General features: G+C 37.8%; 3 protein-coding genes and 1 pseudogene across 3 annotated transcripts; 3 read left to right on the top strand and 1 right to left on the bottom strand.

Annotated features, from left to right (window-relative positions):
* The first annotated feature begins 33,325 nt into the window (after positions 1-33,325).
* On the top strand, positions 33,326-36,990 carry LOC130943424 (14 kDa zinc-binding protein-like). The gene is made up of 5 exons (XM_057871297.1): positions 33,326-33,597; positions 33,959-34,016; positions 34,579-34,668; positions 36,010-36,127; positions 36,563-36,990. Exons 1-5 carry the CDS (start codon positions 33,419-33,421, stop codon positions 36,628-36,630), a joined length of 513 nt encoding a protein of 170 aa, XP_057727280.1. The 5' UTR covers positions 33,326-33,418; the 3' UTR covers positions 36,631-36,990.
* A 3,912-nt stretch (positions 36,991-40,902) lies between these two features.
* Positions 40,903-42,919, bottom strand: LOC130943663 (COMPASS-like H3K4 histone methylase component WDR5A). Its single transcript, XM_057871638.1, has 2 exons — positions 42,083-42,919; positions 40,903-41,584 (listed from the first exon to the last, which is right to left on the bottom strand). The coding sequence occupies exons 1-2, from the start codon at positions 42,749-42,751 to the stop codon at positions 41,291-41,293; spliced, it is 963 nt and encodes a 320-aa protein (XP_057727621.1). The 5' UTR covers positions 42,752-42,919; the 3' UTR covers positions 40,903-41,290.
* A 4,816-nt stretch (positions 42,920-47,735) lies between these two features.
* Positions 47,736-49,206, top strand: LOC130943659 (uncharacterized). The gene has a single exon (XM_057871635.1). It carries the CDS (start codon positions 47,759-47,761, stop codon positions 48,911-48,913), a length of 1,155 nt encoding a protein of 384 aa, XP_057727618.1. The 5' UTR covers positions 47,736-47,758; the 3' UTR covers positions 48,914-49,206.
* An 89-nt stretch (positions 49,207-49,295) lies between these two features.
* On the top strand, positions 49,296-53,700 carry LOC130943660 (cullin-1-like; annotated as a pseudogene).
* The last annotated feature ends 18,389 nt before the right edge of the window (positions 53,701-72,089 follow it).

Here is a 72,089-nt window from a genome sequence, read left to right as displayed (position 1 = left end):
ATTACTGGCGTTAAACGCCCAGAATGGTACCCATTCTGGCGTTTAACGCCCAAAATGCACCTTACTGGCGTTTTTTCGCCAGTAAGCTCATTTTCTCTGCTTTTTGAGCTGAATCTTTCTGTAACTCTGTGAATTCCTTCATTTTTTGATATTTGCCTCTGTAAGAACAAATCATACAACCTACTAATGACTGGGTTGCCTCCCAGTAAGCGCTTCTTTACTGTCTTTAGCTGGACTTTCACTGAGAATCACTCTAGTCTCAGTTTTGAGCACTCCTGCTCAAAGTTTCCTTCAAGATAATGTTGATTCTCTGTCCATTAACAATGAACTTCTTATCAGAATCAATATCCTGAAGCTCGACATATCCATATGGTGACACTCCTGTAATCACATATGGACCCCCCAACGGGATTTGAGTTTTCCTGGAAACAGTTTGAGCCTAGAGTTGAAGAGCAGAACTTTTTGTCCTGGCTCAAAGACTCTGGTTGACAATTTCCTGTCATGCCATTTCTTTGCCTTTTCCTTATAAATTTTTGCATTTTCAAAGGCATTGAGTCTGAACTCTTCTAGCTCATTCAGCTGTAGCAGTCTTTTTTCACCAGCTAACTGTGCATCCATGTTTAGGAATCTGGTTGCCCAGTAGGCTTTATGTTCCAGTTCCACAGGCAAATGGCAGGCCTTCCCATACACCAATTGGTATGGAGAGGTGCCTATAGGAGTCTTGAATGCTGTTCTGTATGCCCACAGAGCATCATCCAAGCTCTTTGCCCAATCCTTTCTTCGGGTCATTACAGTCCGTTCTAGGATTCTTTTTAGTTCTCTGTTAGAGACCTCTGCTTGCCCATTTGTCTGTGGATGATACGGAGTTGCCACTTTGTGGCTAATTCCATATCTGACCATAGCAGAGTATAGTTATTTATTGCAGAAATGAGTGCCCCCATCACTGATTAGCACTCTGGGAACGCCAAATCTGCTGAAAATGTTCTTCTGGAGGAATTTCAGTACGGTCTTAGTATCATTAGTGGGTGTAGCAATTGCTTCTACCCACTTAGATACATAGTCCACTGCCACCAGAATGTAAGTGTTTGAGTATGATGGTGGGAATGGCCCCATGAAGTCAATTCCCCATACATCAAACAGCTCTATCTCCAATATCCCTTGTTGAGGCATGGCATATCCATGAGGCAGGTTACCAGCTCTTTGGCAACTGTCACAGTTACGCACAAACTCTCGGGAATCTTTATAGAGAGTAGGCCAGTAGAAGCCACATTGGAGGACTTTAGTGGCTGTTCGCTCACTTCCAAAATGTCCTCCATACTGTGATCCATGGCAGTGCCATAGGATCCTCTGTGCTTCTTCTCTGGGTACACACCTGCGGATCACTCCGTCAGCACATCTCTTAAAGAGATATGGTTCATCCCAAAGGTAGTACTTGGCATCTGAAATTAATTTCTTTCTCTGCATGTAACTGTACTCTTTGGGTATGAACCTCACAGCTTTATAGTTTGCAATGTCTGCAAACCATGGAGCTTCCTGAATGGCAAATAATTGCTCATCTGGGAAAGTTTCAGAAATCTCAGTAGAAGGGAGGGACGCCCCAACTACTGGCTCTATTCTGGACAGATGATCAGCTACCTGATTCTCTGTCCCTTTTCTGTCTCTTATTTCTATATCAAACTCTTGCAGAAGCAACACCCATCTGATAAGCCTGGGTTTTGAATCCTGCTTTGTGAGTAAGTATTTAAGAGCAGCATGGTCAGTGTACACAATCACTTTGGATCCTACTAGGTAGGATCTAAACTTGTCAATGGCATAAACCACTGCAAGTAATTCTTTTTCTGTGGTTGTGTAATTCTTCTATGCATCATTTAGAACGCGGCTAGCATAATAAATGACATGCAGAAGTTTGTTATGCCTCTGTCCCAACACTGCACCAATGGCATGATCACTGGCATCGCACATTAATTCAAATGGTAATGCCCAATCTGGTGCAGAGATGACTGGTGCTGTGACCAGCTTAGATTTCAGGGTCTCAAATGCCTGCAAACACTGTGTGTCAAACACAAATGGCGTGTCAGCAGCTAGCAGGTTACTCAAAGGTTTAGCAATTTTCGAAAAATCCTTGATAAACCTTCTATAGAATCCTGCATGCCCAAGAAAGCTTCTGATTGCCTTAATATTGGCAGGTGGTGGTAATTTTTCAATTACCTCTACCTTTGCCTTATCCACCTCTATCCCCCTGCTTGAAATTTTGTGCCCAAGGACAATTCCTTCAGTCACCATAAAGTGACATTTCTCCCAGTTTAAAACCAGATTAGTCTCTTGGCATCTTTTCAGGACAAGTGATAGGTGGTTAAGACAGGAGCTAAATGAGTCTCCATATACTGAAAAGTCATCCATGAAGACTTCCAGAAATTTCTCTACCATATCTGAGAAGATAGAGAGCATGCACCTTTGAAAGGTTGCAGGTGCATTGCACAGATCAAAAGGCATTCTCCTATAGGCAAACACGCCAGAAGGGCATGTAAATGCTGTTTTCTCTTGGTCTTGAGGATCTACTGCAATTTGGTTGTAGCCTGAGTAGCCATCCAAAAAGCAGTAGTAGTCATGACCAGCTAGTCTTTCTAGCATTTGGTCTATGAATGGTAAAGGAAAATGATCCTTTCTGGTGGCTGTATTGAGCCTTCTGTAGTCAATACACATGCACCACCCTGTGACTGTCCTTGTGGGAACCAGTTCATTTTTTTCATTATGAACCACTGTCATGCCTCCCTTTTTGGGAACAACTTGGACAGGGCTCACCCAGGGGCTATCAGAAATAGGATAAATAATCCCAGCCTCTAGTAATTTAGTGACCTCTTTCTGCACCACCTCCTTCATGGCAGGATTTAGCCTCCTCTGTGGTTGAACCACTGGTTTGGCATTATCCTCCAATAGGATTTTGTGCATGCATCTAGCTGGGCTAATGCCCTTGAGATCACTTATGGACCACCCAAGAGCTGTCTTGTGTGTCCTTAGCACTTGAATCAGTGCTTCCTCTTCCTGTGGATTTAAAGCTGAGCTTATAATCACTGGAAAAGTGTCACCCTCTCCCAGAAATGCATATTTCAGGGATGATGGTAGTGGTTTGAGTTCAGGCTTAGGAGGCTTATCCTCCTCCTGAGGAATTTTCGAAAATTCCTTTACTTCCTCTAGTTCTTCTTGATCAGGTTGAGCATCTTTGAAGATGTCCTCAAGCTCTGATTCTAGGCTTTCAGCCATATTGATCTCTTCTACCAGAGAATCAATAATGTCAACGTCCATGCAGTCTTCTGGTGTGTCTGGATGCTGCATAGCTTTCACAGCATTCAACTTGAACTCATCCTCATTGACTCTCAGGGTTACTTCCCCTTTATGTACGTCAATGAGAGTTCGTCCAGTTGCTAGGAAAGGTCTTCCTAGAATGAGAGTTGCACTTTTGTGCTCCTCCATTTCCAGCACCACAAAGTCAGTTGGAAAGGCAAATGGCCCAACCTTGACAATCATGTCCTCTATTATGCCTGATGGGTGTTTAATGGAACCATCAGCAAGTTGGAGGCATATCCTGGTTGGTTTGACTTCTCCAGTCAACCCAAGCTTTCTGATAGTGGATGCAGGTATTAGATTGATGCTTGCTCCAAGATCACATAGGGCTATCTTGGTGCAGGCGCCTTCTAATGTGCAGGGTATCATAAAGCTTCCAGGATCTTGAAGCTTTTCTGGTAAGCTTTTCAAAATGACTGCACTGCATTCTTCAGTGAGAAACACTTTTTCAGTTTCTCTCCAATTCTTCTTATAGCTTAAGATCTCTTTCATGAACTTAGCATAAGAGGGTATTTGCTCAAGTGCCTCTGCAAACGAAATCTTTATTTCAAGAGTCCTTAGATAGTCTGCAAAGCGGGCAAATTGCTTATCCTGTTCCGCTTTGCGGAGTTTCTGAGGATAAGGCATCTTGGCTTGATATTCTTCAACCTTAGATGCTGCAGGTTTATTCCTTACAGAAATGGTTGAAGAGGCCTTGTTAGGGGGATAATCATCAGAACTCTCAGGTGCCTGATTCTCCTTGGGCGTTTGAACGCCAGGAGTGGATGAAGTTTGGGCGTTAAACGCCAACTTCTCCCCCTTTTCTGGCGTTTGAACGCCAGAACTGGGCAGGGAATGGGCGTTTAACGCCAGCTTTCCTCCCTGTTCTGGCGTTTGAACGCCAGTATTAGGCAAGGAATGGGCGTTTAACGCCAACTTTCCTTCCCTTTCTGGCGTTTGAACGCCAATAATATTCCTCTCTGGGCTCTTACTGTCCTCAGAGGGATTTTGAACAGTGGCTTGGTCATCCTCTGTCAACTGTTCCTTAATTGACTTCTTGCTCTTTTGAGCAGTGGCATTCAGTGTTTTCCCACTCCTCAGTTGAACTGCTTGACATTCTTCTGTTATTTGTTTAGATATTTGCTGTTTTGCTTGATTCAACTGCAGTTCTATGCTCTTGTTAGCAACCTTAGTATCATGGAGCATTTCTTTAAATTCTGCTAACTGTTCTGTCATCAGGAGCAATTGTTGATTAAGCTCATTCATCTGTTCTTGAGGATTAGGATCATTGACTACTGCCATGACCTCTTCTTGTGGAACGAATTCCTTGCTAGAGTATAAGTATTGGTTTCTAGCAACAATGTCTATAAGCTCTTGAGCTTCTTCAATTGTCTTTCTCATGTGTATTGATCCACCAGCTGAGTGGTCTAAAGACATCTGAGCTTTTTCTGTGAGCCCATAGTAGAAAATGTCTAACTGTACCCACTCTGAAAACATTTCAGAGGGGCATTTTCTGAGCATACCTCTATACCTCTCCCAGGCATCATAAAGGGATTCATTATCCTCTTGTTTAAAGCCTTGGATGTCCAGCCTTAGCTGTGTCATCCTTTTTGGAGGGTAAAAATGATTCAGGAATTTTTCTGATAACTGTTTCCATGTCTTTATGCTTGCTGTAGGTTGGTTATTCAACCACCTTTTTGCTTGATCTTTTACAGCAAATGGAAACAGTAACAGTCTGTAGACATCCTGATCTACCTCTTTATCATGTATTGTGTCAGCAATTTGTAAGAACTGTGCCAGAAACTCAGTAGGTTCTTCCTCTGGAAGACCGGAATACTGGCAATTTTGCTGCACTATGATAATGAGTTGAGGGTTTAGCTCAAAGCTGCTTGCTTTGATGGGAGGTACACAGATGCTACTCCCATATGCAGCTGTACTGGGGTTGGCATAGGACCCCAGAGTCCTTCTGGACTGGTTAATTCCACTTAAGTCCATAATGGACAAAAGGGAAATGATAATAATTGCAAAGAGATAAATTTTGTTTGTTTTTTTTTTTTGAAATAACCGAAAAATAAAAATAAAAACAAAAAGGAAATTTAAAATAAAAATTCGAAAGTCAAAAGGAAAATAAAATAAGATTTCGAAAATTAGAAAGAAAATAAGATCAAAGCAAATTGAGAACTGAATCAATTAGTTAATTAAAAAGATTTTGAAAACAGCAATTAAGAAGATGTGATTGAAAAGTTTTTATGAAAAAGATTTGATTTTTTTAAAAAAAGGAAAGAGAAAAACACAAAATGACACCAAACTTAAAATTTTTAGAAATCAAACACTAATGTTTTCGAAAATTTTAAGAGAAAAACACAAAGAGGACACCAAACTTAGAACTTTTGTGAATCAAAAAGGGACTAAGAACAAGAAAAAAAAATTCGAAAATCAAAAGAAAAACAAAAGCATGCAATTGACACCAAACTTAGAATATGAAACTAGACTCAACTAAAAGACTCTAAACCAACAAAAATAAAACAGTCCTAATCTAAGCAACAAGATAAGCCGTCAGTTGTCCAAACTTGAACAATCCCCGGCAACGGCGCCAAAAACTTGGTGCACGAAATTGCAATAACACTTTTGCAATCCCGCACAACTAACCAGCAAGTGCACTGGGTCGTCCAAGTAATACCTTGCGTGAGCAAGGGTCGATCCCACGGAGATTGTCGGCTTGAATCAAGCTATGGTTATCTTGTAAATCTTAGTCAGGATATCAGAAATTATCAGGATTGATTGTGAAAAGCAAAAGAATATGAAATGGTTACTTGTTTTGCAGTAATGGAGAATAGGTTGAGGTTTGGAGATGCTCCATCTTCTGAATCTCTGCTTTCCTACTGTCTTCTTCATCAAACACGCAAGTCTCCTTCCATGGCAAGCTGTGTGTAGGGTTTCACCGTTGTCAGTGGCTACCTCCCATCCTCTCATTGGAACGATTCCTAATGCCCTGTCACGGCACGGCATTCCATATGTCGGTTCTCAATCAGACCGGAGTAGAATCCAATGATTCTTTTGGCGTCTGTCACTAACGCCCCGCCTTCAGGAGATTGAAGCACGTCACAGTCATTCAGTTATTGAATCCTACTCAGAATACCACAGACAAGGTTTAGACCTTCCGGATTCTCTTGAATGCCGCCATCAGTCTAGCTTATACCACGAAGATTCCGATAAAAGAATCCAAGAGATAACTACTTAATCTAAGGTAGAACAGAGGTGGTTGTCAGGCACATGTTCATAGTTGAGAATGATGATGATTGTCACTGATCATCACATTCATCCGGATTAAGAACAAGTATTATCTTAGAATGGAAGCAAGCATGATTGAATGAGAAACAGTAGTAATTGCATTAATCCATCAAGACACATCAGAGCTCCTCACCCCCAACCATGGGGTTTAGAGACTCATGCTGTGGAAGAAAAGGTGTACAATGTCATAAGGTCGCATTCTATACTGATTACAAAGTCAAAAGGTCCTATAAGTAGTAAACTAGTATCCTAAGGTTTACAGAAATGAGTAAATGACAGAAAAATCCACTTCCGGGCCCACTTGGTGTGTGCTTGGGCTGAGCATTGAAGCTTTTATGTGTAGAGACGTTTTCTGGAGTTAAACGCCAGTTCTCATGCCAGTTTGGGCGTTTAACTCCAAGTTTTATGCCAGTTCCGGCGTTTAACGCTGGAATTTCTGAGGCCGGTTTGCTACGCAGGTTTGGGCCATCAAATCTTGGGCAAAGTATGGACTATTATATATTGCTGGAAAGCACTGGATGTCTACTTTCCAACGCCGTTGAGAGCGCGCCAATTGGGCTTCTGTAGCTCCAGAAAATCCGCTTCGAGTGCAGGGAGGTCAGAATCCAACAGCATCTGCAGTCCTTTTCAGTCTCTGGATCAGATTTTTGCTCAGAACCTTCAATTTCAGTCAGAAAATACCTGAAATCACAGAAAAACACACAAACTCATAGTAAAGTCCAGAAAAGTGAATTTTAATTAAAAACTAATAAAAATATACTAAAAACTAACTAAAAGATACTAAAAACATACTAAAAACAATGCCAAAAAGTATACAAATTATCCGCTCATCAACATGCTATAGTAGTAAATTGACTCAAATGGGTTCAATTTAGCATATATATTCCTATATATAGAATTCAAATTCATTTGTTTCGAATTACATTTCACCAAACTCAACCCTCACCCCCCCAAAAAAACCTAAAACCCAAAGAAACTAAGGAGATTTATACTACAAGATTCAACTGAAAGATGACCTAAATCGAATCTATCGATTGGACGAAGTTACCCATATTACTGATAGCGTTCATGAAGAGGTCAGTGAATGAAACTTAATTTATTTTTTTAATAAATAAAGTCTTGTTAGTGATATTAAATTGCTTAGAATTTTATTAGACGCATTATTTAGGATAGTAATAACAGGTTTGGTTAGAATTTGTATGTTTTAAATGTTAGAAGTTTAGCAAGGTTAAAAATTTTGTTAGAATTTAATTTAATTTAATTTAATTTAATTTAATTTAATTTAATTTAGGTTTCAGGTGTTAGATTGACTAGGTAGTAGAAGATTACCAAAGATTTAATATGATCTAATTTACTTAAAGAATTTAATTCTTAGATGTTAGATTAACTATGTTCTGTTAGAATTTAATTTAATTTAATTTAATTCTTAAATGTTAGGTTATCTATGTTAAGGTTTGTAATATCTATTACATTAAAGTATATTTTTAATAGAATTATCTGTTTTAGGTAATTTTTGTTTTCTAAAATGTTATAATTCTTAGAGAATTTTTTCATTGTCATGCAACCCACCGATGTATCATGTCGTACCTATAGATTGCCAGCTTAGCCCATCTAGCGAGGCTCAACGACCATTGGTTTAGGTTGGATGAGCTGCTGGTCAGTGCATTTGTCGAGCGATGGCGTCTTGAGATCCATATCTTCCACATGCCATTCGAGGAGTGCACGATTACGCTACAGGATGTTGTGTAACACCCCAATTACCCTAAGCTTTACCTCTAGTCGTAAAGCATAGGTTAATCAGAGGTTACGACAGCCCTAAGACATATACATATATATAGAAGAAATAATATATTCTAGAAACCTGATGAAGGATATAACTCAAACACAGGATTTAAAAGCGCAAAGTAAACCAACGAAGCGTCCAACTTAAAACACACGAAACAGATGTGATATAAACAAAGATAATATTATAATAGTGTAATATCATAAGAAACTAGCCATGGCTCATGGAGTTTAAGCTGGCTAGCCAAACATACAGACAAGAGGAACTGAAGTTTAAAATGGCTTATACAAGATTTGTTCTCTCTCAAATACAAGCCTCTAGGCCAAAACAAAAATACAAAAGCGAGAGACAAATATAAAACAAACCAAAAAAGACTCCAAAAGGTATCCGGATCCTCCGTTTCTGTCACCAACCAAACAACTCACCGAGGTGGGTTGTGACCTGCATCTGAAAAACAACAACAAAGTATGGAATGAGAACAGGAGGTTCTCAGTATGGTAACAGTGCTCAATGATGTAAGATGTAAGGCCCCGGGACGCCGAAGGCAATCTTAGAACTTCACATCACATACGGATATATAAATAAATAAAGAACTTAAACCATAAATCAGGTTATCTAACTTAGGAAAATTCTAACGAATGCTAATAACACCGCTGTTCCCATAGCCATCACCAACCTAACCTCCGTGTGATTCCATCGCCACCGCCTACCTAACCTCCTAAGCACCAGTCAATCACAATTAGTGCAAGCAATTAAATCACAGATAATATTCATATACAACAAGTAATTCAAGAAGCAAGTAAACATGTTATACAATTAGGCAAACTCAAGTAAACAAAGCAAGCAAGCATATTGAAGATGTACATGATGAATGTCTGCCCTATTGGCTGTGATATCACATGTCGGTTATTGTGCCAAACCCGACAGCAAATCCGGTCGATAACTCCTGGATTAGTCTCTCTATTGCGCATAAGGAGGAAAATTCCAAGGGAGAGTGCCCTACCACCTTCTCCTTTCAGAGGGAAATATTCCGAGGGAGCGTGCCCTACCACCATCCTCTGGTTGTTGCATGATTCTGTGGGTTAGTGCCCTACCACCTTGCAATCAGAGAGAAACCCATGCTCAGGAGGAAAATTCCGAGGGAGAGTGCCCTACCACCTTCCTCTAGAGGAATCAGTATAAGTGAGAAGCTCAGCTTCAAGCCTCACATCCAAATATAGGCGGGATACTACCACAGCTCCTACAGCGGATAGCAATGCATATTATAATTACATATTCAATCTTAGAGGCCACTCCTCTAAACACTCTTCCACTCATACTCATCACAACCATCATCCAATCACAAGTTCCTTTTCGAACTCCTTAGATTATCAGTTTCTCAATTCACTATCAGTACTCGCCAAGTTCACTACTCTTCCTTCTCTCTCAACCAAACTCATCCCCAATACACCAGAAACCTAGACCTCCATTTGCTAACTTTTCATAATAAACATCAACTAAAGCCCTTATCTTATTTTCCAATTATCATACTCAAAATTTGGCCCAAAAGCCTTAAAATAGAGTTATAAAAGCTTACAAACTTGTTGGGAAGGTGAAATAGTTGAAAATAAAGTTTAAATTTGTGAAACAAGGCGTGTGCGTCCACACAGGGGTGTGCGTCTGCACACCCAGGAAGATTTTGAAAGTGTGCATACGCACAGGGGTGTGCGTGCGCACAAATACTGAAATTTATAAAGTCTGTTCACTCGCACAAGCTGTGCGAGCGCCCCCAACAGACGACCTTCCCGACTTGTGCGTGTGCACAGGGCTATGCGTCCGCACAGGTCGTAATCCTTCATTGAGGTGTGCGCGCACAATCTATGCTAGCGCTGCTACCAGAGCCCTTTTCCCTGCCTGTGCGTCTGCACCGAATAGAATTTTCGCAGGGTTGTGCATGCGCACAAGGCTGTGTGTTCGCACATATCAGAAAATCCTAAAATTCTGCAACTTTGCAGAATTTCATATTTTTAACACCAACTTTGAATGATCATAACTCCTTCTACAAAAATCCATTTTCTTCAAACTTTATATCATTTTAAAGCTCTTAAAATCATCTTTAATTTTAAAACAAATTCCAATCAATTTTGGAAACCGAAGCAAAAGTTATGATCAGACAAAGTTCACCAAAAATCTATTTTTACCAAAGGCCTCAAAACTCCAATTTTTCCAAAACTCACAATTCAAAACCAAACCAACCACAACCCAAATATTACCAAAATAGCATAAAAGCCCATACCCTTCCTTTTCCAACTCAACCATCCATAATTCCAATTACACTACTCAATACTATCAAATTCCTTGCTCATCAACATCCAAAACCTTCATAAATAATCTTTAACCAACATCAAACATCAACAACTACTTCAAATCCTCATCACTTACCCTCAACATTATCAATCATTATCCACATTCATATTACCGCACTCAACATACACACTCACCAACATCAACCATCATAACAATTTATAATTAGCACCAACAACATCAATATTCTTCATCAACCTTTATAATCATTAAGTACCAACAACATTATTAATCATTCATCAATCCTTAAATACCAACAACCTTATCAACAAACTAATCATCAATACTCATCAACACCATAATTCCCAATAATCATCCTCAACCACAATAATCCAATACAACCCACAATTATCATCAATTCACATATAATTTTTCATACACCAATAACATTCAATCCTATCTTAGGGTCAACTAGCCTAAGTATCCATGAATATTACATATTACATAAAGGAAACTAAAACCATACCTTAGCCGATTCCCAAACGCACCAAACACCAAAACGAAGCCACCAAACTTGATCCAAAACCTCAACCAACTCCAACAAACACCAAGGCTCAAACTAACAACACATATATCACCAAAAATCAAAATGTAAGATACACAAAACAACTAAATACAAGAATTTAGTGGAACCTTACCTTATCCAACGAGATTAGGGGTCAAATCCAACGATTACCCACTACTAGAGATCACCTAAACAACCAAAACCATAAAATCTACTCATAAAATATACATGAAAATGCGCAGAATCTAGGGCTGGAAACTGGGACATGTAGAGACATATCTTACCAGATTTCCTTAGATAGAAACGTAGAGCTCGATGAGAGCTTCGCGTAGCCACAAACGACTTGTCAATCGGAGCTCCGGATTAAAAGTTATGGCTTCCGGAAGGTAGTGGTGAAAAGAACACTCTCTCTTCTTCCTCTCCTCTCAAAACCGCGCCTCTCCTCTCTCTTAGGGCTGGAAAATGAGCTCAAAGCTCATTAAATGAGCTTATATATGTTGGATCTTTGGCCCGGTTTGGGCCCAGTCTAACCCGTTAGCGTTTTTGGTCTGTTTGGCCAACTTTGGGCTAAAACCTTTAAGATTAGTGCCCGATTTTCAATTCTAAAATTATTTTTGTCCTTTCAAAACAATAAATGACTTTTCAAAATATTATTTTCAAAAATACACGGTACTGGATAGACTAAAGCTGGTACTTCTAGCTTAAGTGCCAGTACGCATTTTTACAAAAACTTTTCGAAAGAAATACATTTTCTAACTCAGAAAAATTCACTGAAATCAAATTTCTCATTTTTATTTTTAAATTAAAACTTCTAAATTTTGAATCTATTCCGAGCACTAAAATTATTTTATTAAAATAGTTTTACGTGAAAACGCGGGTTTTTACATGTTGCGTACCACTTAGGCCTCCTTATAGACAGACAGTACGACAGTGGATGTCTGCGGCTGACCTACATGGAATTGGTTTGTAGAGTTATTGAGTGTGTTTCCTTCAGTGGACTGCATCGATAAGTTCACTGTGAAGTGCACTTGGATGCAGGGGACATTTAGTGACCTTTTCCAGGACGCAGACGAGGAGACAGTTAAGAGGTACCCGAGAGCATATATCATGATGCTACTATCGATGCAGCTCTTCGGTGAAAAATTTGGTACACGCATGCATATTAGGTGGCTACCGTATGAAGCGAGATTAGAGGACTTGGGAAAATATGGCTGGGGATCTGCCGCTCTATCCTCGGTATACCGATGCTTGTGCTGTATGGCCAACAGAAATGTGATTAAGTTGGTCAATTCATTGCAGCTCCTCCAGTCATGGATCTTCTAGTGGTTTCCGGATTTCAGGTCCGATGGGTTTGACGCCTTTTATTGACTATTGGCAATGAGGTACTTAATGGTTATAGTCGTTATATTTAGTAATTTATACTAAAGATTATTGCCTTTGTTTATAACATGTATTGGGTGTCAGGTGGTCAGGTTAGCAGTTAACATTGAGCGAGAAAGGGCCTAGAGTCGCGCAGTGAAAGCTCATGATAGATTTACCCCGGCCAAGGGATGTGAGGGTTTTAGCTTTTAAGCATTGAATGTTAGTTTTTCTAAACTACTTACTGGATATAAAATGACATGCAATACTCGTTTCTCTTTACTAGTTCACGTGGATGCCATATAGCGCATCGGATGTGGTGCAGGTCATTCATCCCAAAATCTTGGAGCCTCGACATACGGAACTATGGAGGGCTGTGACATCATCGGTCTATTTTGCTGTGATAAAGTGGCATCAGATGGGCAGGGTGCTACCATAACTTGGTGGAGTATAGCATCACCCACGACCCGCACTTGATATTGATTTTCTGATGTCGAAAGATGGTAGAGGCAGAGACCGATAGTTTGCAAACACGTTACAGAACTGGCATATACATTGGACCGGGCGGGCCGACCATGTGTTACGATTTGATGTGGTAGCAAACTCAGGACCGTCACAGTCTTACTTAGAGTGGTGGTATGAGCATCAGAGGAGATTCTTATCACCTAAGCTTTCTCGAAGACCCCAGAGTAGATGCTATCCCATCCAAAGCGACACAAAAGGTCCAGGATGGATCCCTAAAATGGAGCAGGTGCCAGATGTTCCTAACAGACGTCGAGCGAAGCATAGACCTCGTGTTGGGACACGAGCCAGAGATCGTGAATGGAGATGTCTTGATGATATGATTGATGCGATGGAGGGGAGGGGTTGAAGTCGTCAATGAGGTAGAGGGCGCGGTCGAGAGGGAGGGAGGGGAGGATGTTGAGGTAGAGGTCAACATATTAAGAAAGGTAGGGATGACGGTGGAGGTGGTGGAGATGAAGGTGGAGATGATAGTGTTGGTTGTGAAGGTGGAGTCGGAGGTGGATCTGGTGTCAATGGAGGTGCTGATGGAGGTGGAGATGGTGGATGTACAGATGAAGGTGGAGGTGGCGCAAGTGAGGGTGGCTTTCAGTGTGGTGCTTCAAGGTTAGGGGATGGTGGAAGGTTTGGAGGTGATGCGGGGTGTGGTTTGGTGATTATACTTTTTTGGTGTCCCTAGCAGTGATATTGCCCCTGCACGAGAGTCAGACATTCATGAGCTCAGGTGAGCTCCCTTCAGATTTGCTAGGCAACAATGACCTTGATAGTGACTTCGGAGGATCCCGCTTTCTAGAGGAGATTAGCATTATTATCCAAGAGGATGAGGCAACCCGACATGGACCGCAGGTCATCAGACACCAGACGCCCCTTGATGTGGACCTGAACGAGCCTCTATTAGGGCCTTTGGACGAGATATTTGCATTGGGTGACACTCCTCCCTCGACAATTGCAGTAGCACCCTCGATTGTGCAGGTCCATCTAGCCCACCTGGACCGATTGGAGATGAGGATGAGGTACCTCTCGCTTAGAGAGCACAGAGGATCAGGTGCCCACGCCGTTGCTTCATAGCGTTACATCTATTCTAACTATTCAAATGACTGCTATGTTATATGTTATTATGTTATCATGATATGTTATTATCATTGTATTGTTGTATTCAGTATAGATATTATAATGCTATATTATCATGTTGTTATGTTATCATGCTATGTCATTATATAATACTTGAATGAGTTTGGAAAATATATATTAAAGATGTTCTTTATTGTTATCTTGTCTGACGGACTGTTGTTATTAATATTATTGTGTTGCCTTTTTCATCACTGCAAACACAAAAAAGAAAACACAAAATGCCATAAACATTGCTAAACAACAATAAAGCATAATACAATAGACATAAGAAAAGGCAACACAATAAAGAAAGCACTAAACTTTGCTAGCTACTCCAGATCCCCTGGTGCCTCCTCCCTAAGGACAACTCTACCTAGTAAGATCAGGCTGTCTGCATAGCCTACACTGCTTTGGTATATTCGGATCAACCTAATCCATACTAGTGCGAATTATAGTGCTCCTCGGACGATCTTCATATGCATGTCTCTTACGAGGATCAAGGATGACTGTTGGACCATCATATAGTGGCCAGAAGCCTTATGGAATCAAAGGATAGAATCCCATCCTGTAGACAGTAAACATTGTGCTGAGACGATATACCTCGTGGACATAAGTTGCCCAACTCAGGTGAGAATATGAACAACAGGCGACTGCATGGCGACATGGGTAGTGAAGTGCCTGAAAGTACTAGTAATTGCAAGTCCGATCTCTCAACGAGACTTTGTAACTACCAAGTGAGAAGTTACCTATTGGAGTATTCTCAACCACATTAAACTCCAAATTATCATTATCATACAGTGTCACCGTGAAATATCACGATGGCTTTATAATTGCCTCCATTGCCTTCACAAGCGACTGACTAAATTGCTGACTTGTCCCCAACTATGTGTCAGCCTCTCTTCCCTTACAAACAAAGAGCTCCGCCAGTCTCCCATAAGTGGACTTCACCAAGGAAAAAATAGGAAGGTTCCTAACACCTTTGAGCATCGATTTAACACACTCGAAAATATTTATAGTCATATGGTCGAATCTACGACCTTCGTACCGGTGCTGAGTACACTTGTCATACTCGATCCTGTTAGCCCAGTCACACATTGCTAGGTTTTCGGTCCCGAGGATGTCAAACTTGACCTTGGTCTTTGCCTAAGTAGTGTTGACTAGAAACCTCCTTACATCATTTTCCTTGAAACTCAACGCAAAATTTGCAACAGCGTGCCTAATATAGAATGCACGGTAAGTTGTTGGTAGAACCCATCCTCCATCAGGTGCCTCCGAGGCAGCCTTGATTCCGTTGTGCCTATCTGATATCACGAGAATGCCGGAATGAATAGTCATGTGTTTCTATAAGTGAGACAGAAAAAATGACCACGGTTATTGATTAGCAGATATTTTATACATTTTTTGGCATCATTTTCATATAGCTTTTGTTATGTTTTGTTTAAGTTTTATTATATTTTCATAGATTTTAGTGAAAAATCCACATTTTTGGATTCTACTTTGAGTTTGTGTGTTTTATGATGATTTCAGGTATTTTCTGGCTGAAATTGAGGAGTCTTGGCAAAGTCCGATTCAGAGGCAAGGAAAGCATAGCAAATGCTGTCAGATTCTGACCTCCACGCATTCAAACGAGCATTTCTAGAGCTACAGAAGTCCAAATGACGCGTTCTCAACGGCGTTGAAAAGCTAACCTCTAGAGCTTTCCAGAAGTATACAATGCTTTATACTTTTCTTCGAAGGAGCCTACCCATTCTGGGCATTGAACACCAATGAGCTACCCCCTAGCAGGCGTTCAATGCCCCAAAGGAGCCCCAAAGCTGGCGTTGAACGCCAACCACCCCCTAGCTGGCGTTCAACGCCTAACACAAGCAGAAGGCAGCATGGTTCATTCCCCATTCCTCCAAGTGGACACCAAGCTCAGCCCAAGTACTCAACCAAAGTGGGCCCAAGGATGGATTTCGCACCTCTAGTATATTCTATCATATTTTTGTACTTCTTAGTTGTTAGATTAGTATATATAAGAGAAGATCAACCATGTTTAAAAACTTCTTCCCCCACTTTTACTTTCGAGCATTATTGTATAGTTTAAGCAACTGAACCTCTTAGGTTAAGGTTAGGAGCTCTGCTGATTCTTATGAATTAATAATATCGTTGTTCTGTTTCAATCTATGCTTGATTCCATTCTAAGATGTATCTTCGTTCTTCAACCTAATGAATTGGGAGTGTAACTTGACCGTCATCTCTATTCTACATGGGTTCCTGCGAGTCCTTGACGGGATAATATTGAACCATAAGCTTGATTATACATCTCTTAGACGGCTAATCCACGACTTCGTTGGGGACTTGGAGACATCAGTTCAGCTGAGGTACGGGGCGCTTAGGGATTTTGTGGTATAGGCTAGAATCATGAAGCAGCATTCTCTGATCTGGAAGATCTGAACTTGTCTGTGGCGTTTTGAGTAGGATCACCAAGGGAATGGACTGCTAGAGCTTCACCCCCGTTTAGATGGGATGACCATTGACCTGGCGTTTGATCTGAAGTATAGGAGATTAATGACCAGTGACCTGGCGTTAGTCATTTATAGCCTGCCATGGAATGAATCATCAGAAGTTGAAGTAGATAGTGAGAAAAATTGATCCACAAGGAGGAAGTATCTCCGAAGTCTCAACCGTCCCCTCATTACTGATTTCACACCAATCAAGTAGTTCTATCTTTATTCTGTTTTTATGCATTTTTCACAACAACTATCTTTTTTAATCGCCTCACTAAGATCTACAAGATAGCCATTGCTTGCTCAATCCGACAATCTCTATGGGATCAACCCTCACTCACGTGAGGTATTACTTGGACGACTCGGTGCACTTGCCGATCTATCTGTGCGAATATTGCGGAGTCAATTTCGTGCACCAAGTTTTTGACGCCGTTGCCGAGGATTGTTCGAGTTTGACAAACTACCGGACTATCTTGTTGCTTAGATTAGGTACTTTAAGGTTTAGTAGCTCTTTTAATTGTGTCTTTTGTTTTCTTTTTCAAAAACTTTTTCAAAATCCATCTTTTCTTTGTCTTTTGGTTGAGTCTAGTGTTAGTTTTTAAGTTTGGTGTCCCTTCTGTGTTAATCTTTTATTTGATTTTTCAAATTTTCTCTTGAGTGTTCTTCTTGGTATTCAAGTTGTTCTTGTTTCTCTTCTTTGTTTGATCTTAAAATTTTTAATTTTGGTGTCTTTCGGTGTTTGTCTTTCTAATTTTCGAAAAACTAGTGTTTTTGATCTAAAAATTTTTAAGTTTGATGTCTTTTGGTTGTTTTTCTCTTTCTTCATTAATTCGAAAAAATAAAAAATATTTATTTTATCTTTCTTTAATTTTCGAAAATCTTGCTTCTTTTCTTATCTTGATTTAAAAAAATTTTAAATTTGGTGTTTTCTTATTAGTAAAGTTAAATTTTAAATTTCAAATCTTATCTTTTTCAAATCCTTTTCAAATCTTATCATATCCTTTTAATTTAAAACTTTTATATCTTATCTTCTTTTAAATTTTAATTTCAAATCTTTTAAAAATCTTCACTATCTTTTCAAATTTGATTTTCAAATCTTTTTAATTTAAAACTCATCTCTCTTAACTTCTTTTAAAATCTTTATCCTATCTTTCTCTTTTAATTTTAAAACTTACCTAACTTACATTCTTTTTAAAATTTAAAACTTTTTCAATTTCAAATCTTTCTTTCTTCTTTTTCGAAAATCACCTCTTAATTTTCAAATCTTTTTAGTCAATTAGTTTTTAATTTCTTTCTTGTTTTTGAAATTTAATAAATAAATAAAATAAAAACAAAAATATTTTAATTCTAATTTTCCTTTTTACTCCTAACCATTCGAATTCTTCTACCCCCCTCTAATTCGAATTCTCTTTCTCATCTCTATCGTCATGTTTCTTTTCTTCTTCATATCTTACAGGGTTCTCTATACTCTGACATAGAAAATCTCATTCTCTTTCTTTCTTGGTTTTCTTTTTCTTGTTTATGAGCAGGAACAGAGATAAAGAACCTCTCTTTGATCTTGATCCTGAACCTGAGAGGAATCTAAGGAGGCGTTTACAACAAGTTAAGGCACAACAATCTGAAGTAAACCTCACAGAACTTTTCGAACAAGAAGCTGAAAATACAAATATGGCTACCAATCCAAATGATAGAGGAGATGCAAGGAAGGTTCTTGGTGACTTCACTGCACCCACTTCTGACTTCTATGGAATAAGCATCTCTATACCTACCATTAGAGCAAATAACTTTGAGTTGAAGCCTCAATTAGTCTCTCTAATGCAATAGAATTGCAAATTCCATGGACTTCCACTAGAAGATCCACATCAATTCCTATCTGAATTCTTGCAAATCTGTGATACTGTTAAGACCAATAGAGTGGATCATGAGGTCTACAGGCTTATGCTTTTCCCTTTTGCTGTTAGACACAGAGCTAGGATATGGTTGGATTCTCAACCCAAGGAAAACCTAGACTCTTGGAAAAAGTTGGTCAATGCTTTCTTGGCCACGTTCTTTTCACCTCAGAAGATGAGCAAGCTCATGGTGAAAGTTTAAACCTTCAGACTAAAAGAGGGTGAATCTCTCTACGAAACTTGGAAAAGATACAAGCAACTGATCAGGAGATGTCCTCCTGACATGCTCTCAGAATGGACTATCCTAGGTATTTTCTATGATGGTCTATCTGAGATGTCCAAGATGTCATTGGACCATTCTGCTGGTGGATCACTCCACTTGAAGAAAATGCCTGAAGAGGTACAAGAACTCATTGAAATGGTTGCAAACAACCAATTAATGTACACTTCTGAGAGGAACCCTATGAACAATGGGGTAGCTCAGAAGAAATGAGTCCTAGAGGTTGATACTCTGAATGCCATATTGGTTCAGAACAAGATCTTGACCCAATAGGTCAATATGATCTCTTAGCATTTGATTGGAATGCAAGCTGCAGCTGGCAACACTCAAGACACCTCCTATGATGGAGATGCTTATGATCCAGATAAACCCATGATGGAAGAGGTGAATTACATGGGAGAACCCTATGGAAACACCTACAACTGTTCATGGAGAAATCATCCTAACTTCTCATGGAAGGATCAACAGAATTCTCAGCAAGGCTTCAACAATAATCAAGGTGGAAGAAACCAGAATGGGTTTAACAGTAATAAACCATTCCAATCTTCTCAGCAGAGCCTCTCTGACTTAGCAACCATAGTCTCTGAATTCTCTAAGATCACTCACAGTTTCATAATAGAAACTAGGTCCTCCATCAGAAATCTGGAGATACAAGTTGGTCAACTGAGCAAGAGAATCCCTGAGACCCCTCCTAACACTCTCCCAAGTAACCTGAAGTAAACCCAAGAGAAGAGTGCAAGGCCATCACTGTATAAGTTGAAGCCGAATTTGAAGGGGATGTTCTGGCGTTGAACGCCAGTAGGGAAGTCCCTACTGGGCGTTCAACGCCCAAAGAAGAGCCATCACTGGCGTTGAACGCCAGTAAGGGAGTCCCTACTGGGCATTCAACGCCCAAAGAGGAACCATCAGTGGCGTTGAACGCCAGCAAAGGTGTAGCTGGGCGTTCAACGCCCAAAGTTGCGCAAAAGCTGGCGTTGAACGCCAATAATGGGGCAGCTGGGCGTTCAACGCCCACTAAAAACTTTCCTATTGAAGAACTGAAGGTAACTAACGCTCATGAGGAGACCATAAAAGTTCCATTGAATGCCTTGTTGCAAATTATGGATTATGAAGATCACTCCTCCTTTGATGAGGAAGAGGAAACTAGGGAAGATCAAGTTGCTCGGTACCTAGAAATTTTGATGAAGCTAAATGCCAAATTATTTAGAACAGAGACATTGGAGGAAGAACCTCTAGTGCTCACCAAGGAACTCAATGTCTTGGTTCAGAAGAAACTACCTCAAAAGCTGCCGGGTCCCGAACACTTCCTAATTCCCTGCACCATAGGCACCGCTATCTTTGAGAAGGCTTTGTGTGACCTAGGGTCAAGCATAAATCTCATGCCACTCTCTGTAATGGAGAGGCTAGGAATCTTTGAGGTACAAGCTACAAGAATCTCACTAGAGATGACAGACAAGTCAATGAAAAAGGCATATGGTCTGGTAGAGGATGTCTTAGTAAAGGTTGAGAACCTTTACATTCCTGTAGATTTTATAATCTTGGATACTGGAGAGGACGAGGATGAATTCATCATCCTTGGAAGACCTTTCCTTGCCACTGCTAATGCCATCATTGATGTAGCAAAAGGAGAGCTAGTCTTGCAATTGCATGAGGACTGTATCTTATTCAAGATACCTAACCCTAACTCTCCCTTGACAAAAGAGAGACAATTATGCAATACTTAGTGTTCCAACCCTCTCTCTCAGTGCAAAGCTATACAAAGCCCCCAGACACCAATTCTAAGTCTGGTGTTGGGCAGCCATCATCAAGCCTAATAATAAAGGTACTAAGAAGAAGGTACCTAAAGGATGGAGGGACAAGAAAATTCTCACTGAAAGCCTTTCACCTGGCATGAGAGTTGTCTTCACTGACAACCCAGTCATTCCACATACTGTGAACAAGGTCCTGTCTCTAGAATCTGTGGAGCTTATCCATGAGAGCATAGGCAAGAAGTTCGCTGGAAGGGGCAAAATTCTGAATCCCTATCCATCTCCGTAAGGAGCTAACTGTCAAGCTAGTGACGTTAAACAAGCGCTTGTTGGGAGGCAACCCAACCATAATTAGTTATTTCTATTTTTCTTTAAGTTTGTTTTACATAATTATTTCTTTAAGTTTGTAATCATGTGCAGCAGTTAGAACAGAAATAGAGACAGTCAGAACTGAAAATAGAACACCCTGGAGCAAGTACCTTACTGGAATTGAACGCTAGACAAAGGGGCAAGAGTGGGTGTTCAACGCCTAAAAAGAGTAGCCAAGCTGGCGTTGAACGCCACACAGGGTATCCCTAATGGTCGTTCAATGCCCAAGAAGAGCAGCATTGTCGGCGTTGAACGCCAGCCAGAAAGCATGCAGTTGGTGTTGAACACCAGCCAGGAAGCAGAGACCTGGCGTTGAACGCCAAGATAGAGGTCCTCTATGGGTGTCCAACGCCAGCTAGGAGCAGAGGCTGGGCATTCAATGCCCACCAGGGGGTAGAAAATTCGATTCCTTAGCCTCTTAGGATCAGTAGGTCCCACAGAATCTCCACCTACCCCACCTTTTCCTCTCTTTTACTTTCACTCTTCTCCACACACTCTTCCCCATAAACCCTCAACCAATCACATCCATACCTCTTTCCAAAAACCATCATAAATTCCACCAACCCCACCCACTTCAAATTTAAAACTTTCCCACCCAATTACCCTCCCTTCACATTCGAACCCTAACCCATCCCATCCTTATAAATACCCCCTTATACCACTTCTCCAACACACACAAAAGCCCCCACTTGGCCGAAATCCTATGTCTCTCCATCTCTCTGTATTCTCTTATTCTTCTACTCTTTTCTTCCCTTTTGTTCATATTTTGCTCAAGAATGAGTAAATCTTTTAAGTTTGGTGTTGGAAAAGCCTTGCTTTTTGCTTTCCATTCACATTTATGGCACTCAAAGTCAGAGAATCCTCTAGAAAGAGGAAAGGAAAAGCTATTGCTTCCACCTCCAAACCTTGGAAAATGGAGAGATTTATCACCAAAGCTCATCAAGACCACTTTTATAAAGTAGTGGCAAAGAAGAGGGTGACTCCTGAAGTCCCCTTTAGGCTAAAAAATAATGAGTACCCAGAGATCTGACAAGAAATCCGGAGGAGAGGTTGGAAAGTTCTAACCAATCCTATCCTAGAATTTGGAATCTTGATGGTGCAAGAGTTCTATGCCAATGCATGGGTCACTAATAGGGGTGGCAAATGGGCCTTAATCCGCCGGGCCGGCCCACGTAACCCACCAAAAAAGGCGGGCTGGGCTGGAAATTTGGGACCGCCGTAAGACAAAAGCCCGCCTAACCCAAACCGTTCAAACCGTGGGCTTTGGCGGGGCGGGGCGGGCTGCCCCGGCGGGCTGAAACTTTTTTTTTTTGGCTAAACCCATTACCAATGAACCCAGACCAAAACCCATGAACCCGACCCGACCCGACCCCACCAAGCGAAACAGCCGAAACCCTAAATGGAATCCCCATTCCCCAATCCCTAATGCCTAATTCCAGATTTGCAGCTGCCTCACTCTCACTCCTCTCAGTTCCTCGGCAGTACTCAGACACTCAGTCGTCTCGTCTCCAGTCTCCTCGACGGCTTTCAGCCTCTCACTCGGTTCCTCAGTCTCAGTTCCTCAGTTCCTCAGTTTCTCACCGTCACTCTCAATCTCTCACTCGGTCATCCTAAGTTCCTCACCGTCACTCTCAGTCTCTCACTTCCATCATCCATCGAGCTCAGCTCGAACTTCAGAGTTCCATCCTCACCCCTGACGGTCGCTGAGTCGGAGTCAGTTCCTCACCGTCGATCTTCGGTCGTCGTGGCCTACTGAGTTATAGCCACCGCTGCTACTCCGTCTGGCCGTCGTCACTGCTGCCTGCTGGTCTCGGTCTTGGGCTCCTGGGTTTTGTGAGTCATGACTTGTCCTCTGACTCTGCTGGTCTCGCTCTCGGTCACGGCTGCTCCACGCTCTGGGTCTTGTGTTTTGTGCTGTTTGATATAGGTAAATTAGGGTTGATATTTGGTTGAGTTTTGATTATGGTTGATATTTGGTTAAATCTGATTATGGTTGAGTTTCTTATTTATATTTTCTTATTTACACACTCCTTGATTCTTCAAGGTCTCCACAACTCTAACCTTTGCTAATGCTATTACCTGAACACATATTTGTAACTAATTCTTTGTTTTTAAATTATTAACACAAGTTGATATATGATATACTTGATGATTGTAATTTATAGTGTGTGTTGCTAAGTGAAGGTGCATGGTGTTGTTATTTATTATGTACAAAAAAGGGTGTTACTAAACTACGGAAAATACCAAAAATTTGGACAAAATAAAACTAGAGACAGAAAGCCGTTTATAGCTAGTGGTGTTGTTATTGTTTTTAGTATGTGTGTGGTTGTGTGGGATAAATATGTATGTAATATTTGTTAAATAATAGTCATGAACTATGATACTATTTATATAAAGAATTGAATAGAATGAATATATTAACAAGTTAATGTGCTAAATTGTTCTAACTAGATGAGTATTCAGTTGATGCCTCAAGAAAGAACAACTATCTTTTACATTTTTGACGTGCTAGAGCTTCTATGTTTGAACCCTTTTTTTGAGTCATAACAAAAAACCACAATTACCATACAAAATTGTTCCAAATGGAGTTATCTTAAGAGAATTGAACAATTTTATTGATGAGAAGAAATATCTGAGTTATTGAGCTCACTGTCATTATAAAAAAAATAGAAGACATATTCTTTGAATTTGTCATTCTGGTGGTCAACTCTTACCTATTGTACATATTCTTTCAATTCATATGCAACTAATCCTTTTTTTGTTCTGTTGTTACATCAAATGCAGCTGTCTATGCCGTTGCTAGTGCAGTTTTTAGCACCCAAGTGGTGAATTTGATAATAGATTAATTGCTCAATTTTTATGGATCCATCATGTATTCATGTCATGCCATCATGAGGGGAATTTCTTTATAGGGTTGATCTTTAAAGAGAAATAATGATTGTTGGTTAAATACTTGAATCTGATGCATATTTAGAAATTGTTTCTTATTTTTTGTGTTGTTTGATAATGGTTGAGTTTTGAATATACTTGATAATGGTTGATTGTTGGTTAAATACTTGAATTTGATAATGGTTGAGTTTTGAATATACTTCATAATGGTTGAGTTTTGATTATGGCTGAATACTTGCTATTTTTTGTATGGTTTGCTAATGGTTGAAAAACCTAGTTCATATAAACAATTTACATTTACTTTTATTTCAGGAAATATGAATTCTGAAATTGTGAGTAACCTTGTTACAACTGGAGTTGGTTCTGAGGCTGCTCCGGTCGAGGTTGATGAACCTAGTTCAAAAAGGCTGAGCCAGCAACCTCTGATGTTTGGAATTTTTTCAAAAAGCTCGGTCCAGATAAGGATGGAGTAGAACGTGCTGAGTGTAAAGGATGCAAGAAAGTGTTTAAAGCTGGAGGTAAGCGATATGGCACTTCTACTATAAAACGGCATCTTGATAGTTGTACTCAAATTAAGCATGAAGATATTGGTCAGACTATAGCAGAATTGCAACTTAAAATGGGTTCACTTAAGATTGATTCAGGAGTGGCTAGAGATATGTTTGCTGGGTATGTAGTTGCTGGGGATAAGCCTTTTAATATGGTTGATGATAGGAGATTTAGAAATTGGGTGAAATATATTAGTCCAACTTTGAAACTTCCTTCTAGGAATACGGTTAAGGCTGACATAGTGAAAGTTCACAAGAGAGAAGCTGCGAAACTTAAAAAAATTTTAGTTTCCATTCCAAAGAGAATTTGCTTAACATCTGATCTTTGGACTTCCAGTACCATTGAGGGGTTTATATGTTTGACTGCACATTTTGTTGATGAGAACTGAAAATTAAAGAGTAAAATTCTCAATTTTTGTCATATGCCTCCTCCTCACACAGGATTTGAGTTATTTTCTAAAATCTTTATGCTTTTGATTGAGTGGAAAGTTGATAAAAAGATTTTTTTCATTACTCTGGATAATGCTTCTTCTAATGATACTTGTGTTGAACACTTGAAAAGTACTTTGGATGTGCATGGTTCATTGTTGTGTGGTGGTGAATTCTTTCATGTTCGTTGCTCTGCTCATATTTTAAATCTTATTGTCCAAGATGGAATGAAAATATGTGGTGATGCAGTGTATAAGATTAGAGAGTCTATTAAGTTTCTGAGAAAATCTGAAAGTCGAATGGTTAAGTTTAAAGAATGTTTTGAAGATATCGAGGGACTTGAGTATACGACTGTATTATGTTTAGATGTTCCTACTAGGTGAAATTCACTTTATGCAATGCTTGCAAGTGCTATTCCTTATAAGAAAGCTTTTGAAATGTATAAAGTAAAAGAAGCTGGGTTTAGGGAGTATTGTCCTTCATCAGATGAGTGGAGAAGAACTGAAAAGATATGTGATTTCTTGTTACCATTTTACGAAACTACCAAGTTGATGTCCGGAACTTCTTACCCAACATCCAACTTGTATTTTTTACAAGTTTGGCAAATCCAGCTTATTTTAATGAATAGTTTGAAGAATGATGAAGTGCTTATAAGGAACATGGGAGAAAAAATAATGATTAAGTTCAAGAAATATTGGGAAGAATACAGTGTTGTTCTTGCATTTGGGGCAGTTCTTGATCCTAGATTTAAACTCAACACTTTTGTTCATTGCTATAATGAGATTGATCCTATTAGTGCTAAAGACAAAGTGGAGCTTGTGAAGAGTAAGTTATACAAGCTTTTTGAGGTTTATGACCAAAATTCCTCTACAACTGTAGAGAGTTCTTCCCAACTTTCAAGTAATTTTTCTCAAGCAACATCTTCTGCAATTGAAACTCAGCTTATTAAAATTGTTGGTGTAAGTATTTTTATCTACTTGATTATATGTGTTTTTTATTTTTCATGCTTTTTGATTCATATATTGTTTGTAATGCAAAGGGTTTGATGTCCCGTAATCAAGAAGCTGAAGTGAAAAGTGGAAAGAACCAACTGGATATTTATTTGAGTGAGGCAACATTATTTTGCAATGATGCAATAATTGATGTTTTGCAATGGTAGAAAGACAACCATCATCGTTTTCCAACACTATCACTAATGACACGAGATTTATTGAGCATTCCTATTACTACCGTGGCTTCAGAATCTGCATTTAGCATGGGTTCTCATGTTTTGAATAAGTATAGAAGTCGTTTGTTGTCAGATAATGTTGAAGCGGTGATTTGCACCAGAAATTGGATACGTGGATATGATGATTTTGGTATATTATATTTATGACATACATACTTGAGTGATTTTGAACATTATTATGTACTTTTTTGCTAATATATTTAATTACTTTTTTCTAGAGGAAGATAAAGATCAGGAAGATATTGCAAAAGGAGAAGGATATTCTTCAGGAGTTGGTTCCAATGATGTTATTGACTTATATGAAGATGAAGATGAAAATTAAGTGTATTAAATTAAGTTTAATTTGCTTTGAAGACTATTTATAATTATGTTTTTGGACTTTGGATTATATATTTATTTTGTCTATGGGACTATTTATAAGTTATAACTATGTTTTTGTATTTTGCATAATTGGATTATGTTTATTTATTTTGAAGACTATTTATATTTAATATTTGTATTTATATTGATTTAAATAGAAGATATTAGATATGCCCTTATAAATAAAAAAAACAATTAATTAGGCGGGCTCAGCCCGCCAGCCTGCGATTAGGCGGGGCGGGCTAGGATTTTGGGATCGCCTGAATAGGCGGGGCGGGGCGGGGCGGGCTTCCCCGCCTGACACCCCTAGTCACTAAACATCATGATACAAGCGTGACCCAAGCCCCAAAAATTGGAGCACCATGGTCCGAGTGCGACCCTTAGATTTTAGTGCGGAAAGTGTAAGATTAGCACTCCATTTACCATTAATGCAAAGAGACCCACATCCTTACACTAGGAGAGTCAATTTCGATCAAGGGCTGGACCAAGTCCTTTCAGACATTTGTGTGGAAGGAGCACAGTGGAAGAGGGATGCTCAAGGCAAGCATGTCCAACTAGGAAGGCTTGACCTCAAGCCCGTACCTAGAGGATGGTTGGAATTCATCCAAAGCTCTATCATCCCTACTAGCAATCGGTCAGAAGTGACCATTGACCAAGCAATCATGATTCATTGCATCATGCTTGGGAGTGAGGTGGAGGTGCATAAGGTGATACCTCAAGAGCTATACAAGGTGGCAGAAAAGCCCTCCGCCAAGGCAAGGTTGGCTTTTTCCCACCTTATCTGTCACTTATACAATTGTCATAGAAGAAGACATTCTCATTGAAGAGGACAAGCCCATCACTAAAAGAAGGATGGAGCAAACTAAAGAGCCTACACATGCGCCTTAACAAGAGCATGTGGAGCCACCTCAACAAAAAATTCCCGAGATGCCTCAAGGGATGTACTTTCCTCACCAAAACTATTGGGATCAACTTAACACCTCAATAGGGGAGCTAAGCTCAAACGTGGAGCAATTGAGGGTGGAACATCAAGACCAGGCCACTAGGGGTGTAAGTTACCGAACCGGACCAAAAATTACCGCAAAACCAAACCAAAAATTACAACAATCGATTTAAAAACCGAAAAAATTGGTTTTTTTGTTTTTTTGACAAAATCGATCGGTTCAGTTCGGTTTTTGATTGGCTTGATAGAAACCAAACCGAAGATATGCATACATTTCAATTTTTTAACAATTTTAACCTTTAACCTAACAACAAAAATCCTAACACCTAACCATTTCAATGTTTTACTCTTATTCTTTTAGTTTATTGACTATTTTAAACCTCTAATTATTGTAATTCATATTCTCCTCATTAGGAATTAAAAATCAAAAAAATTGATCGAACCAAACCGCTATTGGTTTGGTTCGGTTCGGTTCGGTTGTTGTAAAAGCAGCAAATTGAACAGTTGTGTGTCTGTAGGAATCGAACATATCGGTTCGATTCATTTTTGGTCCAAAACTGAACCAAACTGAACCGATAACACCCCTACACACCACTATCCTCCATGAAATAAGAGAAGATCAAAGAAACATGAGAGGAGAGCAACAAAGACCAGGGTGAGACATAGAGGAGCTTAAACGCTCAATTGGATTCCAAAGAGGGAGTAGTAGCCGCCGTCACTAAGGTGGACCCGTTCCCTTAATCCCCTGTTGCCTATGTTATTTTTCTGTTTTTCATGTATTTTATCTTATTGTCTAATTCTAGTGCATGATCATCTTTACATGTCTTAAAGCTATGAAATATTCCATGCATCTCTCACCTTTCTTGAAAGAAAATTTTATTTAAAAAAGAATAGGGATATACATGAATTTCGAGTTATATAATAAGAATAGTTCAATTATTTTGATGTGGTAGCATTGCTTTTACTTTCTGAATGCATGAATAAATAGTGCATATTTGATGTTGGAGTTAAGAATGTTGGCTCTTGAAAGAATAATGAAAAAGGAAAAGTATTATTGGTAATCTGAAAAATTCAAAATTTGATTCTTGAAGCAAGAAAAAGCAGTAGAAAGAAAGAAAGAAAAAAAAGAGCAAAAGAAAAAGAAAAAGCCAATAGCTCTTTAAACCAAAAGGTAAGAGCAAGGGTCCAAGGATTTGAGCATCAATGGTTAGGAGGGCCTAAAAGAAACAAAATCTTGGCCTAAAAAGTTCAAATGAACTTCTCCCCCTAACTATATGCTTGTGGTGTGAAGGTGTCAAGTGAAAAGCTTGAGACTGAGCAGTTAAACTCGTGATCCAAAGCAAAAGAGTGTGCTTAAGAACTCTGGACACCACTAGCTGGAGATTCTAGCAAAGCTGAATCACAATCCGAAAGGGTTCACCCAGTTCAGTGTCTGTGGCGTTTATGTATCCGGTGGTAATACTGGAAAATAAAGCTAATTCTTATGGATTAATAATATCATTGTTCTATTTAAATCTATGCTTGATTTCATTCTAATATGTATCTTCATTTTTCATCCTAATGAATTGGGAGTGTAACTTGACCGTCATCCCTATTCTACAAGGGTTCTTGTGAGTCCTTGACGGGATAGTATTGAACCACAAGCTTGATTATACATCTCTTAGATGACTAATCCATGACTTCATTGGGGACTTGGAGACATCAGTTCAGCCGAAGTACGGAGCGATTAAGGGCTTTGTGGTATAGGCTAGAATCATGAAGCAGCATTCTCTGATTCGGAAGATCCGACTTTATCTGTGGCGATTTGAGTAGGATCACCAAGGAAATGGGCTGCTAGAGCTTCACCCCCATTCGGATTGGATGACCACTGACCTGGCGTTTGATCTGAAGTAGAGGAAATTAGTGACCACTGACCTGACGTTAGTCACTTACAGCCTGCCATGGAATGAATCATCAGAAGTTGAAGTAGACTGTGAGAAAAATTGATCCAGAAGGAGGAAGCATCTCCAAAGCCTCAACCATTCTCTCATCATTGATTTCACACCAATTAAGTAATTCTATCTTTATTCTGTTTTTATGCATTTTTCACAACAACTATCTTTTTTAATCGCCTGACTAAGATATACAAGATAGCCATTGCTTGCTCAATCCGACAATCTCCGTGGGATCAACCCTCACTCACGTGAGGTATTACTTGGACGACCCGGTGCACTTGCCAGTCTATCTGTGCGAATATTGCGGAGTCAATTTCGTGCACCAGTTCTGCATTTTCACCCTCCAATAGGACAAAAGCAATGGGAAGGATATTAGAATTCTCATCCTGAGCAATTGCAACCAACAAAGTTCCCCCATATTTGCTGTATAAGTGAATTCCGTCAATAATGACCAACGGCTTACAATTCTTGAATGCCTTGATGCATGGTGAGAACGACCAAAAAAGTTTGTGGAAAAATGCTAATGACCCGTCAACCTGGCCTCCAACTCGCACAGGACTCGTCTTCAGAACTACAATACTACTTGGCATCATTGTCTGCACACCAAGTATCCACCTTGGAAACTCATTATAGGATTCCTCCCAATCCCCATATATCTGCGTGAAGGCCTTCTGCTTAGCCAGCCAAACCCTTCTATACATAGGTCTAAACCTAAAATGTGCCTCCATCGCATTCTGCAGTACCTTGATAGACACATTCGTATCAACTCTGATCATAGGAAGGATGAAAGCAGATATCACATGATAATCTGTGATCACTAGAAATCGAGGAGGACAAACATATATGAGCTCCGTTATACCATCTGACCTCCCAAATACTCTTCTGCTGTCGTAGAGTGATCCGAATCAACCATCTGTAGCTATTTTCGAACTCCTTACACTTTCTGTAGTACTTGGCATGATCCAATTCCAGCATTTTCTACTCAATCCCCTGGCGAATGCTATAAGTCTTCGCACATAATACGACTTCCTTGTTATTCTGAAACTACTGACCGACTTGAAACTCAGCAAGACCTGACGTGTCCTGTGAATCTCTGGCCTCAAAATCGGATTCCATGTCTATGAACCCCTGATGTCTCATGGCATCTAAGTTTAGAGTCAAAAAGTGCGGCAGGTACTATTGAGTTCTTGAGCTCGATGATCCACTAGCCGCAACAGGAATACTCCTCCCTATGTCATCATCGTTGTCATCCTCAATCATGGCGGGCTCAACATCATCGTCATCGCCTAACACGTCTTCCACCGCATCTGGTTCTCCAACCTCCCCAGAAATCGGGATCATAACAAGAGTATTGATGTTAGCACCAATTTCTGCAATCTCATCGCAGTGTAAATCAACTGCGAAAGACGGAGATGCCACCAAATATTCCTCAGATGCCATTACAAGCAGAGATGAAGATGCAACAATAGGGTTTGAACTGGAGGCTGCTGCCATTGGTACTGATTGATTATTTCGGTTCGCTCTTCTTGAGTTAGAGACCACATCCACCAACTTGGCCAATAGTTCAGGGATTCTCACCTCCAAAAATTGGCGACGACAGTAAAATAAAACTTGCAGATCCTTGTCATTGTCTATCACAAACGAGTCATACTTCACCTCATCGCGAACGACAAAAATTGAAATTCTATAATATAATTTCTCTATCCTTTTCATTCCATGTAGTCCTAATTTCTGTAGTACGGTGTTATTAAAATCAACAAGGCTCGTAGAAGGTCTGATAAAGACACTCAAAGGATCCTTATCAGTGAATTTTATACCCTCTCGTATTTTTTTCTTAATCGTGTCTTTGTAGTGCATAAGAACTTAAAAACTCTCTTCACTAGCCATTGTGAATTTACCTCTATTCAACGTTCCACGTTATGATCCTATTTATATAGCATACGTTCGTTAAGTAAATCGAATTAAATCAATTCGATTTAATCAAACTCATTTCTTTCCAAGTAAATCGAATCTACTAGTTTTAATTTACTATGCTTGACTCTTACATGTAAATCGAATCATATTGATTCGAATTATTTGCATTACATTTTTCCCACGTAAATCGAATGAGTCATATTTGAATTATAGGCATAAAAGATAAATCATGATTTATGAGAGTTGCTAGTAATTCAAATTTACTGGAATCGATTTACATGTAATGGAGGTAAATCGAATTTGCTTGCTTCGATTTACATGAAATAAAGGTAAACCGAATTATATTGATTTGATTTACATAGATTTAAGGCACTCACGTCCACTCTTTGTATTTAGGATATTCACGTAAATTAGATACCCTAATAAATTGTTTATGTGATTTGCCCTAAAAATTATAAGTAATTTTTAGGTATAGCCAAAAATCGTTTTCATTAATCATGTATCAATTTGGTACGGTAATTTGTTGGTAAAAATAAAGTTTAATTATTATATTGGTTTTTAACTTTTTATAAGATTATCAAAATCATAATTAAATTTTTATAATTTTTTATTTAAGTTTTATATTATTTTTTATTTTTTAATTAAATCTTTATTAGTATAAAAAAACACTAAAATTAACAAAAAAATTTTGTTTTTATAAATTAAAATTTCTATTATTAGAAACTCAATTAGATCTTTGACTACATATTTTTTGAAAAAAATATTTTGTTAATTTTAATATTTTTAATACAAAAACACTTAATTATAAAAGTGAAAGTAATGTAAAGACTCAATTAAAGAAAAAATATAGAGACCTAATTACAACAAAATACTATCCGTATACTAAAATTAGCCACTAATTTATGTATGGTTTAATTTATTTATGTATACTAATATATTTGTGTATAAATACATGTATGATTTAATTTATTTATGTGTATTTATATTCTAATATGTATTTTATACTAGCGACTAACTTTGGCGGTTAATTTTAGTGTACACATAATATAATCTAGTTATAAATTTAGTAAAATTATAGGAACCAATAGAATAATTAAACCTAATCTTTAATCAATTAATGTTGTTTTAATTGAATAGGGTAAAAATATATCTCGTTTATGACCATCACTGTTGAAAAAAAAAAGATATGCTTTTACATGAAACACGCCATTTTATTGAAGATTGAATATCAATCTCAAACGAAGTGTTTTTATTTTAGACAGCATAATAAATTAACATACCAAATCAATATTTCATTAACTGAAATGAGCTTACTATTATAAATTTGGAGTCTATTATGGATCGCCCTAGGCCCAGTCCGCCTACTCGTCAGGTCAGAGTGCCACCTCTGACCCAGACCCAAACCAACAATAAAGGAACCCTACGGGTCGGCCTTCGGATACCCGATCCGGGCAGCATACGGCCACGCTTCCTGTGCGGACCAAACCACCTAGCTGAAACGGTCGGATCGGAGTCATTGGGATCGGACCCGAATCCCCGACCCGACGGTTAGAATTGCCAACGCTTCCCCACGTGAGCAGGAGCAGCACAAAGCATCCTGGACAGTGGACCAGGTCACCTTTAGGTCCACCCAGCACGGTATATAAGGGGAGAGGTCAGCACTCCCCCAATGTACGGAGTGTCCTTACAAGTGGCCGGCCCCCTGGTCTGCACGCTCCTTCTAATGTCATCGACATCCAAATTCTCGCTCTACGTCACTCTAGGGTCTCACCCGTTCCTCCCGTGTCTAAACATCCGACCTCTCCAAGAACCGAAATCTCCAAGTAACGAACAGAGTCTAATTTAAATTTAGAAATTCTTTAAATTTAGAAATTCTTTAAATTTGACCTCAAAATTCAAAAATCAAATTGAATATTAAATTTTTGTTAGTTGAAGAACACGAAAATACAAAAAATCCTATAATGTCTCAGACCTTCACCCTCAAGGCCTCAACAACGACAACTTTATCGATATGAATATGATCCATACGAGTGAATGAAAATATGTGGTTTTTCTAATTTCGGAACAAAATTCTTTTTATAGTCATATTTTGAGCTTTAAAAAACAAAGAAAATATTAAATTACTGCACGAATTACAAGGTCCAATAGGGTATTGACCCAATACATGAAGGGCTTGAAAAATGGCATGAGCAGTGTGAGCAGAAGAAACATTACTCAAAGACTTGTTGTGTTTGCTTCACACCTCCCTTCGTCTTCGTCTTCCTCTTCAGATTCCACTTCCATGGCTTCGGAGAAACAAGCTGCTCTTGCTACCGCACCCTCCGACGCTGATGCTCCCACCATGTAAAACTTTCTCCCTTTCTCTTTTCTGTTGTTTCTCCTTCACTTGAATTTCATGTTCTGATTGTCTGTTAGGGAAAAATAAATGCAAGGTTTTCGGTTTCTAATTTTCTTCTTATGCTATGAACTTGTATGTTCGATGGGATCCATTTCTTTGTTTGAAGTTGGTGTTTGCTTGTATATGTTCTAGCTTTTGCATTTTTATAATTTTATCAGTGTTCATTTTAATGTCTAAGCCGGATTTTGTCCAGCTTCATTCCCAAATTTATTTGAACAATTAATTAAAGGTTTTTCCTTCAGAATTCTGGCATTTGTCTAAGTACCTATCTTTCATGTTCTTATGGTTGTATTCTATGATTATCAGATTTGACAAGATAATCAACAAGGAGATCCCTTCAAATGTGGTTTATGAGGATGATAAGGTACTCCCTGATTTGTTTTGTGCACACATATATATGTAGTCCTGTTGTGGTGTTTATTTTTCATTATTCAGTTTCATTGGAAGAAGTCTCAGAAGTATTCTAATTGAAGGTTCTTTACCATCTAGCTTGTAACACATTAATAATGTGAATAGTAACACGGTTCAATGGATTTCAATGTAACAATAATTTGGATGTTAGGTTAAACTCTCTGGAAATACTGTAGTCGTGCTCAAATGTGGAAATAATGGTTACTGATTTTGTTTCATGTGTATGAGTATCCCCAAATAGATATTTCAAATTCTTTATCATGATCTTCCTCACAGTTATGTGCTCCACTTTTATTCTCGAATGGGTTACCCCGTGGCCATTTTCTTTTATATAAGGAGCATTTCAGTGTTAATTTATACTTAAAGTTTGGAAATAGTATGCTTTACAAATTTATTCTTGAGAATTAGTTATTTATTGTAAAGGAAATCTACTTGGTTTGATTGGTCGTGGTTTCTTATTTGATCTAACAACCAATAGCAATTAATCATTGGGATGCTTTTCCCCCTTTTGACAGGTCTTTGCTTTTAGGGACATAAATCCCCAAGCTCCTACTCACATTCTAATCATTCCTAAAGTAAAAGATGGGTTAACTGGTCTATCCAAGGTATTTATTCTCTCTTTGCCCATAAACGCATCACAGTCGCACTATACCAAACTTTCATTCAGGAACAGATCGCACAAATGAACTCAGTTGAATTACTTTTTTTCCTCTACCTCATTGGTATAAGTATTCATCTAACTTAGACTAGTCCTTTCTAGTATAAGAAGAGAAAGATAAAATCCACAAGGATTTAATGTTGCTGGGTAAAGATATGTTGGTCAGCTTGTCTGTTGAGCAATATTTGTATGGTGCTTCTTTGAAATGTGTTGGCTACTTTGAAATTAAATTTTCAGACTGATTGTGGGAAGGCTGCCTTCGGTTTTGGTCTGTGGTTGATACTACATATAAGATAATTAACATGAAAATGTTACAGTGTCTTGATAATTTTTCAATGAATTATTTTGAATTCTTATTTGCTCTATACTTGACAATTTTTTGGAATTGGGTCTACCACCTGACCGGAGGGCTCAAACCTTACTCAATTTATGCCAACCTTTCTGACTCTCTACCATTTCTTTCTATTACTTACCAAGCTCCAAAAAGCTTAAGATATTAGGTGGATGCTGATCTTCACACATGAGACCTTTGAGCTTGAAGTGAGATAATGCACTCTGCCTGTCTACCTTCCACTGAATTTCAACTTTTTAATTAGATGATGGAAGTCCATAATAAACTGGTATCAATATCTATGAAGAGTAAGATAATGTATGAACTGATATAGGATTCAAATCCCCCTAGTGTAGCGTTACTCTTGTCCTTGTGTGTAACTTTTGTGTATTTTCTGTATGAGTGAATGAAGAAAAGGCTGAGTATTACCCTTTTACCCCCTTCTTTAATAAAGGATGCCCCTACCTTCCTCTCTTTAGTCTCCTATTGTCATCAGGTGTACTAGCAGTCAAGCAGGAAATTCCTCATTGCCAGGGACTCTTACAAATGCACTTATAGCTATTATGGTCAACTGTGGTTTTTGGCTATTACTAAATGTTATTATCAGTCCTTGTTGGAAGATTCGAGCAGAGCATGTGACTCCATGCTGAGTTATGGATTGACTATTTGTTAGCCATTTCCCCCCTATGTAATAACCTATGTCTATCAAACTTATGGTCGTGAAACCCATTCAATTTGTATCACCAGTTACATGAACAGAACTTGCTGACCCCTCCCCCCCCTTCCCTTTTTCCCTTCTTTTCTCATATTTAGCATTCTGGATTTACAGTGTTATTCCTATGCCTGGATCTCCAATTAAGTTGCTAGTTGGTCAAGGAGAAATGAAGAAACAACGACCACCACCTACATCTTTCCTGTAATTTGCTTCATTCTTATGTTGAAACATTATTTTTCTAGGCTGAGGAGAGGCACTTTGAAATTCTTGGCCGCCTTCTTTACACTGCGAAGTTGATTGCAAAGCAAGAAGGTCTTGATGATGGCTTCAGGGTTGTAATTAATGATGGTCCAAAGGGATGTAAGTGTTCTATCTCCATGCATGCCGACACTTTAACTTCAATATTTCATCTCTATTATTCTTGATTATTGAAAAATTATGGTGATTAGGAATAGTTAGAGGGTTATAATAGTTAGTTAGGAGAATACAGTGATTAGGATCTTCCTCCTACTATATAAGTCAAATTGTAATCACTTTTTCTATCAACCAATGTGAGGTTGGCCTGAGTGGTTAGCGGTTCGATATCGCACAAGTAAAGTCTTGGTTCGAGACCTTGTTATCTCTGTTGGGAGACTCCCCCACCATATCCACGTGGATGATGGGGCAAAGCCTCCGTACCAGGCAGGCTACCCAAAATTAAACTGGCTTTTCATTTCACTCTTTCATTTTCTTTGGCCCTTTTCTCTCTACAATGGATTTCAACATTGAGTGATTGTTTGAATTAATTTTTAACAGGTCAATCAGTTTACCACATTCATGTTCACCTCCTCGGCGGACGACAGATGAACTGGCCTCCTGGCTAAATTGGGACAAAGAATAGGGAGTGAGATGGACTTGATTTCTCCTCCATCAATATCACTTTAGTTGTGCCATCTTACGATAATGGTTTGAGAATAATTTTGTGTAGCTACATTTGTATTGAATGATGCTGCTGATTCCAAAGTCATCTCTTGTAGAACCTAATGGTTGGTATAGTTGTTAAACTTTCGAATTAACTATTAAATTGTTACAACTTCGCAATTGGGCGATGAAAAAGAGGATTAGCAGTTATTATTATTTAGAACAAATTACCGGATGTACTCATGAAAGATACAGACGTTGACAAATGTACCCATCAAATAAGAAAACGACAATTATACCCATAAAAAATGGGTTTCAAATGATAGATATACCTAAACTCTAAAAATAATACCATAAATGGGCTAGCTCGTGGGATAAACGGGTGGCTCTTTTTTTTTTTTGCATTTTTTTCAAAAAAAATAGCACTTTTAGTCTTCTCTCGATCCGATTCGGAAATCCGATCCATCAACTAAAAAAATATATTTTTTTAAAGGTTTTTGATCTAAAAGTGATATTTTTTGTCAAAATATTATTCAAAAAATAAAATAAAAAGATAAACGGGCTGACTCATTTAATCCATTGGGCTAACCATAAATGGTCTGGGTTGAAAAATTATGGCCTGCGAATAAAGCAGGTTTAAACGGTCCAGTCCATTTAACACACGGGCTTAACGGACCGGACCTAAATGGGCTGGGCTAGCTCGTTTGACAGTCCTATAAAAAACTACTAAAAAATTTCAAATTGCCCGCATTTCCACCGCCACCATTATCCTCTCTCACACACGCTCTCTCTCTAAATCTTCTTCCAACTCTCAAGTGAGTGCCCCGCTGACGATCCCCTCCCTTTCTCTTTCCTTCTTTTTCCGTATCCTTTCATTCGCTTCCTTCTTCCTTTCAGATCTTGTCAAGCTTCTCACCACCTACTTAATCACCATGTACGCCGCGCATGCGCCTCACCCTCCAAATCACGCTCAGTATTCCACAATTTCTCCAAAATAAGAACATATTCCTCTACAACGTGCTTCTCAGCGGCTACACACTCTATTGCAACACCATTTTGCTCTTCGTTAAATTGGTCTCCATGGCAGGACTTCTGCCGGACAATTTCACGTTGCTGTGTACTGTCAAGGCCTACGCTAGACTCACAGAGGTGGAGCTCGGGGAAGCGCTTCACGCGCTTGCTTTGAAGCTGGGACTGTGCTCTGATTCTTTTGTGGGAAATGCACTGATTGCTATGTATGGTAAGTGTGGGTTTGTGGAGAGTGCGTTCAAAGTGTTTGAGAAAACGCCTCGAAGAAACTTGATTTCATAGAACTCGATTATGCTTGTGTGCTCGGAGAATTGGCTTTTGGTGAGATTTGTGGACTGTTTAAGGGTTTTTGTTGAATGGTGGTGGTGATTAAGGTTTGGTTCCTGATATTGCTACTATGGTCACAATGGTTCTTGTGGTGGCTGCAATGGGTGAAGTGAATTTGGGGATGCTGCTTCATGGTTTGACTTTGAAATTGGGACACTCACCGGAGAGTTGGAAAAAGATTTAGAGAGAGAGAGATAGAGAGAGAAAGAGAGAGAGTATGAGTGAGAGAGGATGATGGTAGTAGTAGTGGAGAAAAGGACAATTTGGAATTTTTGAATAGTTTTTTGGGATTTGGATATTTCTGTCACACAAAACCCATTTTTTATGGGTATAATGGTCGTTTTTTAATTTAATGGGTATATTTGTCAGCGTTTGTATTTTTTAATTGTGTACATATGGTAATTTATTCTTATTATTTATTTTAACTACTATTACTATTTTTGTGGGTAATTCTTATAATCTGTTTCTAGAAAGTAGTACTATGAGAGAAGCAAATATTAACTTCTACCATGAAAAGGTAAATATTAGACACCAAGTTGGAGAAACTGGCCTATGCTTTGTTAGTCTCATCTCGAAGATTAATGCAGTACTTCCAGGGGCACCCGATCACCTTAAGAACTGACCAAGCCATCTGCCAAATTATGCAAAAACCCGACTTGGCGGGTCGCATAATGACCTGGGCGATAGAGTTATTTCAGTACGACACACAATACGAGCTCAGACATGCAATCAAGGCTCAGAAAATGGCAGACTTTCTGGTAAAAGTGACAGGGGACTCTCCCAAAAACTCGAAAATACGATGGAAGCTCCATGTGGACCGAGTCTCCAGCCAGGCGTTTGGAAGAGCAGGAATGATCCTTGAGAGCTCAGAGGGTATGATATATGAGCAGTCAATCAAGTTCGAATTTTAGGTCTCGAATAATCAGACAGAGTATGAAGTCTTGATAGGGGGCTTAACCTTAGTTAAAGAAGTCGGAACATCAAGGGTCGAAGTCAACAGCAATTCTCAAATCGTGACTTCCCAGGTCAACAGAACCTACCAGGTCAGGGACCTTTTATTGCAAAAGTACCTGAAGAAAGTGAAAAAGGTGTGTGAGAATTTTGAAGAAGTAACGGTCCAATATGTACCCAGGGAAAGGAACGCCAGAGCCGACCTCCTGTCAAAGTTAGCAAGCACAAAACCCGACACGGAAAACCGATCCCTAATTTAGGGTTTCGTAAAAGAGCCGTCGGTGACTCTTTGCGTGACCCAAGTGCTGAGTCCTCCCTTATGGATGGACCCAATCAACCATTTCTTGGAAGGTGGTGAACTCCCTGGAGACGAGAAAGAAGCTAAAGCGATAAGAAGAGAAGTTGTTAAGTACGTGGTAGTCTAGGGGCAGTTGTACAAACGGGGAATCAACTAGCCTCTGTTAAAATACCTGTGTCCCGACCAAACGGACTACGTCCTAAGCGAAGTCCATGAGAGATGTTGCGGCCATCACATTGAAGGAAAAACATTAGCAAGGAAGCTAGTGAGAGTCCGTTTAACCATGGTCCAATTATTATTAAATAAGTATAAATTTAAAATTAAATTTAAAATATATCTTTATTAATATTTTAAAAATAATTAAATTTTAACAAATGATAATTAACCATGGTCCAATTATTATTAAATAAGTATAAAATCTTTTTGTATTTTTTCATAATAAATATTTTTTAATTTTATTTTTATATTAAAGTAACTATTTTTTATTTTAATAACTAACTAGTTAATTTATATTTATCATATTGTTATATACTATATGTATTTATTAAAAATAATATTAATAAATATCATATAATCATAAAAAGAATAATTATGTTATAATTAATAAAAATATTTGATATTTTTATTTATGGATATTTAATAATATTTATATTAATAATTATGAATAATAAAAAATATAATTAATTTAAATATTAGTGAGTATAAAATTAAAATAATATCTAACAAAATTATTATACATTTTTGTTATATAATTAATAATTAGCATAAAAAATAATAAGGAATAATATGGCTTAGTGGTAAGGAAAGCATACAATAATAAAAAAGACTTGAGTTTAATTCACATCTTCATTAATTTTAGAATTTTTATTTGAAAGATTTTGTTAGACCAATTTTTTATCGGATTTGATCAATTTTCACCGATTTTCATCTTTAAACGATTCTACGACTGGACCGGACTTATTAGGAGTCAAATTCACTAGTTTTTCGATCAAACTGATCAATTCGAACCGCTTTTATAATTATGCCAAAAAACATAAAAGATATAAACATATTTCTTTGATATAATGATATCAATATGAAATTTGTAATAGAAGAAACAAAAATAACAATATCAATATCAAACATGCACATGACAAAAACAAATGTACAATAAAATATTTTATGAGCTAAAGAGACTGAGGTTGTGACTGATTTTAGCTTTGGTATGTATATTTTTATTATAGAAAAGAAAAAAAAATCAAATAAAACCAATTCAGGACCATCATGAACCAATGTATGGAAGCTATTATAAATGGCACATTTAACCACAGTATATGTATCATGTTTGTATCATTTTCAAACCAAAAACTATGGTTTCGATATCCCAAACGTGAAGAACTTTTAATTGAATGTACCAATTACCAAACACTTAAAAATCTTTTATAGTTTTATATCAACGTTTTATACTTTTGTATTCAAGTTAGATACATATATATATATTTTTTGTCGACTTAAATACATCTATTTAGTAAAATGTATTGTGAAGTAAAACTTAGAATACATGATTTTTTATTTATTTACCCAAACACTTTTTTTTTGTTGAAATTTTCTAAAAAAAAAAAAATATATTGCATGTTGCCGCCACCAGAACAGCAAGTTGCAAGAACTTTAATACTTAATAGTGGCTAATGCCGTGGGATTAATCCATTAGGGTAGATATAGGGGTTTTGCCTATCTACATCTGAACCTTATCTTAAGACCCAACTTCCATATTTACCAAACAAGAAAATTACAGATACACCCAAACTACATGCACCTACCATCCAAATAATCCTTAAATTAAAGAGTGACTTCCCCGACAATAAGATGATTGAAACTTGAAATGAAATCATTCTTTAATACAGTAGTGAACTCAACTGCAAAAATGACCAAGTTCCTCAACTACAACATGATCTAAGGGTTTCATCACAAGTCACTTTCTCCTAAACTCAACTTTCACTAATCCAGTGAACGATTAGCCCGCAGTCCTCATCACAAGATTAGTCTTTCTGTTGGGTCCAGATCTTCACAGTTTTGTCATTGCCAAGAGCACCGGAAGCGATCATGTTCTCCATCGGGTGACACGAGACGGATACAACAGTATCAGAATGGCCTTCCAATTTCTGCACTATTTTCCTTGTCTGCAGTTCCCACAAGTATATACAATTATCTTCTGAACCACCAACAACATACTTCCCATTTGTTATAGAAAATGTGGATGAAAGGCAATATTTTGAGTTAACATGACCAGTGTATGACTTCAGAAACTTGCCAGTAGAATAGTTCCAAAGCCTCTGCAGGGAGAGAAGAATTGAATGAAGAAACACAAAAATGATTAATAAACTGAACAAGTCAGTTTTAGCCAACTGAGCTAACATCCAAGGCACATTGGCTAGTACCTAGTCGCCACACGCGCGCGCGCACACAGATATATATATTCTTAGCAACAAAGTAGAAGCCATTAGAGAAACTTATCATGATAAGCAATCCATTAGAATTTTGAAAGATTAGAGTAATGAGTGCATTCACTAGTTAAACATAAGTACTTAATATCTCATTCATCATTCCTCAAGTTCCAAAAAACTAGTTAAACTTTATATATGCTTTTTCTTCCTAAGACCAAATATGCATACTACAATTAATCAATAAGAGACACAGCATTCTAGAAAAGAAAAGCTCAGGCTGAAAATCTGACATTGAAAAAACCAATGGCATTCAAGATTAAAACTAACACTATTCTTCTACAATCAAATGACGAAAATAATAAAAGATTGAACAGAATTGAAAATTACCAGAGTGTTGTCCAAAGTGCCAACGAGGATGAACTTGCCATTAGGCGAGAACTTGACAAAGGAAACAGGAGGGTTCTCATCGTCAATGAGAGTCTTCATACAGTGGCCAGTGGAAGCATCCCAAATCCTACAGAGCCCATCGTAGCTACTAGAAACAATAAGAGAACCGTCGCGGTTGAAATCGACGGCAGTGACAGGGTCAGAATGTGCTGGAAGGACCTTAAGACACTTACCAGACTTAACATCCCAAACCCTAACGGTCTCATCGAAGGAACCAGAAACAATGATGTTTGATTGGGGGTTGAAGTTAACACAGAAGACGTAGTTGGTGTGGCCATGGAGGGTTTTGATGAGGGAGCCGGTGGGTACGTCCCAGAGGCGGAGGGTCTTGTCGTCGGAGGCGGAGACCAAGAATCGAGAGTCTGAGGAGAAGGCCAGATCGGAGACGCCCTGCTCATGGCCCTCGTACTCCTGCATCGGCGACAAAGTGCGGCTGCCAGAATCAGAGTCTGAGTTGGTGAAGGCGTAAGTGCGGAGGGTCTTGTCCGCCGACGACGATGCCAGGAGACGGCCATTGGAGGAGAACTTGACGGCAGAGATGGCGCGCTTGTGACCGGTTAGGGTTTGTGACAGAGTATATGGCTTGAACGATTCTGATGGCTCCGTCATGATTTTACTCTGTGTGTGTGGATTGTTCCTCTAATAAAAATGTCATCCAAATACAAACATTAAAATGTCATCCAAATTTAAAGCAGTACATGAAATATCATCAACCAAAGTTTTAACTTTTCTGGATCGGACAAAAAATAAGTGTTAACTTCTCCAGTTATAGGTTTAAGAGCTTTGTGATACAATAAGAATATTAAGCACCAACTTGTAGCAAAATGTACTATCAAGGACACATATAATCATGATTTGCGTGTTTGTTGCTTCTTTATTTGGTTAATCAAGTTCAGTTTTAAAGTATGATATCCCAAAGGTTCTAGAGGTGATTTCTTAACCAATAATCAAATTGCATAGTGTCAAACAGTTAAATTTTAAGTCAAAACGTGAAGCTTGTTGCCATAGTTATCAAAATCGAACCAGTAATTGATCCGGTCATACGATCGGGTCACCGAGTCACTGGTTTAACCGGTGGATCATTAATTCACCCAATCATAATTAAATAAAAATATAAAATTATAAAAATAAAATTAACATCAAAAGTTAAAACTTAAAATGATGTCTTTACAAACATATTAATAACAATCAAGTATCAATTCTTAGATATAACTAATGATGCAAAAAGAGATAATAAACTAATCATTAATATAAAGAGAAATTCTCCATATACAAGCATTTTTTTATACAAGTCTTTACAAGTATTATATTAGCGCGCTTGAACGTTACTGCACGTTCTTCTTCCTCTTCCTCTTCTTCTTCTTTTCTTTCGTTTCTTACTTTCTCTTTCTCCTTCTTCAACCGTTACTGCACAATTTCACTGCACCGTCTTCTTCTTCTTGCTGCAAATTCTTCTTCCTCTTCCTCCTCCTCCTCTTCTTCTTTTCTTTCGTTTTTTGCCTTCTCTTTCTCCTTCTTCATTTACGTGCTTTTCTCTTTGTTTTCTTTTTTCGTTATTCTTGATTTCCATTATTTTTTGATATCAAGCTCTGAAATCATTTTTGAAGAAGAAGAAGCAGCAGAATATGAGGAGGAGAAAGAGAAAGAGTTCTGAATTATGCATAAAGTGTCCTTTGGGTGTATTTTCTATAATCGTTTGGGTGTATTTTCTATAATCGTTTGGGTGTATTTCTAAAGTTTCATTATTTTCAAAACGATTTCAAAGCTTGATTTCAGAAACCATGAAAATCGAAAAAAAAGAAGTAAGAATACCAGTAATAAACGAGTAAAACAACTAATGAAAAGGCAAAGAGAATAACGAAGAAATATCGTTTGGGTGTATTTTCTATAATCGTTTGGGTGTATTTTCTATAATCGTTTGGGTGTATTTCTGAAGTTCTATTATTTTCAAAACGATTTCAAAGTTTGATTTCAGAAACCATGAAAATCGAAAAAAAAGAAGTAAGAATACCAGTAATAAACGAGTAAAACAACTAATGAAAAGGCAAAGAGAATAATGAAGAAATATCGTTTGGGTGTATTTTCTATAATCGTTTGTGTGTATTTCAATGTTCTGAAAACCGGACCGGACCGGCCGGTTCAACCGGTTTAACCGCGAACCGGCGCTGCAAGCGGTCCGGTCCTTATCTAAAAACCGCAGAGGGAAGAACCGGTCAAGAACCGGCGAACCGGTCAAAAACCGGCCGGTTGGACCGAACCGGTGACCGGCCGGTTATTCATCTTTCACTAAACGACGCCGTTTTGCGTTTAAAAAAAAATAAAAAAACCAAACCCGACCCGACCCGCCCGTGGAGCCCCCCCCTTTCTTCCCCCAAGCCCCGACCCCATTCATTCAGCAATCATCATCTCCAATGGAGAAGAAGAACCCTAGCGGCGCTGCCTGAAGCCCTGTCGCCATCTCTCGCCCCCGTGGTGTCGCCAGTCGCCATCCTCAGCTCCAGCAACCCTCCAATCTCCGGCGTCGCCTGGTTCCTGCTCATCTTCATCTTCTCGTCTTCTGGTGCCCTCAATTTCGATCGTCTTCATCTTCACCAGCACGCAGTAGCCTCTCATCGGCGGTCCTCAACGGTCAACACCGGGAGCCCTCCATCGACCCCAGGTGAGTGACTCGTCCTCTGCTCATTTCTCTTTGTCCTTTGCCTCGTCCTCTGTAAACTGAACTGAAGTTACTCAAGTTAGACCTCTGCTCATATTCTGTAAACTGAACTGAAGTTACTCAAGTTACTCGTCCTGTGCTGTGAACTGAACTGAACTGAACTGCATGTTGCCATTTTCTGCTCTTTTTTGTGAACTGAACTGTGCAGCTCAATTTGTGTTCGGTGGACTTGCTCTTTCAATTTTCTAATTTCAAATTCTGATTTCAATTACTGTGAACTTGCTCTTTGTCAACTGTGCTGTGAACTGAACTGAACTGAACTGAATTTGTTTGTAGCTTGAGTATTTGACATAATTAGTTGCTACTTTGATTTTGAATTTCTAATTTTTCGGTATTGATTTGATTTGATTCTTTTTTTCTTCAATTTTATTCACAGATTTAAGATCAAAGGTTGCATTTATCTCGCTATTCTACCTCTGGAGAATAAGAAAGTTACTAGCAGGGTACCAATTTTCTTATTCTTACTATTGTTGTTGTTGATCCTTTGCTTTTACTTAATTTCTCATTTCTAAGCTTGTTTTAGTTCATCAGTGGTAATTTTTCCCCATGCTATTGTTGAATAAATCCAAATCATCTGAGCAATTTGCCCAGTAGCTCCTAGAAATTAGAAAAACTTGTTTCTTGCATGAATTGAACCTTTGGGTTCGGTCTATATGCATGCTTAATTCATTGCCTGAATTTGTTTATAGCATAGTTGAAGTTCGATTAATAGCATGAGTTTTAGCTTGCTTTAGGTCTTGTATTTGATTATAGTTGGGGTTTCATTTTATTTTTTGTTTCTTTTACTGATTTGTATTTTTCTTCCTTTTAAACAAATGTTGTTTTGGCTTATCGTTGCATCGGACTCAATTTTAGTTGCTGAAGTTTGATTTTGGTTGATGATATTTTATGTAGTGTTTTTAATTTCGAAGATATTTTAAGATTTGTATCAGACTATAATTATATTTTAGGATGTGTATTTATAATTTATTTACTATTCTACTCTAAAACGGTTTTTCCGGTTGAACCATCGGTTGAACCGGTTAGACCAGTGAACCAGTGACTAGAGCGGTTTGATGACCGGTCCGGTTTTCTGAACCTTGGTGTATTTTCTATAATCGTTTGGGTGTATTTCTGAAGTTCCATTATCTTCAAAACGATTTCAAAGCTTGATTTCAGAAACCATGAAAATCGAAAAAAAACGAAGCAAGAATACCAGTAATAAACGCAAATAAAACAACTAATTAAAAGGCAAAGAGAATAACGAAGAAATACATGGAGGAGGAGGAAGAAGAAGAAGGAGGAGAAGAAGAGGAAGAGGAAGAGGAAGAGGAAGAGGAAGATGAGTTGTTCATAATCCACGGTGAGTGAAGAAGAAGAAGAAGAAGAGGAAGAGGAACAAGAAGAGGAAGATGAGTTGTTCATAATCTACGGTGAGTGAAGAAGAAGAGGAAGAGGAAGAGGAAGATGAGTTTTTCATAATTCACGGTGAGTGAAGAAGAGGAAGAAGAAAGAAGAAGAGGAAGAGGAAGAGGAAGAGAAAGAGGAGTCGTTCATAATTCACGGTGAGTGTAGCGCTTTGGAAACTAAATAACGCATTAAAAGACTCTAATGTGTAGCAACTTGTAAAATTTGTAAGTCAAAAAGACTTGTATGTGTAGCAAGCCTCTAATATAAAATACTTTCTAAATTTAAATGAACAAGAGGAGGCAAAAGATAACACAATCAGTAAATCAAATTCAAAAAATAATCTGAAAATCAACACCTATATCTTCATAGGACAAATTTGAAGCTTGACCGACATCTCCTTCATTTTAATTTGCATCTATATCTACATTTGTGTATTTTTCACAAATCAATACCAAGAATAATTCATAATAATACAAACAGAAAGTGTGGAAACAACAATTTAACTGAATAATTTTATTCTAAGTTGCAGAGAACATGAGCCCCATTTTTTCAACAACAAATTCAACTATAATAATTTTCAACAACAAAAGATTTAGCTCAAAAGAAGACATCAACATAAAATTTAGCCAAGTGATTATTTCACCAAGACCACAATAGCTTCAATCGTGATGATAATCAGTAACAAAGTTAGCTCAGTCATGATTTTCAGTAACAAACAAATTCAAGTGAGTGATTATTACGGCAACAAACTCAACGTTCATTCAGAAACAAATTCATTGAGCAATGAATAAATTGAAGTTAATTGATTATTTCAGCAAGACAACAAATTCAACGTTCAGTCAAGAACAAATTACAGCAACACATTCAACTTTCAGCAACAAATTTAACTTTCAGTAACAAAATCAAACTGCAGTGATGAATTACAGCAACAAAATCGAAACAGAAAGAAAGGGGGAATTTGTTGGAACTCACCAAATCGGGTTGCGCCAAGGAAGCTGACGGCGAGGCTCCAAGCAAGAAGACGAACAAGACCAGCCCACCGGGACCTGCTGCCTCTGCTTCCGGCGACGACGAGCGTACGCGAAGGCGCGCGACTGGGTTCCGTGTGGTTCTGCCGCCCGCGAAGCGAGCCCAGGAAGGCGGTGACTGAGCTTGAGACGGTGAGGACACAGAGCGCGACGAGCTTGATTCCAAAACGGTGAGTGCCAGACCGAGAGAGAAGTGACACACCGGAGACGAGAGTGGCGAGAAACGTTGAGGCTTGAGGTAGGGGTGGGTCACTGCGGATCAGATTAGGGGATTTGGGTTTGGGAGTGGGGTCGAGAGAGCAGAGAGACGAGTTTAATGAAACCCGATTGGGTCACCGGGTTTAATGAAAACCCGTCGGGTCAATCAACTAAGAAAAAGCACCGAGGATAACCAAAAAAAAAAAAAAAAAAGCTTTTAAAATACACGAACCTCACCAGTCACCACCAGTCACCACGGAGCTGCCGCACACAATCTCCATCGTCATGTTTCACTCTAAGCATCACTCTCTTACAAGAGCTCTTCTCTTCTTCCTCATCCAAACTCCCCCTCTTCCATCTCCATCCATAAAATCTTACCTTCTTCTTCTGCCACAAACACGCCGCCACTCATCCCTCTTCTCAACCACCTCCACTTCCGGTGACCACCACTCTTTCACTGTCTCCTACCTCACCACCAAGTGCGGCTTCTCCCATGAAGACGCTCTCAGAGCAAACAGGCGCGTTCGCTTTGACACCCCGGTCAAGCCAGATTCCGTCATCTCCTTCTTCAAAGCCCACGGTTTCTCACTCTCCCAAATCACCACCATCATGCGCAGGATTCCCGTGTTCCTCACATGCGACCCCACCAACGCAATCTTGTCAAAGTTTCAATTTTTATCATCCAAAGGTGCTTCTCCCTCTGACATTGTACTCATGACCACAAGGAGTCCCCGCTTCCTGCTTCGAAGCCTTGACCATATAGTATCCTTGTACGAATTGGTAAGGAGGTTCTGTCCCTCTGATCTTAAGGCCATTGCTTATATAACTGCATGGCCATCATCCATTGCTGATGTTCGTCTGGCTCAAAATGTGAAATTGCTGCTTGATGAAGGGTTGACCAATGCCAACATTCACCATTTGCTTAGAACTAGGCCTTCTGTGCTGTCCTCTGCTGATTTGAAGAAAACAGTTGAGGAAGTGAAGCAATTGGGGTTTGATCCTTCACACTCTTATTTCAGTGTGGTGTTGCTGACCAAAAGGGCCATAACTAAGTCCAAATGGGAGGCTAAAGTTGATGTCCTTAAGAAATGGGGCTGGTCCGAACAAGATTTTTCGGAGGCCTTTAGGAGGCACCCCAATTTTATGCTACGTTCCGAGGACAAACTCAATGCAGTGATGAGCTTTTGGATCAGTAATCTCGGCTGGGATTCTTCGGCGCTTCGCATTAGACCGATGCTTTTTGGATGCAGTTTGGAGAAGAGGCTTATTCCTAGAGCTAAGGTTGTCAAATATCTTCTCTCCAATGGTTTGATGAAGAAGAATGCTAGCATAATCACACCATTTTCTTTGACTGAGGAGCTGTTCCTCAAGAAGTGTGTCACATGTTTTGAGGAGAAAGATCGGTCTCGCCTATTAACACTATATCAAGGAGGATGTTAGCATTTTTGAGTTAGTCAACTCTTGATGCCAAATTTTGTGTCAAGCAATCTTTTGTTTTTTCATGTCACTTTAGTCTATGATTAGATTTCTACTAATTTGATTGAACAGTCTCATTTGCTTGGCTGAAAGCTTTTTAGATTTTACTCATAGATCTTACCTGAATCAGTTATACTTGATTGTTCATAAGTATAAATGGTATTGTGCTCAGAGATAACTTTGTACACCATGCTTGTTTGTTGGTTTTGTTGTGTATTCTTGTTCAAAGAAGTGGACTGGTTCATATATTGAAGGAATTATGGAATTGAATGTTGTTTGAATTCCTAACAAAATTTGCCTGTACAAAACCAGAGCAAGCAGTTTGTTTCAGCCATAGTAAATTGACATGGCCCTCACCCCCCTCAAAAAAATAAAAACATATAGGAACATATTTATAGAAATTTCAAACCTGACAGCTAAGAAATTATTGAGCGTAGGTGTTGCAATATGGTGTGTGGATATAAATCAAAGACTTAAGTCAACTCTGAGTAATTTCAAGGTGAGTGTTATGAGTGTGTGCCTTGTCGGAGTTACTCTTCTCTTCTTTCTTCATCTTCTTCCTTCATATCAAGGTTTGCTCTTTCTCTCATGCTCCCGATCCACAATTGCATCAACCTTCCCCGATTTCTATTTTATACCAAATGGAATTTCATTGAGCAATTGCCCTCACCATTTGTTCTTTGCAGGTTTTGTTTCAAATTTGCAGCTTGACATCTTCATCATCATGTCGGTGAGTGAGCGGAAGATCATCAACCTGGAGCAGGGATGGGATTTAATGTAGAAGGGCATCACCAAGCTCAAGAACATTCTAGAAGGCTTGCCTGAACCTCTCTTCAGCTCCAAGGACTACATGATGCTTTACATGTAAACCATCTATTCCCTCTTCTTTATGCATATCTTTCACTTTTTTCAATTTCATCCACTGTTGATTTGGCTCTGTGTATTTATTTCAAATGGCTAATAAAAAAAATAAAGTGCATAGCCCTTGGACATTTAAAACAATAAAAAAGACCCTATTTTTAAACTGAAACTTCTAAAAAAATTCGTAACAAAGAAGATACGTGATGTTGAAGAGCAAGTGAACCAAGATTAAATTTGTGTGTGGAAAATTATGATGAAAGCAACTTTTTTCTGTAATGAGATTGAAGGTACTTTAGAAAGTTCTTTTGTCCTAAATTAAATGATGATGAGTGTAGAAAACTGAGGGAAAATATAAATATAGATGTGGAGGGAAATTAGGATTCGAAGGAGAAATTAGGATTTGGAGGGAAAATTAGGATTTAATATAAACTGTAATTATTAATTATGGTCAAGGATATTTTTGGTAAAGAAAATAATTAAAAACTTTTTTTTAAGATGTATCTTAACATGTTTAAAACTTAATAAAAGTACTTTGTTCAAAAAGAAAGAATTATTTTTTTTAACAAGAAAAGCTAATCCAACAAAACACTTATTTTTACCATTCTTGTATAATGATATGCAGAAACATCTACCACTTGTGCACCGAAAAGCCTCCTCATGACTATTCCCAACAACTCTATGACAAGTACAAGGAGGTATTTGAAGAGTACATCCAATCAACGGTGAGTATAACTGTATAACATTGTCATTTGAGATTGTTTCCGGTTGGTCATCATTAATTGCTTATAAGGGTTAGGTAGGTGACTAGGTTCTGTATATTGGCATTGATTGTGATCACCAGCGTAATTTGAATGGTTTAGTCTCTGTCTAAACTCTAAAGCTCCAGGGACTGATGGAGAATTTGTATCATGTAGACATAGGTCTCATGGTAGTTCTAAGAGTAAGTGGTTTGGTCATTGTTATTGATTCTAGGAAGTAAACCTGGGTGACAAATGCTTTGGCCACAGCAGCGACAATACAAACCTGGATGCCATTGGCTGGCATCTGCTCACGTACGTTGCCCAAGAACAAGTTTTAGGTAGCGGAAGTGATGCTGCAGTGGGAAAATACAGAGGATGATATATACTAGGCTAGAGAGACGAGTGAAAGCATTGCAAAGAAGGAAATACATGGAATGAAGTTAATGCTTAAATTTCATAATATTGAAAAGATATGATAGGAACCAAAGAGATGGATTGGAAAAATAATTTTTGCCTACCTTTTGTTTGGTTGATCAATGAGAGAGGAAAGGGGAATGTAAGGTCTGTAATTGGTAACTAGTTTAACCTATCAATGTAACTCATTATAAGGTAAATGCTAAGGTCTTAAAATCGAATAAACTGAACAAGAGATCGGTTTACTTATTCTTCTTGAGGCCGGTGTAAACAAAAATACCATTAGTTCATCCTCTCGTCATCAAGATGGGTGTGTATATTTGGTAGGGGGTGTATGAGGTAAGGATTTGAATTTGGATTAGTGTAGTTGCCTGAGCTTCCAGCTCAAAATGCACTAGTATCGATGCAGTTCAGAAGGTGAAATATTTTATAGTGATTTTGTTTCCTTTTGTTGTATAACCTACTATTCTTTCATCAAGATAGGTGATATATTTTATTGTGTGATTGAGTTTCCTTTTTTTGATGAATGGGGTGTAAAACCTGAGTTATCTTGTAGATTTTAACTGTAAATATGTCCATATGATTTCAGTACTTATGATGGTTGTATCTTGTATTAATATTTTTTTTTCGTGCTTCTTTTCAGATTAGTAACTTCTTTCCCCTTTGGTTCAGGTATTACCTTCTTTGAGAGAGAAGCATGATGAATTTATGTTGAGAGAACTTGTAAAGAGGTGGGCAAACCATAAAATTATGGTTAAGTGGCTTTGTTGTTTCTTTCACTATTTGGATCGTTACTTTGTTGCCCGGAGGTCACCCACCCCTTAATGAAAAGTTGGGTTAACTTGCTTCCGTGATCGGGTAATGTTACGGCGAACCTTACATAGTGTTATGTTAATTCTTTCAATTAGCTACTCTTCTCCATGTTACAAATATAGACAAGTTTTGTTATGCTACTACAGATTAGATGTTTTTCCTATTATTGTCATTCCATTTTTTCATAACGTAATGAATTTTTGCGTTTATTATTTACAGGTTTACAAGGAGCTAAATGGGAAAGTTAGAGATGCAGTTATTTTTATTGTAGGTTTTTCTTCCTTGTTATGCTAGATTTCAGTTTTTACAAATTTAGATAACTAACCCTTATCTGTTTAAAGATTGATCAAGAACGTGAAGGAGAGCAGATTGATCGGGCTTTATTGAAGAATGTATTAGATATATTTGTTGAAATTGGGATGGGGCAAATGGATCACTATGAGAATGATTTTGAATCTGCAATGCTTAAAGACACCTCTGCTTATTACTCTCAAAAGGCTTCTAATTGGATCCTAGAAGATTCTTGTCCTGATTACATGCTCAAGGTGTGGTTTCTCAGTTGTCGTTGCAGTAACTTGGTTTCTCATTTACATTACTGCCTGACCTGTATTTGTTAAGTCTTTTATAACAGGTTGAGGAGTGCTTAAAACAGGAGAAAGATAGGGTTGCTCATTATTTGCACTCCAGTAGCGAGCCAAAGTTGTTAGAGGTTTATTCTTGACCTTTTTCATGCTATTTCAGCAATGTGGTCTTCACCCATGTTGAGTGTAGTATTGCCAGGCAACTAAAAAAAAGAGTGGGGTGGTGACAAAAATAGAGTTTAATTTTGATGCAATAACAGTGTAAAATGTAGTCTTCACTTATTGTAGTTTCTGAACATTTCTCTTGGTTTTATTTTTTCCTTCTCAGAATATCGTTCTAGAAAGTTCAACATGAGCTGTTATCTGTGTATGCAAACCAACTCCTCCAGAAAGAGCACTCTGGATGTCATGCTTTGCTTAGAGATGACAAGGTACTCTTGAAATTCTTCTAACTTGTTATGGTTACGATTTTTCTTTTAATAATTTAATGTGAGTATAATGTTGTCATATTTTTCCTTAAATGTGTAGGTTGAAGATCTGTCACGGATGTTCAGGCTATTTTCTAAAATACCTGAAGGCTTAGATCCTGTTTCCAGTATATTTAAGCAGGTTGGTGGTAGTGAACCTATCACTATGCCAATCAAAATTGGGCTTTTCTTGCTAACTTGCTTATAAAACTTTTTCTTGTAACATTTTTTCCAGCATGTTATCACTGAAGGTATGGTATTGGTTAAGCAGGCTGAAGATGCAGCTAGTACCAAAAGGGTCTGTTACTGAACTTGTTATATTTTGGTTTTGCTTGTTACCGGTTGAGTTTATTTTGTCTATTGCTTGTTTTCCTTATCCTGTTAAATGCAAATCTCTACACTTGGTCTGCAGGAGCAGGTTTGACTGAAAATTTTGAATTTATGAATATAATTGCAATTGTGGAAACTGAAGCTGATCTGGTTGTTCAGGATTTTGTCTGGAAAATGATTGAGCTGCATGACAAGTACCTGGCATATGTAAATGACTGTTTCCAGAATCATACTATTTTCCACAAGATATTGATCAGAGATTGTTATGGTGGATTGATATGTGCATATAAATCTGAAAGTTTTAAAATATAGGCTCTGAAGGAGTCTTTTGAGGTCTTTTGCAATAAAGGTGTTGCTGAGAGCTGGAGCGCTGAACTGCTTGCCACATTCTCTGATGACAACATTCTTATAGCTAGTAGACCGTGTTTAAAGATTGTGGAGGAAGTGGAAGTGAAGGATGCCAAAGTCAACTCTTCCGAGCTCACCACGGAGGCCAAACTGGAATCGGCGAAGGCAGATAACCAGAAACTGAGGGATATGGTCAAGGTGGCTAACCAGGAGAAGGAGGCGACTGATAGGAGCAGGCTGCAGTTGGAGGTCAAGCTCAGGGAGGAGAAACTTAAGCTTGAGAAAGTTGGTTTGGGCGCCCTTCAAGGAATTGACCAAGCGGTTGCCAACTTGAAAGCCCAAATTCAACTGCCGGTGCCCGACTTCGACCCTGGGAAGCTCGTCATTCATGGGGATGTTGACCCCCGAGCGGACGCCCCTGCTCAGGCTCCACCTGCTTAGTTTTCTTTATTCTTGTATATTTATTTGTCAGGTACTCAGGTAAAGTATATTCTTTTTTTTTTCCTAATGTTTGCGGTAATTTTTAAAAAATATTCTTAATATTTGATTTTATTCAATTGTTTTTTATATTTTTTATTTGTTTCAAAATTAATTCTGTACATTTTTTATTTTGTCTCTAATGTTTTAGGTCGAGTTAATACAACAATAACAAAGCCTTGTCCCACTAAGTGGGGTCGGCTACATAAATCAAACGACGCCATTGTGCTCTATCATGTATCATGTCTACAGAGAGACCGTTTACATGTAGATCTCGTTTGACCATCTCATGAATGGTCTTCTTAGGTCTTTCTCTGCCTTTTGCCCTTTATCCATCTTCCATCTCATCCACACTCCTGACTGGATGTTCTATCGATCTTCTTCTCACATGTCCAAATCACCTGAAACGCGATTCAACCATCTTTTCCACAATGGGTGCTACTCCAACTCTCTCCCTTATATCTTCATTCCTTATTTTATCCAATTGCGTATGACCACTCATCTATTTCAACATCTTCATCTTTGCCACACTCAACTTATGTTCGTGCTCCCCTTTAGCTGCCCAACACTCCGTACCATACAGCATAGCCGGTCTTATAGCGGTGCGATAGAATTTACCTTTAAGTTTTAAAGGCACTTTTTTGTCGCATATAAAACCAGATGCACTCCGCCATTTTGACCAACCTGCTTGGATCCTATGATTTACATTCTGTTCAATCTCTCCATTATCCTGTATGATGCACCCAAGATACTTAAAACTTTTAACTTTTTTTAGGATGTTTTCTCCAATCTTCACCTCTATATTGGGGTTTTCCCTTCTCAGACTGAACTTACATTCCATATATTCCGTCTTGCTACGGCTTATGCACAGACCATACACTTCTAAAGCTTCTCCATAACTCCAACTTCTTATTTAGGTTTCCCTTGACTCCCATAAGGACGATATCATCGGCAAAAAGCATGCACTATAGCACAGGCTCTTGGATGTGCTATGTGAGTACTTCCAAGACTAATGTGAAAAGGTATGGACTTAAAGATGATCCCTGGTGTAATCCTATACCAATAGGGAATTCTTCCGTCACACCACCTTGAGTCTTCACACTAGTTGTGGCTCCATCATACATGTCTTTAATTGCTCGAATATATGCAATCCTTACTCTCCTCTTTTCTAAAACCTTCCATAAGACTTCTCTTGGTACCTTATCATACGCTTTTTCCAAATCAATAAACACCATATGTAGGTCCCTTTTACTACTACGATACCTCTCCATCATCCTTCTTAATAGGTATATCACTTCAGTGGTAGATCTTCCTGGCATAAATCCAAATTGATTTTCTGTTACTTGTGTCTCTTTTCTCAACCTTCGTTTTATCACCCTTTCCCATAACTTCATAGTATGACTCATAAGCTTAATCCCTCTATAGTTTTCGCAACTTTGTATATCCCCCTTATTCTTGTAGATAGGTACCAAGGTGCTCTTTCTCCACTCATCAGGCATCTTCTTTGACCTTAAAATCTTATTAAAAAGCTTGATTAACCAGTTGATGCCTTTTTCTTTAAGACCTTTCCAAACTTCAATCGGGATATTATCAGGTCCTACTGTTCTGCCATTTTTCATTTGCTTTAAAGCCTCTTTTACCTCGAAGTCTCGAATCCTTCGATAGTAGTCAAAGTTTTGATCTTCTTCCCTTGTGCATAATCGACCAAGGCTCAGAAGAGTCTTCTGTCCCTCATTAAATAACTCGTAGAAGTAACTCTTCCACATTTCATTAATCTTCTCCTCTTGAGCCAACACCTCTCCATCTTTATCCTTTATGCACTTAACCTGATCCAAATCTCTCGTTCTTCTTTCCCGACTCTTTGCGATTCTATATATATACCCTTTTCTCCTTCTTTCGTGTCCAAAGACTGGTATAGACTCTCATATGCTCTTGTTTTTGCTTCACTTACAGCTACTTTTGTCTCTTTCTTAGCCGCCTTATATTTTTCCCAATTATCTGCATTACGGCTTAAAGACCACTCTTTAAAGCATTCCCTTTTTATCTTTATCTTTTCTTGTATACTCGCATTCCACCACCAGGACTCCTTATATCTTGGTCCTATTCCTTTAGATTCACCAAAACTTTCTTTTGCTGTTCTTCTAATAACTTCTGCCATCTCCCTCCACATCTCTTCCGCGCTTCCATTTCCATCCCACTTTGCCTCTTCTCCTACCCGTCTTAGGAAGTTTCTTTGTTCTTCACCTTTTCATCCGCCACCACCTCGTCCTTGGGTTCTTCGTATAATGTCTTTTCCTCAACTTTTGCTCAACGCGAAAATCCATGACGAGCACCCTATGTTGTGTTGTCAAACTCTCTCCCAGAATAATTTTACAGTTAATGCAAAATTTCCGATCGACTCTCCTCAACAAGAAGAAGTTGATTTGAGAGCTTGTCATGCCACTCTTATAGGTTATAAGATGTTCATCTCTCTTTTTAAAACATGTATTTGCGATGAGAAGATCAAATGTTGGAGAAAAGTCCAAAATAGTTTTACCCTCGGCATTGATCACCCCGAAACCATGACCTCCGTGAATACTCCCATATCCAGTCACTTCTTTCCCAACATGGCCATTTAAATCTCCTCCTAAGAAAATCTTATCTCCCAAAGGTATGCCTTGAACCAAACTCTCTAGATCCTCCCAAAACCTTATCTTGTGTTGTTCGTCCGAACCCACTTGCGGTGCATAGGCGCTAATCACATGGAAAGCACCTCCTTCCACCACAAGTTTGATAGAGATGATCCGATCTCCCACCCTCTTGACATCCACTACGTCCTTCTTCCACTACTTATCCACAATTATTCCAACTCCATTCCTGTTCTTCACCTTTCCTGTATACCAAAGTTTGAAATCAGAAGTATCCAACTCCCTAGCCTTTGCACCAACCCATTTCGTTTCTTATAGGCACATAATATTAATCTTCCTCCTTGTCATGGTGTCCACCACCTCCATGGACTTTCCTGTTAGAGTGCCTATGTTCCATGTCTCAAATCTCAACCTTCTGTCGCTTCGACCTTTACCTTTTACTTTGTGAACTAGCTTATTTACCCTCGTCCATTCACGAAAACGCGAGAACCCTTGCTCATTTAACACTACATCCGGGCACCGATGCAGCGGCTCTTGCTTTGACACCGTACTCGAGCCATACGGCGCGTTGCTTCCGGGCAACGACCTAGCTTTAGCGCAATAATGTCTTTGATTCATGTCATGGGGGTTCGGCTATATTTTTATGTTGGTTGCCGAAGACCCAACACAACCCTCCTCCTTTATCTGGGCTTGGGACCGGCTATGTACCGCAAGTGTAACATAGGCGGAGTTTTTAGGTTGAGTTAATGTTTACGGATAATTTTGACACGAATCGAAAATATTAGGAACAAAATTGAATCAAATTAAATGTCAGAGGTATTCTTAAAGAAAATCACAAACATTAGGAAGAAAAAACATATTTTACTCTTTGTTTGTCATATATCCTTAAGACTTTGGAATGATCTCAACAAGAAATTATGAATGCAAAGTTTAGTGTGTGTTTGGATTAACGTTTGCAAATATATGTTAGCATGAATGTTGTAAAACTAATTTTAATTGACATCAGATTAATGTCATTGTGGTTTTTGTTTGGATATTTTTTTGTCAAACATGATTTTGAAAACTGAATACCTTTTGGATGATGTTATCCAAAATTACACTGAAATGCAAAAGGATTAATCTCTACATACAAGTGATTTTGCTATACAAGTCTTATAAGTCCTCTAATTGATGTTACGTTCAAACGCGCTTGTTATGCACATATTTTTCACACGCCTTTATCAGGTTTTTAATTTTTGAATGGATTTTATTTTCTTTTTAGAATTTCTTGCCTTCTCTCTTCGATCTCTTTTGTGAGTTTCTTTCTGCCTTCTCCTTCGTTGTATACGTGCGTTTCTCTCTCTGCTTTCTCCTTCATTTACGTGCTTTTCTCCCTTTGTTCTCTTTCTTCGTTATTCTCGATTTCCATTATTTTTTGATATCAAGTTTTGAAATCGTTTTTGAAGATAATGAATAATTCAACTTCAGATTGTTAAATGAACCAGAGCGAAGTGAATTTTGAAACTGAATCCAATGAAGTTCTTGAGGTGTGATTTAGTTTTAGTTAGTAATTGAATTTGAATTTGAATCCAGTTAGTAGTTTTTTATTGTATAGCTGAATAATGCGTGAACCTTGCCTGTGAAATTTGCTGTTAATTCTTCTTTGTTTGAATTGAATCTAATGTACTAGTTCTGATTAGAATTACTATAATTTTGTCCTTTTTATATCAGACGTTCGAGTGTAGATCACGAATATTTGGGTGTATTTTAGAAAAGTTTGGGTGTATTTACAGTTTATGACTTTTCATCTGACGGATGGTGAATTGTCTTATTCTTTTAGTTGAATTGTTTTAGTTTCTGTTTATTTATGATTCATGAATCTGGTCTTTGTTATTTTTTATGATGGTTTTATAATTGTATTTGTATTTTATTGTTTATACTTATTTTAATATGGTGTATTTTGCAGCCCTTTTGTGGTGTTGATGACTAGTTTGTCCCCAAGGTTGGGATGACTTTTAATACCCTTGAAGATGCTACAACAGTCTACAAGGATTATTCGAAGGTTGCAAGTTTTTCTACAAGAGTTCGGAGTACAAATAAGAAGAAAAACGAAATTAAGAATAATATATATTTGTATTCCAGTATGTATTTTATACTGGTGGCTGACTTTGGTGGCTGATTTTAGTTTACACATAACATAACTCATTTCTGTATCTGCAGCAAATTTGGGTGTAAAATGAAGATATTTGGGTGTATTTTTATTCTGATAACTTATGCATAATTCAGAACTCTTCCTCTTCCTCCTCCTCATCTTCTGCTACTTCTTTTTTTTTTTTCATCATCATCACCATCTTCTTTTTTTCTTATTCATCTTTTCCTTTTTATTTTACCTTCTCAAGTTTTTTCTTGTTTTACTCTCTTAACAAGAATAAAACCAAAAAAATCAAATAAAGAAGAAGAAGAAACATATAACGCTGCAAAATTACTTGGAAGAGAATGAATTTACATTCATTTAACTGAAAAAAAGAAAGAAATAAGGAAAAGAAGAAGAAGAAGAAGAAGAAGAAGAAGAAAATACAGCATTAGAGGAAATATTTTTTTGTACAAAAATGCTATTTGTACACTAAAATCAATCACTAAAATCAGCCACGAATGTATTTGTGTATAAATACATGTGTTTTAACTTATTTTCAATGTATATTTGTATTCTAGTATGTATTTTATACTGGTGGCTGACTTTGGTGGCTGATTTTAGTGTACACGTAACATAACTCATTTCTGTATCTGCAGCAAATTTGGGTGTAAAACGAAGATATTTGGGTGTAATACGAAGATATTTGGGTGTAAAACAAAGATATTTGGGTGTATTTTTATTCTGGTGAGTTCTGCATAATTCAGAACTTTTCCTCTTCCTCCTCCTCATCTTCTGCTGCTTCTTCTTCTTCTTCATCTTCTTATTTCATATTCTCATAATTCTTTTTGGGAGGAAAATATCAAACAAAGAAGAAAAAAATATCTAATGTTGCAAAATCAAAAGAAGAAGGAAGAGAAACACGACGATAAAGATGAAACACGCGAAGAAAAAGGAGAAACACAAAGAAGGAGGAGGAGGAGAAACGCGAAGAAAAATGACAGTTGTGGTTTTCATCGAGGAAGAAGAAGAAAAGTCGTTCATAATGGTGAGTAGCATGCTTTGGAAACAGGAAGCTGTTGAGTAACGTGCGTGTATTTACTTTTGAATGTGAGAGTGTAATGCGCGTGTGTTTTGTTGGACTTGTGCCAACTTATAAGATTTGTAAGTCAAAAAGGCTTGTACGTGTAACATACCTGAATACAAAATTATTAGAAAAGAAGTAAAAGCTCAAAATTAATATATCACTTTTTAATATAAATGGTTAAAATTAATATTTAACATTTTATCACTATTTCAACATAATTTTCAAGGATAGAAAAGCAAAACATTTTTACTTTCACCAAAGTACGTTTAGAGCAAAAATTTAATCGACATTGTGTTAACTAAAATTTATTCAATCATTCAGGCAAACTTAATCTGTTATATGAGAAAGTGTTAATGGAATATTTAAATGTGAGCTGGGATATGAAAGTTGGGCCTATTCAGTTGTTGTAGCTTAAATAGATATAATAGGCCTAAGTTGTACCACATTCACTGACCCAATTAGGGCTGGCAATGGGTAGGGTAGGGTAGGGTTTGGACCCTACCCTAACTCTACCCGCGGGTTGAAAATTTCATTAAAATTCTACCTTACCCTACTCGCGGGTTGAGAATCTCTCAACCCTAACCCTACCCGCATCCTAAAATTCTAAACCCTACCCTACCCTACCCGCAGAAATATCAAATTTTTTCAAAGTAAATATAAAATTCAATTATTTCGAATTTTATACGTATTAATAACATAAAAAAATAAAAAACTAATGCTCTAACTTACTTAATTAACTAACTAGTTTTGTGGTTGTTCACTTATTATAAGTCATTACATAAGAGAGGTTGTGGGTTCAACTCTCACTTCCTTCACTATATAGAGAGATTTTTATAAAATATGTGTTATATATGAGGTGCGGGTAGGGTAGGGTAGGGTACACCCTAAACCCGTACCCTACCCTACCCTACCCGCAGGCATACCCGGACCGTACCCTACCCTACCCTGGTTGGACCGGGTTGGGTACCCGTGGATAGGGTATGAATTGCCAGCCCTAGACCCAATTGTCAAAAAGTTCGTTTATCGTGTAATAATCTTGTCCTCAAAAGGTAAAACTACTTCTTTGACTCATCTTCCATAATTCACTTTCTACGGTTAGGTCAGACTCATGAGTTAGCTTGAACTCGACTCGTTAATAGCTCGATAAGCTGAGTTTGTGAGCTGATGAGCCGAGCTTGAGCTTGGAATTAAGCTCATAAATTAAATGGATAAGTTCAAACTCGGTTCATTAGCTTGTGAGCTGGCTCGATTACACACACACACACACACACACACACACACACACACACACACACACACACACACACACAAACACATATATTAAATTATTAATACACATATCGTATATACATTTAGTTTATACTTTTAATGTTATATATATATATATATATATATATATATATATATAATAGTAATATATAATTTTACATATACTAATGTTTTTATTTAAAATTTTATAATTATTCTTTACATGATTTTGATGTAGGACATAAATAAAAAATTCATAATTAATAGATACACAATATATAAAATTAATATTTTTTAATATATATAAATTATAATTTATTGATATAGAATTATATATTATGTTATTATTTAAAAGCCAGCCCGTGAGCTTGAGTCGACTCATGAGCTTTCGATGAGCAAAATTTGAGCTTAAGAAACAGACTCCATTTTTAATGAGCTGAACTATGAGCCAAACTCAATTTTCGTGAGTCGAACTTGAGCTTACTTCTAGCCGTACCTACGACTCTTTCTAATGAATTGTGGGATTATATGTGATTCATCTTGTCCGAAGTGTGGTGAAATTAAGACTGGTCTTCATGTTATTCGAAATTGTGCAGATATAACTCCTACGATTATTCTCTAAACTCAAATAGTAATATCCCTTTTGATTGGATTTGTGTCTCATTATCTAATCAAAATCATACGTGTTTCCTTGCTTGTCTTTGGTGGACATGGAGATGGCATTTGAATATAATTTTCAGTAAGGGTTAAGTACGATTTTGGTCCCTAAGGTAGGGGTTGAAAATTTATTTCGTTCCTAGCCTTTTTTTTTTGCTACGAAATGGTCCCAACGATTTAAAACAGTTTTAGAGTAAAGGACAAATCCGTCCCTAACCTTTTTCCCGCGGACATTTTCGTCCCCGAGAATTAGAAAATACTTTAATGTCCCTGACCCTCCGAAAAAGTGGACATATTTACCTTTTCGTTAGAGTCGCTCCGTTTGGCCTGACAGAAAATGGTGACGTGGCTCCCATGGCGCTGACCTGGCCGTTACGGGCTACCACGTGGGATGGACTTTTGAAAAGAGGACGTATTAGTTCCCAGGAACCAAAACGTCGCCGTTTCTCCTCCACCCCCAATCTATGAAATCCTTGAGCCCTAATCCATCAAACCCCATCCTACGCAAGGTTTAGGTCGAGGAAAACGATGCTATTGATTGTGACGGATGTTGCAGCTCGTGGCATTGATATTCCATTGCTTGATAATGTTATCAATTGGGACTTCCCTCCAAAGCCTAAGATATTTGTTCAACGTGTTGGAAGGGTTGCAAGGGTTGGCCGTACTGGCATTGCTTATTCCTTCATGACATCGGAGGATATGGCTTACCTATTGGATCTTTATTTGTTTCTGTCAAACCAATACAAGCTGCTCCCACCAAAGAAGAGGTCTTGCAGAATATGACTGGAGTAATGCAAAAAATTGAACAGACAATAGCAAATGGAGAAACTGTTTATGGCCGAATCCCTCAAACAGTCCTTGACCTTGTTTCAGATAGAGTTAGGGAAATTATTGACACTAATGCAGAATTGCAGTCATTGTAGAGAACATGTAACAATGCATTCCGTTTATATATGAAGACAAAACCCTTGCCATCCAAGGAGTCTATTCGAAGAGTAAAGGATTTGCCACGTGAGGGTCTGCATCCGATGTTCAAGAATGTATTGGAAACTGGGGAGTTAATGGCCCTTGCATTTTTAGAGCATTTGAAAAAGTTTAGGTGAGTATAAGATTATATACAAATTGTCTAATGGCTTGATCATTTTATCATAAGTTAACTATATTGTATAATTTTTGGTGTGTTGTTTCATGGTTGTTAGTGTCATCTCACACATATTGATATCCATGTTAATGATCATTCATGTTCCATGATATATCATGTATGAGTTTACAATGCATGCTCTTAGCAAGCCACTAGGAATAATATCTTTGTGATTTTCTAGCTTTCATCATTAGCTAGTTATCTTACCATATTACCTTGACATCGTAAATGACACATAATTGCAGGGTCCTTCTGGTCAATGGGTTGATGTGATGAAAAGGAAGAGAGCCATTCATGAGAACATTATAAATTTGGTTCATAAACAGATGACATTATAAATGACGCATACTTTGTTGAAGGAATAGTGCTCAAGATTTCATAGATTGGGGGTGGGGGAGAAACGACGACGTTTTGGTTCCTAGGGACTAATACGTCCTCTTTTCAAAAGTCCATCTCACGTGGCAGCCCGTAACGGCCAGGTCAGTGCCACGGGAGCCACATCACCGTTTTCCGTCAGGCCAAACGGAACGACTCTAACGGAGGGGTAAATATGTCCACTTTTTTGGGGGGTTAGGGACATTAAAGTATTTCCCAATCTTCGGAGACGAAAATGTCCGCGGGAAAAAAAGGTCAGGGATGGATTTGTCCTTTTCTCATAGTTTTAAAATCATCCTTTTTACCAAAATTTTAATTTTTATTACCAAATTACCCCTAATTAAAAAAATATAAAAAAAAGAAAAAAAGAAAAATGGGTTAAAGGCTGGGAACAGGGGAAGGGTTAATCACGTTAGGGGAGGTGGGTTTTTAATGGAAGAAGAGGGGGAAGGGAAAGTGGAGAAGTGAAGGGGAAGGGAATCTGCCGCCGCTGCTCCTCGCCGCCGCCGTTGCTCTTCATCGTTCGGTCGTTGGATCTCGCTGCTGCTCCTCAACGTCGATGCTAGAAGATCCTGAAGGGTGGACATTGTGTGCCGCTCGCCGCTCGTCATTTCTGCTTCTCCTCGCTCGGTCGCCGGTCGTTGCTGCTCCTCGTCGGTCGTCGCTGCTTCCAATCGGGTTTGCTATCTTCTTGGTCTACTTGGCAACCATTCCTATTACTGGAACTGGGATTAACCCAGCTAGGAGCCTTGGTGCTGCCATCATCTTCAACAGAGACCATGCATGGAATGATTAGGTATGTCTTCTTCGTTTCTGGCTTTTTTTTCTCACTCAATTCTTTCTGAATTTTATATCTTCTTTTCTTCATTGCAGTGGATTTTTTGGGTTGGGTCTTTCATTGGAGCTGCTCTTGCTGCCGTGTACCACTAGATAGTCATCTGATTTTGATTCTGTTTATGCTTCTGATTACATTGGGTCTTTCTTTGTGTTTTTGCTTCTGTTTATGCTTTTGTTTCACTATGATTCTGATTCTATTTATGCTTCTAATTACATTGATTTTGCTTTTTATTTTGTTATTGTTATTGTTGGTATTGTTGTTGTTCTTCTGCTTCTGGTTGTTGTTGCTTCATTGTTGCTGCTGCTTCTGCTTTGTTTCTGGTCGAATTCGGGGAAGAAAGGGAAGGGGAAGGGGATTCTGGTTGATTTTGGGGAAGAAATGGAAGGGAAAGGGGAAGCGTATTTTAGTCCGAAAGACGATTTTAAAACTAAGTTAAATCTTTAAGACCATTTTGTAGCGAAAAAAAGGCCAGAGACGAAATAAATTTTCAGCCCTTACCTTAAAGACCAAAATCATACTTAACTCTTTCAATAATGATAAGTTGAATTTTCTTATATGAGACATATGATATTACAATCATGTCATGTTTTTATGCTTGCTCAGAAATCTCCAATATGGAATGGTAAGCTTTATTTAGGTATACTTTTTCACTCATCAATAATCCTCCTCTTAATGATATGTCTTCTTTATTGACTAGTGATTATACTATTTTGTGTTAGGTTGTAATTTTCATTGTCTACTAAAAAAAACTCATAAATAAGGTAGTTTCTCCCAAACCCGTCAGAATTGTAAGGGTTATTTACCCTTGACTATGTGTCTCCATTACAGCCATTAATCAAGTAAAATTGTCAAAAATTCATTAATTGATTCATTAAATAATGTGATACTATATTGTATTCTATGTTATTTTCGTTATACTATCTAACAAATATGTACTCCAATATGAATGGGTGACTTGATTTTTACCAAATGTTGCACAAGTAAAAAACAAAAGGGTAATTCCTCGAAAACCTTATCGTAGTCCCTCTTTGGGCAGTATCCGGCGACTAATTGCAAAACCCTATCCCATTACTCTTCTCAGGCCTACTGCTTCTTTTTTAGCTCCTGCGGTGGTCTTTTTCGGTGACTCACATGGTTAAAAAAGTTTTTTCGACAAACCATTGACTGTAGTTGAGGCAGCTCAAAAGATTGGACTCTGTCAGACATCGTTGGCTTTTCCAGCAAATAACCACTACCTGTTGTCGATTTCCCTGTTAGGGGTTTGTTGGATCCATCCCTAGTCGGGTAATTTCTCCAATTTCACTTCCAATTTTTCTTAATTTGTTGTGTTACTCACATACTATAATCGCTATTTGTGGAAGAAGATTATTTCAATTTAGAATGCAAAATGTAAGTTTTTTTGTCCTTTTTGTTATTCTCAGTTCTCAATTGTTCTTTTTGTAATGGTAGCGGAGTGAATTATTTTTTAATAGCTTATTCAATGAATTTCTAGGTTGTTACAAGCTTTACTATACAAAGGTTATGCTGGATTTTTTCAATCCATCCCTAGTTGGGTAATTTCTCCAATTTCACTTTCCATTTTGCTTTATTTGTTCTATTATTCACTTTAATCGGTCTTTGTGAAAGACAATTATTTCAATTTAGAATGCAAAATGTAAGTTTTTTTGTTCTTGTTATGAATTGTTCTTTTTATAACGGTAGCTGAGTGAATTATTTTTTCATAGCTTGGTCATTGAATTTTTGGATTGTTGCAGGCTTTACTATACCAAGGTTAGGTTGGGTTCCTTGGATCCATCCTTAGTCGGGTAATTTCTTCAATTTCACTTCCAATTTTGCTTTATTAGTTTTGTTACTCACTTACTGTAATCGCTATTTGTGGAAGAAGATTATTTCAAATTAGAATGCAAAATGTAAGTTTTTTTGTCCTTGCTGTTATTATCATTTCTCAATTGTTATTTTTGTAACTGTAGCGGAGTGAGTTGTCTTTTTATAGTTTATTCAATGAATTTCTGGATTGTTGCAAGCTTTACTATACAAAGATTAGGTTGGGTTCTCCTCCAAGGGTGTTATGGTTTCTACAATGGTTGCCGTGAGACAAGTGACCTTCATGTAAGTTCGATTTTTACTCATTTTATGTATTTAGTTAAATGTCACTATATATGTTATCTTTTTTTGTCAAATTTTGTTGCATATTAAGGTGAATTATTTCGACCCTGTAAGTTCATCGACATTATCATTGATATCTTGTTTGGAATAAAGGTGTAAGAGAGGAGGAGTCATTGGATAGGAGCTATTCTATTCAAAGCAACCAATGTACTTACACATTTCAGTATGGCGATTGTTGTGGGACTTCAGGCTATTATGTATCAGAGTTGATTCTTTTTGCAAAATTTTTGGAGGCATCGCTGTCAAAACATTCTTCGACTCCTATAGTTTTCGGGTTAGAAATCAAAAGCCTCGAATAGTTGAAAGCGGTATTCACTAATTTATCCCCCAGTGTTTGTTAGTTTAATCAAGCAAATAATTAGCCTGTATGTTGTACTTGCGATTAGGCTCCGTGACTAACCTAAAAAAAATTTTATTTTTGTTGGTGAGATCACCGTACCAGTAAAATGGGCTAGATCCAAAAAATAATCATCATGACCAATTTTTTTAGCTAATGGTCTGACTCCTATTACGCTGTACTTGATTTGGCAATTTAGTCCAAGCATGTACGAAAATTCTTCTTACCCTTGGAGTCAATGTCACCCTTGTTTCAGGTAATTATTTTATCATTTCATGGATATCTCCGATAAATGCAACAATTGTCCCTATTAAGTATCTGTTAGAATTACAGTTTATAATTTAGAGTTTGTGTAAATTTTATTTTGCAAAGTTGATTTTGATAACAAATAAATTAGTTTTAAGGTAATATATTTTTGATAATCTATAGATCAAAATATATTATAATAAAATTAAGGTGGTTTGGATAACACTAATCAAGATTACTTTTAGATGAAAAACACTACAAGAGACAACAAATTAGATTAAATTAAGTTTTTATGTTATGGTATGATGTTAATTTAGATATTTGAATTGATGTTGTATATTAATATTATAATAAGCATGATATTTAATTAATAAATGAAGAATAACATATAAAGATTGGCAAAATATAGTTGATATTAAGTTTAAAAAAGATATAAAAAATGAATAGTTTAATATAGTACTGTAAACAAATATTTAAGTTTTAAGATAAAACACCAATGAAATAAACAAACAATAAGTCAAATAAAAATAAGTTAAAATCAAATGAACAAATTGAAATAAAAAAAGTTAAAAGAATAGAAATAAAGAAAAGCATAAATTATTAAAAAAAGCAATAAAATCTCCAAAAAACAATGACATACATGGACAATCAGAACACTTAATTTAGATGTTTAACAAAGTTCCATAATATATTAACATGATAGATTTAATTGTGTCTAATTTTTACATCGAAAATATCCCTTAAAAATACTTATGTGTAGATCTAACTGTTATAGGATGTGGCGTTTCTTGGGTAGGCCATTCTCTCCTCACCAATAGATTCCTAGTGCCATGTTCAATGTTATATTCTGCTAAAACAAGCTCTCTGTACCTGGAATTGAGGAGTAATTCTCTTTCCTTTGAATTGTTAACCAACAGAATTAAGTTATGATCCATAAATAGTATTAGATTTTCTCTTATGCTTCGGCTTCCAAACCTGTAGTATTGTTCGAATCTTTTGTTTCCACCAACGTCCTCAATCAAGTACCAAATTGATGCGACATAACCAAATTCGTTGTGTATATGAGCGAGGAGTGCAAGTTTGTTGTTGTGGGCCAATAAACTGTGAACGGTATATATTGCTCCTATTGTAATAGACACCTCGCTAAAAGATTCATGTTCGACACTGTAACATAAAACAGATTTGGGAGTAGCATAACTATCTCCTGTACCAGTTATCCAATATGCAAAACCATTTCAAAAAATAGAATTAAGGTCAATTTTTTCAACTCCAGACAGACAATTAAAAAGTAAAATCATGTAGAACACCTTGAACAATATCTAGAAAAAAAACGTAGGGATAAAAAATATTCCTTTTGCACATATGTATGATGTTGTATGCATCTATATTTAAGATATAATAAAAAATATAAGTTGGAAAATATGATCTACCATGCTCCATGTGGGGGTCAGAAATTTCTCTAGAGTGTCTTTTTGTTGGGTTCCATACTAGAAGTCTTGTTTCATTTTGGTCTCGGGAGAACTTGAAACATATGTTCCCGTTTGTCACTCTTACTATTCGAAACCATCCAAAAGAGTAAACTCCAAAAGGTTGCTAAACATGAACTGGTTCTCTAGAAAAGGCATCCACTATAACTAGTGAATCTAAATCCATTAATAGTATTGAATATCCAGCATGGAACAAAACATGTTGATCTAACACAATTTGTCTTCTCATGGGCTGCATGCATCTGTTTGGTTGGTGTAGGCGTTAGAGCCAGATTTATTCAAGTACATACATCTTCCTACTACTTTTGCAAGGCTTCGTAAGAAAATGTTATGCAACAGTTAATTTGGAATAACCAGTGACGGAAGATAATTTAGTTGGAAGTGACTCATTTCTTCTCTAATGTTGCCATTTGAAAATTCGTTTCTATGTAGTTTTTATGCTCGAAATTCATGGTTTCCAGTTTTATAAGGTATGAAATGAAATAAAGTTAAATTTGTCAAAGCAATTAATTTTGTGAGATGTTGTATCTAATTAAAATTGGGTTAGAAGAATATTGTATTACCAATGTTATTTTTGTGAGTTGAAAAAAACTTGTTCTTGTTGAAAAAAGTTTTTTCTTCTTCCAACATTTTTCCATTTCTTATGCCAACACAAAAATTTTATGGAAGTTCCAACAACGTAGATAAATTGGCTTTTGATTATAAGCTTTATTTTTTTTACATAGACAACTTCTTTATACTCCTCGTAAGATTTTATTAATAAAGTTTTCACTCCGTTAGTAGGAGCTTAATTTTGGTCCAAACTTGTTCAAAGAATTAAAAGATACAACATTAAGCAAAATACATTTTACATGAAGGAAATAGATAACAATTAGAGCATGTCTCTTTCAGTATTCACCAATCTTTCTTTCTTTTTACACTTCCCAAATTGAACTGGTTCATAATGACGTACAGGACCAGACACAACCTTCTCATTACGTTAACCTGGAAAAAAATCGCAAAATGAAGTCCTTATAAATAATGCCTTTACCCCCTTTACATCTTATTAGTTTAATAACTTAAGTCCATATTCCCTACAAACAACGTCATTAATTCCTACACATAATCTTAATTCAGTCGACAGATTTTCGAGTTGAGTTTATTTTGGATTTGAATCCCCCCAAATGGTGGAATTCAATTTTGCGGCTAAAGTGTTATCTATTATCCTCAATTATTGAGTTTGGAGCAATAGAAAATACAAAGAAAATATTTTGCACACATCACAACTTACCCCAGTATATTGAAAATTCGAAATTTACCTATTCCATGTGTTATTCTGTGTTGGGTTTAGGAATAAAATGTAGTATTTAAGTTCACAAGTAATACTAACAATGTGTTTTGATGTAGTTTATAGTATGATGAATTACAGTATTTTAAGACAAAACACACTAACGTTACATGTTGCATGCACACCATTATAATGTTTTAGCACACCTAACGTGTAATAGGTGCAAACCAATCGAAAAACTTATCAATTATTAGACTTTTATAATTTGATCGTAATTACTCGCGATGTGTAACACCCTAATTAGCCTAAACTTTACCTCACGTTGTAAAGCAAAGATTAATCAAGGATTACGACAGTTCTAAGCTCATACATATGATATATAGAAGGAATAATATTATCTAGAAGCCTGATGAAGGATATAGTTCAAAAACAGGATTTAAAAGCGCAAAACGAACTAACAAAGCGTCTAACTTAAGCACAAGGAACAGATGTGATATAAACAAAATAATAGTGTAATAGTGTAATATCATAGGAAACTAGCCACGGCTCGCAGAGTTTAAGCCGGCTAGCCAAATATACAGATAAAGAGGAACTGAAGTTTAAAATGGTTTATACAAGTTTTGTTCTCTCTCTAATACAAGCCTCTAGGCCAAAATAAAAATACAAAAGTGAGAGATATAATAAATAAGGAAAATAAATCAAAGAGACTCAAAAGGTATTCGGATCCTCCGCTTTTGTCACCAACCAAACAACTCACCGAGGTGGGTTGCAACCTGCATCTGAAAAACACAACAAAAATATGGTATGAGAACCGGAGGTTCTCAGTATGGTAACAGTGCCCAATGATGTAAGATGTAAGGCTCTGGGACGCTGAAGGCAATCCTAGAGCTCCACATGACATACGAATATTCAAGCTTAACATCAAAAAATAAATAAAGGACTTAAACCATAAATCGGGTCATCTAAGCTTAGGGGGTTTCTAACTAATGCTAATCACAACGCTGTATCCTACAGCCCTCACCAGCCTAACCTCCGTGCGATCCTATCGCCACCGCCTACCTAACCTTCTATCATCAGACAATAACAAATAATGCAGGCAAGTAAAACACAGATAGAATTCATTTACAGCAAGTAATTCAAGAAGCAAGTAAGCATGCTATAAAATTAGAAAAACTCAAGTAAACAAAGCAAGCAAGCATATAGAAGATGCACATGATGAATGTCTGCTCTATTGGCTGTGATATCACATGTCGATTATTGTGCCAAACCCGACAGCAAATCCGGTCGACAACTCTCGGATTAGTCTCTCTATTGCGCATAAGGTGGGAAATTCTGAGGGAGAGTGCCCTACCACCTTCTCATTTTAGAGGAAAATAATCCGGGGCAGTGTGCCCTACCACCATCCTCTGGTTGTCGCATGATTCCGTGGGTTAGTGCCCTACCACCTTGCAATCAGAGAGAAACCCATGCTTAGGAGGAAAATTCCGAGGGAGCGTGCCCTACCACCTTCTCCTTTATGAGAGAAACATTCCGAGAGAGCGTGCCCTACCACCTTTCTCTAGAGCAATCAATATGAGTGAGAAGCAAAGCATATAATAATCACATAATCAAACTCAGAGGCTGCTCCTCATAGCACACTTCCACTCAAACTCGCCACAACCGTCATCATTTTTCTAAGTTCCATTCTGAACTCCTTAGCTCATCAATTTCTCAAGTCATACATCTCTCTTCCCTGACACTCTACCAGACCCATCCTCAATACACTAGAAACCTAAGCCTCTGTTTGCTAACTTTTCAAAATAATCATCAACCAAAACCCTTAGCCTATTTCCCTTATTCACATACTAAAAAATAAGCCCAAAATCCTTACAAAGGTGTTATAGAAGCTTATGACCTTGTTGGGAAGGTGAAATAGTTGAAAAGATTTTTAAAGTTGCGAAACAGGGTGTGTGCAGATGCACAGGGGTGTGCATGCACAAAGATTTTGAAAGTGTGCGTACGCATAGCGGTGTGCGTACGCACAGGTACTAAAATTTACAAGCATGTTCACTCGCACAAGCTGTGCGAGTGCCCCCAACAGACGACCCTTCCCGACTTGTGCGTACGCACAGGGCTGTGCGTCCGCACAGGTCGCAATCCTTCATTGATGTGCGAGCGCACAAGTTGTGCTAACGCTGCAAGCAGTAAGCCTTTTCCTACCTGAGCGTACGCACAGGTTTGTGCGTCTGCACAGAAAGAGATTTGTGCAGGTTTGCACGTGCGCACAAGGCCGTGCGTGCGCACATATAAGAAATCCTGAAATTTTTTAACTTTGTAGAATTTCAGATTTTCAACACCAACTTTGAATGATCATAACTCCCTCTACAAAATTCCAAATTTTATAAACTTTATATCAATTTGAAGAGTTTTCAATAAGCTTTAAGTTAAATCAAATTTCAACAAACTTTGAAAATTGGGACAAAAGTTATGATCAGACAAAGTTTACCAAAAATCCATTTTCACCCAAAAACCTCTTAACCTCAA

This window comes from Arachis stenosperma, chromosome 8 (assembly GCF_014773155.1).
Source record: "Arachis stenosperma cultivar V10309 chromosome 8, arast.V10309.gnm1.PFL2, whole genome shotgun sequence".
NCBI classification, from domain to species: domain Eukaryota; kingdom Viridiplantae; phylum Streptophyta; class Magnoliopsida; order Fabales; family Fabaceae; genus Arachis; species Arachis stenosperma.
The sequence above is the reverse complement of the archived record's forward strand: the minus strand, read 5'-3'. Positions and strand labels throughout refer to the sequence as shown.

Coding starts and splice junctions, on each gene's coding strand:
- LOC130943424 (XM_057871297.1), top strand. CDS start 33,419: ATGAAGGGCTTGAAAAATGGCATGAGCAGTGTGAGCAGAAGAAACATT. Junction 33,598..33,958: donor GACGCTGATGCTCCCACCAT/GTAAAACTTTCT, acceptor TATGATTATCAG/ATTTGACAAGATAATCAACA. Junction 34,017..34,578: donor TGGTTTATGAGGATGATAAG/GTACTCCCTGAT, acceptor CCCTTTTGACAG/GTCTTTGCTTTTAGGGACAT.
- LOC130943663 (XM_057871638.1), bottom strand. CDS start 42,751: ATGACGGAGCCATCAGAATCGTTCAAGCCATATACTCTGTCACAAACC. Junction 41,585..42,082: donor GCACTTTGGACAACACTCTG/GTAATTTTCAAT, acceptor CTCTCCCTGCAG/AGGCTTTGGAACTATTCTAC.
- LOC130943659 (XM_057871635.1), top strand. CDS start 47,759: ATGTTTCACTCTAAGCATCACTCTCTTACAAGAGCTCTTCTCTTCTTC.